This window comes from Macaca fascicularis, chromosome 12 (genome assembly GCF_037993035.2).
Source record: "Macaca fascicularis isolate 582-1 chromosome 12, T2T-MFA8v1.1".
Lineage (NCBI taxonomy): Eukaryota > Metazoa > Chordata > Mammalia > Primates > Cercopithecidae > Macaca > Macaca fascicularis.
In genome coordinates, this window is record NC_088386.1 from 136,060,411 (window position 1) to 136,131,444 (window position 71,034).

Here is a 71,034-nt window from a genome sequence, read left to right on the forward strand (position 1 = left end):
GCCCAGATCTCACTGAGGTGGCAGTGAGTTGCAACTCCTTCCATAAAACAGACTTCACAGAGGGAAGGGCCTGGCTGGGGCCGGGTGGGGAATCTCCCGGGAGAAGGAAGGGCCAGGTCTAAGCAGGACCTGAAGCCCAGTGGGATTCAAGTCACAGCCTCGCATGGGAGGCCCTGAGGGAGCGGGTGCTGTGCACTGTGGAGCTGAGATTTCTAGTTTTCTTTTCCAATCTGGGGCTGCCCTGGGAACACCGTGTGCTTCTCACCATGCATGATTTCCAGTGGCTTCCCACATGTGCTGTGGCTAGCAGTTGGGTGGAAATCATCTGTGACTGGCCTCCCCACAGGACTCTGGGCTTCTACAGGGCAGCAATGCTAAGCAACCTGAGGACCCAGGAGGGAATCAGAGGGCAGCGGCTGCTCAGTGGCCCTGTGGGTGCTGGTGCACTTCTCCCTCTCCAGCTAAGGACAAGGTCTGGGCCTCCAAGCCATCCTGGAAAGTAATCAAGCCTGGCCATGTGTCCCTACTGCCACCTGCCAGGGGAGCCCTGAGCTCTTCAATCACAGACACAGCAGCTCCTCCAACTTCTGCAGGATGGCAGCATGGGAGGTTCTCAGCCAACACTGGAAAACGTGATTTTCTTCTCTTCCTAACTCCTCAGAGAAACAGTGTTCCCGAGGGCCACACCGAAGTCTTTGTGGGTGACTACAGAGTCAGTGCTCTGGCTGCATTTGGACCAGATGGGCCAGATGAGCCACCACATGGTGCCTCCAGTGAGTACTTCTGCCCGCAGCCTCTCCCGGGGCTGCCCACCCCACCTCTGCTGCCTAATCCTGCCCAACCAACCTTCCCCACGCGCTCCCCTCCACCTTCTTGTACCAGCCCATCATCTGGGCTGTACCATGCAGCTCTTGCCCACCTCTCTGCCCTGAGCAAACCAGGCACATCCTCTCTCTCACTGCATCCTGGGCCATTCTAAGTCAAGTTCTGCCCGGGTGCAACCAACGAGAGCCCCGAGCATGTGTCCTTGGCCTTCAGAGGTGGCAGAGCAAAGACAATTTCCAAACCTGGAGGAAGCTGCTGGGAAGTAGAGGGCCAACTGCCCAGTCAGGAAGGGGGGGGCAGGGCTAGAATGGAGGGTCCTTGCGTGGGTAAGAGGGTAGGGTGTGTGAGGGAAGGGAGAGCGAAGAAGGAGGAAAGGGGAGCCAGAGGGGAGAAGTGGCTATGGTGGCCGAGACACTGTGTTGAGTAGTCCTGATCAGGGAGCAGCTACTCTGTGGGCCCTGGCAGTTTTCGCAGGTTTAACGAAGTCTCCCCAGGACCTTGGCCTTGGCAAGTGCTCTGCAGAATAACTGGTCAGGTATTCTCCAGTGGATGCCACCTTGATTAAAAAGAAAATTGAAAATCTCCATGCCTGCCTTGCCATTGTGAGGGATGGGAGCCCTGGAAATCTTTCCACTCCAATTCCCCAAAGTCACATCTCAGACAGCCCCGTAGCCAGCGGGCCTGGAAACAGTGCCAACCCTGAAGATGGGAGGGCATCGGGGGGCTGCCTTGACTGAGTCATACTGTGGACCAAGGGGAAAGCATTTGCCGGTTCTGTCTGCCTCCCCAGATGCAGGACCCCTGTGGTGACACCTCTGGAACGATGCCCGTGCCAGGGTTTACCACCTGGAGGAGCCATTTGTCTGAGGGGTTGACCATATGACAAAGGCCCCTGATGATCCCCTCCTGGTGTCCATCCCCTACCTTCTTCCCTAACGTGTCTGGACCTGGGACTTGCCTCTAACAAGACAGTTTGGCCATGGCGATGGGATGTCACTTCGAAGGTACATTTAACGACCCCAGCTGCTGTCCTGCTTGCCCTTGTTAGTGCTGTTACTTGCTCATTCTAATGGGGCTGCTGCCACGCTGTGAGCTGCCCCATGGAGAGACCCACAGGTGGGGAGATGGAGGAGGACTCCAGCCAACAGCTCCACTGCAGCCTGAGGAGGACCCTGGAGCCAGAGGCACCCACCCAGCTGTGTCTGGATCCCTGCCCTGCAGAGGCAGCAAGGTAAGAGATGCTTATCATTTTATGCTGCCACGTTTTGGAACACTTTATTATGTAGAAATAAATACATAGGTTCTGAGACCTGAAAATGAGGAAGGGTGTCAGGGAGCCCCCTTGAATGAGGGAGACATGATGTGGATGGACATGAGAGACTTCAAGCTCTGTATTTCCAGGTCCGTTAACATAGACACTCCCTTAGGGGCACCTTGGCCCCAGTGCCCGGGGAGCAACTGCTCCATGGAGGGTGGGTAGCCCTGTTACCCAGTCCTTTCCTAGATGAAGGGCGAGTTTCAAGGTTACCCAGTCCTTTCCTAGATGAAGGATGAGTTTCAAGGTTACCCAGTCCTTTCCTAGATGAAGGGCGAGTTTCAAGGTTAGCCAGTCCTTTCCTAGATGAAGGGTGAGTTGCACGGTTACCCAGTCCTTTCCTAAATGAAGGGTGAGTTTCAAGGTTACCCAGTTCTTTCCTAGATGAAGGGTGAGTTGCAAGGTTACCCAGTCCTTTCCTAAATGAAGGGTGAGTTTCAAGTTTACCCAGTCCTTTCCTAGATGAAGGGCGAGTTTCAAGGTTACCCAGTTCTTTCCTAGATGAAGGGCGAGTTTCAAGGTTAGCCAGTCCTTTCCTAGATGAAGGGCGAGTTTCAAGGTTAGCCAGTCCTTTCCTAGATGAAGGGTGAGTTTCAAGGACCCAGTCCTTTCCTAGATGAAGGGTGAGTTGCACAGTTACCCAGTCCTTTCCTAAGTGAAGGGTGAGTTTCAAGGTTACCCAGTTCTTTCCTAGATGAAGGATGAGTTTCAAGGTTACCCAGTTCTTTCCTAGATGAAGGGTGAATTGCACGGTTACCCAGTCCATTCTTAGATGAAGCCCAAACTGCCTTTCCAGAAATGACTGGCACTTGACTCCTTCCTCCTACTCCTCAGGGTGGCACCCCTGATGAGACTGTGGGTTTTCACTGCTCATGCGGGGCTGCAGAAGGGAAGTGAAAAGGTTGAGGGGTGCAGTGGGGTGGAGCTGTGAGAAGTAAGCAGGGCCTCATGGGAGTTTGTGGAGGAGAAGGGGGGTGGAGATATGTCCGCACAGTGATGACCTGGCCCACGGGGTCCTGGGGCCCACTGCTCACAGGCTACAGACTGGAAGGAAGTGGGGCCTGGTGGCCTGGGCATTTCTTCTCTCCATCCACAGCATGGAGGGGCTGGCGGAGGGTCCTTTACACTCCAGCCTCTTATCTTAGAAGCAGATACACCATTCAGGGTCGGCGGTAGGCAGGGCCTCTGATCAGGCAGGTGAGGCAGTGGAAAGAGGTCTCAGTCTCAGTTGGCTTTGCAATCTGTTCTCACTCAGCCTCATCCTGGAGTGACCTGGGATGCAGGTTAGATCGGGTCCCCAGCCCACGACAGACTCCCAGGGCAGCCTGCTGCCCACTGCGGGAGGAACAGCCTTGAGGGTGCAGAGACCGAGAGCTCCCAGCACCCCAGGTCCTGATGCCCCCAGGAACCGTCAGGAGAAACAAGGTCATACATGAAAAGGTACAGAACAGCCTGGAGATATGGAAGACATCTTAAACATAGAGGCTTGGGATGTTCCAAGTTGAAATAGCAAAATGAATAAAAATATAAACTCTTTTCTGAATTAATTTATGGCATTTTAATAAAATTCGACTATAATTCCAGTGAATTTTCAGATGGACTTCAGAGCAATGTTGTGAAGCGTAAGCAGGTGTGTTATAAAACCACAATTCCTTCTTTGAAAAGGGTCGTGAGGAAAGACCAGCCCCAGTAGATATTGGAGCATTTTCATAATGCAGTAGTTAGACGTGTGTAGCAATTGTATGTGATTAACTGTGAGACCAGCAGGATATGTAGACAGTCCAGGAGCTGACCAGAAGCCGACACTGAACCTCTAGTATGGAAGGCACCCCAAATCGATGGAGCAGAGATTTAGTCAATAAATGTTACTGAGATGACAGGTTAATTGTTTGGAACAAAATTTAAAATTAGATTTCCTTCCCCTCACAGAGTTTTGCAGGGAAAAAAAGGCAGAAGAAAAATTACAGTCAACCTAGCCACCAAAGGAAGGGGTCCAGGGCATGCCCAAGGTGGGGAAAGCCGGGTGGGAGGGAGGAAACAGGGAGGAAGGAGGGAAGGCAGGCAGACCTTCAAAAGGAGACACACACCTGCAGTGACTGCAGGGTAGCAGACTGGCTGGTGGAAATAAAATGTATTTCTCATTTATTAGTCCCAAATGAGGCCTGGAGACAATACTTACAGAAAACATGACACCGAGAAGAGGAACTTGAAAAAAAAAAACATAACAAGTGCTCAGATCAGTGTACACGAAAAAGCGATATTCCTGATGTACTTTGCATGTGAGGCAAGTGCCCTGTGACTCTTTTGTGAGGAATAATCCCTGCTTCAGTGGGAGGGAAGTCACTCCCCGACTCTACTGCTGGATTCTGAATGTCCTTGGTTCATGCATGAACACATTGTCATTGTTCGAGTTCCCAGGCATGGGGTTCCTGGGTTGGGGATTTACATTTATTCAGCTTATAGATGTGGTTGAAAGGTTTTCCCAGTGGCCATGCCAGTGATGCCCCTGCCAGTCCCCACTGTTCCACACTCATCTCGCCAGCTGGAGCTTGCTGCTGGACATTTCACGGGGCCACATCAGTGGGTGGGTGGTGGTTCTGGGGCCACATCAGTGGGTGGGTGGTGGTTCTGGGACCATATCAGTGGATGGATGGTGGTCAGCACTGGGTTTTGTTTTGTTCTGGATGGTAGTGAGGTTGAGTGCCTGATTTTTGGATCCCTAGTTTGTCATTTAAACTCTTCACCTAAGTTCATGCATTAGATTGGTCTCAGTCTTTGATATGGTTTGACTGTGTGCCCACCCAAATCTCACCTTGAACTGTAGCTCCCATAGCTCCTGTGTGTCGTGTGGGGGATCCAGTGGGAGGTGGTTGGATCATGGAGGCGGGTCCTTCCCATGCTGTTCTCGTGATAGTGAACGGGTCTCACCAGATCTGCTGGTTTTATAAAGGGGAATTTCCCTACACGAGATCTCTCTTGTCTGCCACCATGTAAGACATGCCTTTAGCCTTCTGCCACGACTGTGAGGCTTCCCCAGCCACGTGGAACTGTGAGCCCTTTAAACCTCTTTTTCTTATAAATTACCCAGTCTCGGGAATGTCTGTATGGGCAGCATGAGAACAGGCTAATACAGTCTTCATCTAACTCTCCTTCCTTGGCTTGGGCCGGGCAATCCTCCACTTTGTGTGTGCCAGAGACGGACCCACGCTGTGAGAACGGGCGGCTCTTCCCCTCACATCTGTCTCACAGTGGAAATGCCAGGAGCATGTGGTGTGGGTAAAGGATGCTCTGTCTGTTTGCCACATAAATTGATTCTGAAAATCGCCACCGCAACCTCCAAGTAGGGGCTTGTTCTCCTTCCTCCATTCCTCCCTGGTCGGAGCTGAAATTTCCTGCTGAATCAGTTTTGGAAGATGTGTTTGTTCACTAAATGTGCCAATGCCGAGAACTTCCAATATAAGTAAAATTACAATATCTATATTTTAATTGCAACATAACATGATCATGGTGGGAAAATTAGAATAATCCATAAGGGAAAAAGAATAAAATGATAATACAACACCTGTAACCCCATCTCCCAGAGATCATCCCCAGTGATTGTTCATGTGTATTTACCCAGGCTTTTATCTATATTCTTTTTTGCAAATTGTTCATAGATACTCCATATGCTTCAATTACTTACTCCATATTTTGTTTTGAAATACCCTTTTTTTCCTCTTAGGATATATTGTGAACAACTTCCTAAGTGAATGAGTCCCCCTTCCCATCTAGACTCCTTGGATTTGTGGGCATCCTTGGATTTATTCATTGATTAGTCCATGGTTCATTTCATTCCTCAATCAATCTCTTTTATTATTTCCTAAAAGAGAAACGGCTGAGGAAAGCCATTTTTATTTTTTCCTCTTGTACTGCCAGGTGGTCTTCCAGAAAACATGTGCCAACTTTTAGTCCTAGGAGCAGCGCACGACGCCCATTTCTGAGCGCACCTTGTACTCTGGCTGTGCATGAGAGACAGAAATCTATGCTATTGTTGTCTTAAAACATTTTTTTTTCACGTTCACTGGTGTTGATACTGTTTTTCCCATTTGCCCCACTTTTTTCCCCAGATCTTTGGAGAGCTAATGTTTTCCAGCAGATTTGAAAAAGTTCTCTTCCGAAATGGCTCTGGGAGGGGCCTCTCGTGCCTCATACCCCAACACAATGTTCTTTCTCTTCCTGGTTTGTAAGTTTTTTTTTCTTTATATATTTGTTTATTCAAAAATGAATGTTGATTTTTTGCAAATGTCTTTTGGCACCTATCACTCTTACGTTGTTTTTCTTTTTTTAACTATTGACGGCATACAGCTTTTTAAACCCATTTCTAACTTAAATCTCAGCTCACAATCTTCTCAATAAAATCAAAGAGGAGTAGAATCTTTGTCGTGCAAAGCCTGTGAGAGCAGTCCAGCTCCTCCATCTCAGGGTATGGTGGTCAGGCAGACTCTCTGCACAGCCTGCGATTTATTCAACAGTCAAGGCCAAGTCCAGGATGGAGGCTCAGGGCTTGGGAATGTGGGCAGCTCGAGGGTGGTGGGACAGGTGGTAGGGATGGCTGGGGACTGGAAGAGAGCTTCACTCAGAGCTAGCTCCCTCAATGCCCCATAAAAGTGCACAGTATGGATGGACTTGTCTGCTGGGCCAGCATTCCCCAGTTCCCTGTACAGGGAGCCTGTCCCTGCAGAGGCCACCAGGGCCTGGTTGGGGCTGACCTGGGCCAGGGTTCACATTCCCACCATACCCTCTGGCCAGAAGAGGAGAAGAGACAGGTGTGCTGGGTTGGGGGTGGAGGCAGGCCGGTTCTGAGGAAGACAGGGCAGGCCAGTGTGAAAGGAAAATTAATCTTGAGACTCCCCAAAACGCTAAGCCAAGGGGAAAGGTCAAGATGGGAACTGGTTAGGGCAAACCTGCCTCCCATTCTGTTCCTAAAAAAGATAGCTATTAAGATAAAAAAGCTACACACCTCCCTCACAATGTGTCCACAAGGAAGTTCCTTTCAGACAAAGGACAGACAGAACTCAAAAGTCACCCCGCTGCTCACTGAGACGAATGCATATCTGGTTGCTTCCTTTAGGAAGGCTCATCAGAAATTCAGAAGAATGCAACCGTTTGTCTCTTTATCTTCCTATGACCTGGAAGCCTCCTGCCTGCTTCCAGTTGTCCCCGCCTTTCCAGACCAAACCGATGTTCATCTTACATACGTTGATTGATGTCTCACACCTTCCTAAAATGTATCAAACCAAGCTGTGCCCCATCACCTTGGGTGCACGTCATCAGGACCTCCTGAGGCTGTATCACAGGTGCTTCCCTAACTTTGGCAAAATAAACCTCCTAAATTGATTGAGACCTTTTGGTTTACAGCAGGGAGGAGGTGGAGGGCAGGCGGGGAGCCACTCTTCTTGCGAGTTCCCCTCAAGCCCGATTCCATGGGAGCTCTGGAGTGTGAATGTACCCGGGACCTGGCCCTGCTGTGATGCAGGGGCTGCCCTATAGTATCCTCATGCCAGCTAGTCCTTGTCCTTTGTCTGCCCTGGGTGCGGGACACAGCCCCTTGATGAAGCGGCTTCTGCTGGGCCAAGGGCAATTCTTTACACGAGTGTCAGCCTGAGTTGTTGGCCAGTACAAGCTGCTGCCAGGGGTGGAAATGGCAGCCAGTTAAGTGAATCTGAGCTGAGCATGGCAGTAGCTACTGCAGGGTGCAATTCTGTGATTACCATTGAGGGGGACGATCCATCTGCCATTGGACTCGTTCTCCGTGAAGTGTTTGTTCAAACATTTCCCCACGTTTCCATCGTGTTTTCTGGCTTTATGTTTATTATTTGTCTTTGACTATCTTTTGTCATTAGGTGCCTTGCAAACACCTTCTCCCACACTTTGGCGTACTGTTGACTTTTTAACCAGTGGAAGGAATCGGTCTTATTAAAGACACCCTCCTCTTTCTTTATGGGAGCCACTGATGAGATTTGGAGAGAGTCCTCCCAACTCAATCTCTAAACAAACAGTCTTTTCACCAGCATGTCCACTTGAAAATTATGAAATCTGATTAAAATAAGAGAGAATACACTTCTCACAATACCTTCCACTGGAAAATCATAGTTAAAGTAATTCAGTGTGGTGCAGATTTAATTAAGATTGGATTGCGAATACTGGAAATGGTATTAGCATTCAGCATTTAGCCCCTGGAAACTCAATGAATGTGACAGTTAAGATTTAGGGGATTTGAAATGAATTTTTTTTTGCAAGCTGGGCTTCCATGTGCTATTAATTTGATAAATTTCGGAAGTTATTCACATCCCCTCTGATTTTCTTTTTAAAAATTGTCTCTGATGGGAGAGAAAAGCTCCCTCTTCACGTGCTGCTTCCTCAGGCATAAGCGGAGAGCACAGGGCCTGAGCCCTGCCCCCAGCCAGGCCGTTCCTCCTGCCTGTGCTCTTCTGCATGACCAGAAGTGGGTTGAATAGCAGCATTTACCCAGAACCCCAGGGTGCAACTGTACTTGGAATAGGGTCTTTGTAGATGTAATTAGTGAAGAATCTTGAGATGAAATCATCTTAGATTTAGGGTGGTCCCTAGATCCAACAGCAAGTGTCCTTATAAGATGGGGAGAGACACAGACACACAGAGGAGAGGCCATGTGAAGACGGAAACAGAGGTTAGAGCAACACAGCCACAAGCCAAGGAAGCCAGAGGCCACCAGAACCTGGAAGAAGCAGGAAAGCTCCTCCCCTAGAGCCTCTGAAGGGAGCACAGTCTGCTGGCACCTTGATTTTGGACTTGTGGCCTCGAGAACTGTGGGAGGATAATGCCTGAATCTGTTCTGGAGCTTTCCACACCCTACGGTGAACCCCTGCAGCCCACCTGCCTGTCTCTGTCTCCAGGCTGAAGTTCAGGGGTCAGGGGCTGGCTATGGCTCTGCTCCCAGCCTCTGATGTTGTCAACCGCAGGGCGGGACATCTGGCTCACACTTGGCAGTTCAGGTGCACAGAATACCTTGCAACAATGATCAGCCGCTCCTAGGGGTGAGAATCCCACAAGGGAGATCCCACAAGGTTGGAGGAGCCTGTGCAGAAGCCCCCTCCACTCATGCTGGCTCCAGGCTTGCTGACGTCTTCAGCTATCTTGTCCTCTGTTGGATCAGCTGGGACTGAGGATGGGACTTCAGGGAGGACGAAACAGGAACCGGCTGGCAGCTCTAGGACCTCCCCTGTCCTGGCCTGCCTCTGTTCCCAGCTGGGGCAGCAGACTTGCAGGCCAAGAGTGTCCCAGACCAGACTCCTGCTACCTGCAGGCCCACACTCCATCCTGTCCTTGCGCTGGATGTGTTCCTGGGTCTTGCTTCTCCTCTGTCCCTCCCTGCCAGCTGCTTGGGCTTGGCCTGTCTTCTGAGTCTGCCTGGACCCTTACTCCAAGCCTCTCTCTGTTCCATGCCCTGCAGCCCCAGGTCAAACTAGGTCCACCAGAGTACTGGCAATGCCTGATGGTGGAGGTGGATGCACAGTCACTGACTCCTGGCCAGGCTCACAGGCTTCAGAGGCCTCGTGGTGATGTCACAAGGAAAGGGGCTGAGTGAGTCATGCCCCATCAGTGCTCGTCACTGCCCCATCATGTCCCATCACTGTCCATGACCATCCATCACCGCCCATCACTATCCATCACTGTCCATCACCATCCATCACTGCCCATCACTGTCCATCACCATCCATCACCATCCATCAATGTCCATCACCACTCATCACTGTCCATCACTGTCCATCACTGTCCATCACCGACCATCACTATCCATCACCGCCCATCACCGTCCATTACCGTCCATCACTGTCCATCACCGCCCATCACTGTCCATCACCGCCCATCACTGTCCATCCCTGTCCATCCCTGCCCATCACTGTCCATCATCATCCATCACTATCCATCACTGCTCATCACCATCCATCACTGCTCATCACTGTCCATCACTGTCCATCACCGCCCATCACTGTCCATCACCGACCATCACTGCCCATCACCGCCCATCACTGCCCATCACTGCTTATCATTTTCACTGAATTCCTTCCCCAGGGTATGCACCCATTCCTGATCATAGCTTTTGGCCATCTGGGGGATGTGACCATGAGTCCTGACTGGCCCCTGAGGAGTCCCTGGTTACTTCTAAGTCAGCCAGACTGGAGCTAACGTTAATGCAGTGGTTCTTAACATTTTGTGCTGTCTGGAGACATTTTTGGTTGTCACACCTTGGAGAAGCGTGTTCTGGAATCTGGCGAGTAGAGGCCAGGGTGTGCAGGGCAGCCCCCACAACAAAGAACGGTCCAGGCCAGGACATTGCTGGTGCGGGAGGGAAGCTCTGCTTCTTGCCCTCCCCACCACCCTACCTGACCAATGCCCATCTTTTGCCCCTGCCATCGCCCATTCCTCATGGTTACAGGCCTCTGCAAACTGCTGCAAACTCGTGGCATTTCCAGGGGCTTCCCTGTCCCCAAACTACGCTCTGAATTGACTGGGAAGGAGCTGTGGCTGGCACAGCAGGGCTGAGGCTATGGCTTGGATGTGAGGGTTTCCACCACATCCCCAAGCCTTGGCTGGAACCCCTGTGGGAGAGTCGGGTCACTTTGTTTCAAGGAACATCTGAAAGCTGCAGGTTCTGGTACAAGGGAAGGGAGTGGATCCAGCCTGGCTGGCAGCTCTGAGAGTTGTGGCTACACGGGTCACCCAGGCCCACCCACCCTCTGCACCCCTCACACGAGGCATCCCTGGGCAGCCCCTCACCTGGCTCCAGGGGCCAGCTCGTGTGCACCAAGGCCCAGGCCTCTGTGGCCTTCCGCCCACTGTGGCCAGTCCTCATCTCCTACAGGATGACCGATGGCGGGAAACCCATTCCTCGCCTGGCCCAGCCTGCCTTCCTGTCCCCCAGCAGACCCCAGCAGGAGAACAGAAGCACCTCAGCAGCACACTTGGGGGTCCAGCAGTCCACTTCTCAGGGAACCTCAGGGCTTCCCAGGGACTTTCAGAGCACTGGCTTGACATGGTGGCACTAAGGGGCCCTTACCTAAGTGACTAGGGACACCACAAGGGGACAGGAATGTCTCCTCCAGAACAAAGACGTCTTTTCCCCTGAAGAGAGCAGGTCTGGTCCCCACCTCCTTTTATTCTCAGATCCACCTGTGACCACATAAGCCACACTAATAGAATTCAAGCAATGGCTTTAATCCAGGTCCAGTCATTTCCCAAGACCTTGCCTTCACTCCCACCATCATTCATCCGTAGGCTACACTTAGTGGGGCACTGGCTGCTGGTTTTTAATAATAGAATACATAATTCATGTTATATTGAGAAAGATTTCTTCATTTTCTACTTCTCACAAGAAGCTGTAACACCAAAAGCCGGTGCAATGGTTTTAAAAGTAGGCCCACAAATTATCTGAAACGCTCTCCTGAAGGGTGCAAGGTGGAATTGAGTTCTCTTCCCTTGAGCATGGCTGCTCATGATGAGCTTCTAACAATAGCACAAGCAGAAGCGATGGTGGAGGTGAAAACCCAACTCGCGCAGTTTGTGAAAACGCTGCAGCGTCTGTCTCGGGCAAGCTCTCTCACTCTCTCTCCCTCTTTCTCTCTTTTTCTCTCTCTAGGCCAGATTCCTGACCACAGATGCTGTGAGATAGTAAACGTCTATTGTGTAAAGCTGCTAAGTTTTGGGATGATTTGTTAGGAGCATTGATAACTAACACAGCTGTCGAACATCACCAGATGCCTTTTGCGCATGCATCTGTTTAAAAATACCACTCGTTTTTCTTTCTGCTGTTAGTGCAATGAAATGTTTCTTCACAGTTCCTAGACTAAAAACTCCATGTCGCCGGATAGGTGCTACTTTCTCAAGGCTCTGCTTCCAGCCCCTGCTTTCCACCCTGCTCATCGCCTGCCGGGTCAGTGTGGGGCTTCACCGGCCGCACTGTGGGAAGGGACAGGCCACCTCTGACCACCAGCCTGCCCGGGATGCACTCACATCCCACGGGAGGAGCCAATTGCACAGCCACACCCAGCTGCTCCGGACGCAGGGGAGGACAGGCCAGTGCCTGCTGAGGGTAGCGAGGCTTCTGCTGCAAACCAGCTGTGCCGACTCAATCCCTCCACCCCCAGCTACTCCCAGCTGCAGCTTCTCCCAGCCTCTAGCCATTCCTGTCGCTGGCTACGTGGCGGTACTGACTTGAGTTTTCAATGTCGGACATTGCCCCTATTTTTACTCCAAAAGCTAAAGGTTCAGCCATCTTGTGCCATCTTCCCTTTCCCACACCGCACTTTGCCTTTCCCACCAGGCCCCCGCTGAGTTAGATCACAGTTGGGTTAACTCTGCATTCACTGTTTGCATTACTCTTTGCAAATATTCCCCATGGCTGCTTTTCTGACACAGATCTTCTTCCGTGGTTAATCACTGCCTTGCTCTGTCTGCTTAATTTCTATGTGCCTGTCATGAGTGCTTCCCCAGAGCTTTGGCTCTATGCTTGTTGCTCCTGGGGCTGTCCATGCCCCTGTTCCAGAGCTGCTGCCCCAGGACCTCCCGTCCTCCCAGGAATTCCCTCCGCCTTTGTCTGGGGAGCACGGAGCCCTGGTCCTCCACCGCCCCTGGTCTCTTGGCTTATCCTCCTTGAGCCTCCTGGGAAAGGAGCAAATGAGGCAAATTTACTTTATCAGTTGCATGTTCATGCCCCTTCTCCCTATATTCTGCTGGATTTTTATCATTTTTCATTTTAAATTTGTAATTTTATATTAGCTTGTGTGTGCATTAGGAACCCCTTATTGTTTCTCTTTCAACTTCTTTATGAGGGTTTTTTTTTTTAAACCTTACTGACTTAAAAAATGCAATCAAATTTCTGTTTTTAAAAAATACTTTCTGGCCTTGTTAGGCTAAGAAGGGACTTTCCCTCCCTCCTCGACATAACGTTACATAGCAGTACTGCATGAGTTTTTAAATGTATGGACCTTTTACCTATTTAAAAGTAGTTTTTGTGAGGCTGCAGAACATCTAGTTTTTGCTTCTTTGGCTGGAAAATATAGTCAACAAACACATGAGAATATTGTCATCTCACTGAAGAATTAAAAATTCAAATGGAAATAGTGAGTAGGCATTTTCTGCTTCCCAGAGCACCCTGTGTGACAGAGGTTGGCATTGCCTGATGACGGCTGGGTGAGGGGCTATGCCTGCCTGTGTGCCATGGATGGAAACACAGGGCACCGCTGACAGGGAGACGGCGTGAGGGCGCCCATCAGACGCTAATGCATGCAGGCTTCTGGCCCAGCAGTGCCACTGTGAGAACTTATTCTCCAGAAGCACTCACACAAGAATACAAACATGCTCACTGCAGCATTATTTTTAAATTCTAAATAACTAGAACCAAACCAGTGTCCATCAAAATGAAGTTGGTTAAGTAAACCAGTGCACATGCATTATTTATTATAGCCCTCACAATAAATGGAAAACTGTGTGTGTGTGTGTGTGTGTGTGTGTAGACAGAGAGAGAAAGGAAGTTGTATCTATATTTATCAACGTAGACTACTCTCCAAGATAATTTCTGTGCACAAATGCAAACAGTAAGTGACAGAATACTGTAAGTCATATAATTCCATTCTCGAAAAAAATGTAGAGTTTGAAAGGAAATACACCAAACTCTTCTCTGGATGGTGAAATTTCAGGTGATTCTTTTTTCCTCTTTTTCTTGCTCTTTCTGAATTTGTGACTTTCTAAAAGTTACAGTGAACAAAGATCATTTAAAAAATAAAAACAATAAAGCAATTTTTCCAAGGAGCTATTAAATTGTAAACCAGAATAACAAGAGACCAATAGACACCAAATAAGGTTTCCCCTGGCAACTGGGAAAACGCCAGCTGGGACTGGCTCTGCGCGGGCCATGCTCTGTCCACCTCACCCTTGCAGAGGGAGCTGGCTCTGGTCCCTCCGTCCCTCCAGCTGCTGCTGTGGTTTTGGGCGTCTGAGAACAGAGGCTAAGGGTGAAACCCCAGTATCCCCCTGGCATTCACTTCACCTGCTCCACGCTGGACAATGTCTGTCCACGCCATTGGGTGATCCCTTTTGCTCTCACAAGGGCCTCTGGGAGGAGCCCGGCCTCAGAGATAACCGAGACCTGAGCCTGCACTCTGAAAAGGGAAGGGTCACAGGATGGCACCATCCCCAGGGTGCAGTAAATTTTCCCAGGGTGCAGTGGGGGTGCAGGGTGGTCATTGGCCTGAGCTGGGATCTGGAAGGCTTCCTGGAGGAGGTGGCAGCTGAGCCTTGCAGGAGGGGCAGGAGTGTGGGCAGATGGAGAGGCAGGTGGTGTCAGGGCAGAGACCACGCTGAGAATTGCCAGGTAAGCTGTCATATGTGAATATTCACTGAGCCCCCACTCTGCACAGGGCTAGTGCAAAACGCTGAGCATTACAAGGGGCCAGGAAGAGACACCCTCTGCCTGCACAGTGTGTTAAGAAGAGAGGAGGGCTGGATGCCCACCCCCTTGGGTGTCCCGTGTGGTCTGCAGCATGTGGGGAATGTGCATCGGGGCACAAGAAGGCCTGAGGCACAGAGCACTGCGTGCGGGTGTTGGCGTGACCTCTGCAAGGGTGGTCAGCCATCCAGGACAGCTGTCGGTTTCTGCTTTGAGCCTGTGTGGACCAGAAGGAGAAAGGAAATACTGGAGGGAAGGAGTGTAGAGAGGAGGTGAGAGCTGGAGAAATGTGTTGGGGAATCTCATTAATTCCAGCATGCCCTGCTCTTAATTACATAGAAATTAAATTGGCAATAACTCAAGCAGAAAGCTTTCATGTGACATCGCTCCACATTCCTCGCCGAGGTGCCAACTTGCTCTAATTAGCACAAGGATTCCCGGTCCTTTGTCATCTCTGGTACCCGGCCGTTGCTTGGGCCTGGCCTGTGTCTCGGCTTCCTCAGCCCTCAGCCCCCAGGCTCACTCATCCGTGTCAGTGACTTGTGTCTTTAGAGTCCAAACTTGGAAACCTCCGAACGTGGAGGAATGAAATCCAAGCTGGGGAGAAGGTGGGAGGTGAACCTCCCTCTTGTTGGGGGCTGTAACTGAGAGGTTGGGAAGCAGTGGGCTGAGGGACTCCTAGGAGTCGGAGCTGCTCTGGTCTGTGGGCCCGCCTGGGTCCCGAGGTCAGGGGCCATCTGCTCTGCTGCTGCCAAGCTGCCGCCAGGAGCCACATTGTAGGCGACTTTCAGTGCAGCTGAAGTGTGTAGGTGCCTACTCTCCACATGGTATCAGAGGGGCCCTGAGCTCCGGTCAGCAAGGCCAGTGGTCACCCGGTCTGCCATTTTCCCAGCACAGCCAGCCCACAGGCCTGCTTCTGCCCCTTCCCGTGCCTTTCTGGGGAGGATATAGCAGGGGATTATCCAAAACTCCGACTACCCCTGGTAATGCTGGTAATTTTCCTTCTCTCTCAGCATTTCTATTTGATGCTCTAAAAGCTGAACCTCCAATTTTGCCTGGTTGGCTCCTCCTCCAACTGCCTATGATAATGTGATTGTCCCTAATGGAACCGGCCTTGAATAATTGAGCAGAGCTGGAATAGGGGCTGTGGAAGTTGTGATTGCCTTCACTCCTATATTTAGTGCAAAGGGGAAACCGAATTCATGTGTGGTCAGGGCTCTGTTGTGCCCGAGGCTCAGGACACTCTTAGACTCTGGTCTGGGACCGGGTTGAATAGAGGCCCCGTACTCTGTGCCTCTGGGCTTGGCCCCATCCTCACCCCACGCTCCCCTGAGCATGCTCTGCTGTACTGGGCCTCAAGGGTTGGCTGTGTGATGGCAGGGTCCTGGCTGCATCTGTCCCGACTCTGCCTCCTGAGTCCTGGGTGCTTCTCAAGGGGTGCTCCCTCTCCCCCAACCTCAGGGCCAAGGCTGCCAGTCTCAGCTCCCAAATCCATCTGCTTCCCACCCCTTGTCACCACCCGCAAGCCAAAGCCTCCCTGTCCTCATCCACACTTGCCGCCATCCTCCCCTCTGGCTTCTTCCTCTCCTGTCTGACTTTCTGGCATATGCCAGCCGTGTTCCTCAACAGGAGCACAGACATTCCTCTGTCCTTCTCAGCGTTCCCCCAGGCTGTGCCATTGCCTGGAGCAAAACACAAACTCCTGAGCGTGATCTGTGATCCTGGCCGTTTTGCAGAAGCACAGGCTGGCCAGAGCCTGCGGCTATCAGCCTGGCTCCAAGGGCATCTCCTAACCTCCCTGGCAGGTGCCGCAGTATCCATGCCAAGGGGTGGGAGCAGGGCTAGGCGGCTACCAGGGATGTCAGCCCTGGCTCTAGCAGAGGATGTGGGAGCTCCTCCCTCCAGACTTCGGGTAGATGCTTTCCCTGAGAAAATGTCCCGAATAAAGTCGACATAATGACCTCCTTCTTCAGAAGGAAGGGGCTTCATTGTTTGCAGCAACTACATACTCAGCTGTGTTTGTGTGAGGTGTGGGCTGAGAGTGGGGAGAGGGAAAGAAAGGGAGAGAGGGAGACAGAGAGAGGGAAGGAGGGAGAGGGAAAGGAAAGAGACGGACAACCCCCAGGAAGCCTGTGACTAGGAGCTGCTTCAGCTAAAGGCCAACCGTCTCTTCCCTGTGAGCAACACTTTCAAAGCATCTCTGGTTCTGCAAACTCGAAGGGAAAATCCCAAGCAGTCGCCAAACTGCTCTCATCACCGCAGGCCATGCCCACACCTGCCCCACCCCTCCAGGAGGACCGGCTGCTGGCAGAGCTGCACAGGGTCAGAGCCCAGGCCCGCTTCTGTGTGAGTCTGTAGTGCGCCCTGGGCACAGAGGGATGGACAGTGGCTGGGGAAGGCAGCTCAAGTGCCCAGGGCCACTCAGCTGCAGACCCTCTTCCCACCTGCTGGGGACTCTTTCAGGAATTGTTCTGGGGAAAAAAAAAAAAACAGTTTCCAACCAAGAGGAGCTTTGCTGGCAGTTCTTAAAATAAAAATGTTTACCCTTACAGGAGGGTGAGTTTACCATCAAGAATGAAGACTCTCCAGTTTGCATCTGGGCACATCAACACAACAATATAGTTGTTTAGAACAAAGTCATTTAGTTTAGAACAAAGAGGGGCCCTGGTAGACTGATGTCCACATTCACAGCAGGCAAATGCAAACGGCCCTCCACTACTGAGGAGAAAAGGCAGGGCTGTGATATGAATTTCAGGCTGATTTGCATTGAAAGAAAAGAAAAAGCATTCACCCTAAAGAAATCACTTTCTAATGATCAGGGTTACAATCCACTTCAAAGCTGTTATTCAAAAACAAAATATGGCAAATAAATGACATTAAGCTACATAAACAGCCGGAAACTCTACAAAGAAAAATCCACAAAAATCCAACAGGAGTGGAAGACATCTCTCAATCCTTAACAGGTCAAGTAGATTACAAAATGATTAAGAATTTAGAATATGAGCAAAATGAAATTAATGAGAAGTTTGAACATCTAAGTATGTATCCTGCATACAGAAAATACATTCATTTAAATACCCAGGAAATATTTACAAACATACACCATGCATTGGACCTGTGAGGTCTGAACATTTTTTATCATGTGCCCTCAATCTGGATACCTATTAATTTTCCTTATAAATTATCATTCACAATATATGATATGGATATATAATATATCATGTCCATTATAAAGCATATGCAATACTTGACATTTGAAAAGCTTGGATAACAGTATGCATGCACAGAAGTTTTATCTTTTCTCCCTCTGGTAGATTGATGTGTGCACCTGCTGGAAGGCACACCTTACTTAAAATACATAAAGCACTATTTTTTTGCAGCCAGAATAACATTCTACTAAAATCTGTCAAGCACATTACAAGAAAGAAAAAAACTGCAGATTTTTGATATAAACATCTTAAGCAAAATATTATCAAGTAAAACTTATTACTAATTGAAAAACAAAATCCCTGAGTCATTCACTCTAAGAATGCAAGGATGGTTCAATGTTAACAAACCTATTAATTTCACATATTAATAGGTAAAAGGAGAAAAGCATGTATTCTTTGCAGTACTTTTGACAAAGTGGAAAATTGGATATGGACCAAGTACCCATCAAAGAAGATGAATAAATGATAGGCCATCCTCATGATGACCTGCTGTGCAGCTATCCAAAAGAAGTAAAGAGAGCTAGATGTCCTGTATCGAAAGAATTTCAGCATTAATTATTAACTGAAAACAAAAAGCAGAAAAGCAGCATATTAATATATAAATACATGAGCCATATGATAAAACACTGTATTTATATCTAAATATGATGTATAATTTATATATAAATTGTATATGCATAATTCACAAACAGTTGATACATAATATAATATATAATTTACATCCATAATTTATATGCATATGTGTGTTTTTCCCCCATGTAGTCCAGGCCTCAGCAGCCTGGGCACACAGCAGAAAGCCACTCTTACTGTTCTACCCAAACGATGCCCCAAGCCCTCACCCAGGCCCCGTCCCAGAAAAGCTCCCTCTCCAGAGACCTCAGGCTGCTTGGAGGCTCAGCCCCACCCTGGCAGCCTGGTGTGCTGGCTGCTGGGCAGGGCACCGTTCTCCCAGGGAGGGTCTCTGTTCTCCTCTTGTCCAGCGGTCAGTCCTGTGGTCTCTACACCTGGCCCAAGGGTGGCCTTGCTGCAGAGCACAGTTCAGGACCTGTCTCACCTGGATGGGCAACCCACACCTCTCCCTGTTTCCACGGGGACAGGAATCCTCCTGGAAGCAGGAGGCTTGTCTCTTGTTTGAAGGGTGCCTGTGGGCCCTTCAGGTGTGCAGGTGCTCAGGTGCACCCTGGGCCCTTGTACATGTAAGTGGTGATGCCCTGCCTTTCTGGTCGCATGCTGAACCCACAGGACTAACGACATGCTGAGCACCAACTTGCACACAAAGACCTCCCTCCTCCCTCCATCCAAAAGGCCTCTTCTTTTCTGTCGCTAAAACTGATTGCCACACTGGACAGCCAGCCACGGGTGCTCTCAGCCCCCTTCTAAGGGGAGTCCTCCTGGACCCCACCCCACGTGGGCCCTCTTCTGAGAGTCACCGCTGGGAGTCAGGACCTTGCTCTGGGGGAGGATGGAGGCTGCTGGCAACCTTCTACCATAAAGAAGTCCAGAACAGGGCTCGTGGCAGGGAGAGAGCAGTGATCCCGGCAGGCCCGTGGTTTTCATAGTCCAGGGTCTGGCATTTAGAGAAAGGAAGAAGTACTGAATAGGGCCACCAGCAGGGGCCGCAGAGCAGTTTACTGCTGTAAGGGGAGGGATAATGTGGGGAAAGTGACCTAGAAATGAACCTTTGATCAGGCCCACAGTCCTTGCCCTCGCCTTGGCCCCTGGGCATTCACCGTCCAAGGGCTGTCTTGAGTTCCCGTGGCTGTCTTGGTGCTAAATTCCTGGCCCAGAGGTTTCTGCAGCCTTTTTTGGAGGAGCTACTTCTGTGCTCACAGGGTCTCCTTTGCCTCCACAGGGGTTGTGGCTGTGAGCCTGAATCCAGACCCCATGTGCCTTCTGGGCTCCCCACATGCCTGCCCTGGCGGGACACACCCAGCACCGCTGCTGGTAGGCTGCTGCCACCTGGGCCCCTGCATGGCAGGAAGTGAGGGAGGCTCCATGGCACCCTCAGCCCAGAGACACCAGGGCACCCGATGGATTCAGCATCCTGGCTGCCTCCACCCCAATTCACCCCAATCGAAGGCTAACGAGGCAGTGGGGCACCTGCCTGGCAGAGCTGAGGCTCTGAGCAGCCCGAGGAGAGAGGGAGGCCCAAGGCTTCAGCAGGACAGGAGAGGCCAGAGGGCACCTTTGCCAGCAGCAGGAGGAGTCGCTGGGGAAGCAGCTCTTGCCCTTGGCAGGCACTGCAAACATGCCATACATGCCACTTAAGATCTGAATCATCGCTATGCAGCCTCGAAAGCCTGACATCCATCATTCTGCCAGCTGGTCCTCCCTGAAGGCAGAGTGACCACGCTCGGAATATGACTGCCTTTCACCTGAGTTACGCCCCGACAAGGATTACAAACCGTTTCCTGGAACAAGAGAGGCCATTCCACACAGGACATTGCTCCTTACTGCACGGGTGGAGCAGACCCCTGCCCTCTGGGCGCTCCTGGCTGCAGGCCGGCTCTCCCTATCACTTCCATGGACCGAGGACGTCAGGATGCTGTTGGGATGCGTTGTGAATGATGACTTCTGTCCCATGTCACTCCAGTGGCAACGGTTTCTATTTCCTGTTTCTATTTCACATGATTCCAATTCTTGTTGTCCGAGGCAGCAGGCGAGGCGGCTGGCCCTCCTCTCCCGGCCGGGGAACCTGCTTACGTGGTCTTCAAGGAAGCGTTGGAGTTCTCTTCCAGGTGTGCCCTGCCTGAGGGTGTCTGTGCTGGCTTGGGCCCCAGTCAGCGGCCCTCGAGGTCTAAACCCTGCCCAGACTCCCCCTGTGTGCCTAGGCGCAGTGGGAGGCTGGCTCAGCAGAGGCACTCTGCAGGTTGCCAGAGTCAGGTCACAGCTCCGTCCCTCAGCTCTGTCCCGGCTGGGAGTCTGACCTAAGAGCTGAGCAGAAGCCACAACATTCTTTATTATTATTATTATACTTTCTGTTCTAGGGTACGTGTGCACAACATGCAGGTTTGTTACATATGTATACGTGTGCCATGTTGGTGTGCTGCACCCATTAACTCATCATTTACATTAGGTATATCTCCTAATGCTATCCCTCCCCACTTCCCCACCCCACAACAGGCCCCAGTGTGTGATGTTCCCCTTCCCATGTCCAGCTGTTATCATTGTTCAATTCCCATCTACGAGTGAGAACGTGCGGTGTTTGGTTTTCAGTTCTTGCAATAGTTTGCAGAGAATGATGGTTTCCAGCTGCATCCATGTCCCTACAAAGGACACGAACTCATCCTTTTTTATGGCTGCATAGTATTCCATGGTGTATATGTGCCACATTTTCTTAATCCAGTCTGTCACTGATGGACATTTGGGTTGGTTCCTTTTGCTTAGTTGTCTTCTGTTCTATGCCAGGCACCCCCAGAGGTTGATCGGAAGGCGCTTCCCTTCTCTTCCCAAGCGTCTCCTGCCAGAGTGCACGTCTCTCTTTGCAGGCCGTGAAAGTGAGCGCTACCTACGCGTCCTCACAGGTGTGTCTTCCCTTCCGTATCACTTCTACAGTCTCACAGCTGCAGTGAGAGAGAGGGTGCTCAACAAATACCGTTTCAAATAAATACACGAAGAGTTTTGATAAATACACACCTGCTGTATCAGGAGAAAAACACATCCCAAAACTTGCTCCCGAGGTGCTGTGCCCACAGTCTAAGCTTCTGCCAGGACCCTCCAGGGCAGCTCTCCCCTGATCTTCTGAGGGGTTCTGCTGCTCCCACTTGTCCCCAAGGCTATGCAGATTCTACCTTCCAGGCCCCGAGGCCTTCAGCAGACCCCCAAGTGGCCACATCCCCCACCTCCTCGCCCCTACTCAGTGCCTGGTGCAGCCTCTTTCAGCTCACCGACCCACTGGGCAAACCCTGCCAGCGTGTGTCTGTGCTCAGCAACACCAAGCTGACCCTGCCAGGGTCCTTGTGCCCCCACCCACCACCCTTTCATGGCACCCAAATCTCTTCTGGTGCTGCTGCCCAGGATCCCATCACAGCCCTCCCTCCAACCCGGCCCCAGCCCCATTCTCTATGGAGGGCAGGGCTGGTGCACTGGGGCTCCCCTTCCCCTGCACTATGGGCCAGTCTGAGTCTCTGGATCCCAGGGGTGAGGGCAGAAGGCACAGGGCTGTGGGACACTGGGCAGGTACTGAGTTGGGCAGGGGACGACTGTCCCTCTTGGTCTGTGCCCACAGACAGGCCTGATCTCCCAGGGACCTTTGTTGGCCGTAGCAGAGGACAGCTGTGTCCAGCATGCACTGGCTCACCTGGGGAGCCAGCCACGCCCCCAGATGGGGCTGCGTGGAACCCTATTGCCTGCCAAGGGGACACTCAGCCCTCGTGGCAATGGACAAAGCACAGGGGTGGGGGTAGACTGCAGCGACCTTCTGAAGACGAACAGACAGGGGAGGACGCCATGACTCTTGAGGCCTTGGCCCTAAGCCAAGTAGAAGGAAACTTCTGGCAGAAAAGGAAGGTTTATGCAAGTGCCTGATGTTCAGCCTACACAGCGTCCCTGGGTGGAGATTAGAAACCATTGCTGAATGGAGTGTGTGGCCCCACCCCATGCAGGAATCTGCGTTTCATGGACAGAGTGGTCCCCCCTTGAATTTCCAGTCTTAGCCAGTATTTTCTTCTCCATATCCTTGTATTGACCTTGGCGTGACTTCTCTGACCTTTGTGTGAACCGTCTTTCTGGTTTTTCTCCTTGGCACAGGTGGGGCCAATAGCAGCAGCACCTCCCATAGTGTTTGCAATGAATGGGGGTGTGGGGTAGTTGGCTGGATCGAGGGCAGCAACCCCTGGGGCACGGAGCTGGTCTTTCATCCCAGCCTCACAGGACGGCTCCACCGCTCTGCAGTGAGGGTCACTGGCCACAGGGGAGGAGGGGACAGTCAGGCGTGGTACCCAGGCCACAGAGGTGCCCTCGTCCTGGTTCTCCACCGGAGTTCAGGCCCCACTACAGAGCAGTGGCTGTTCTGAAGATGAGAGACAAAGGATTCTAAAGAGATGCAGAGAGGGGTGAGACCACAGTCCTATGCGCCCAAGAATGTAGGGGACTCCGTCCTTAAAACTCCAGCAGTGGGTGGATGTGGGTCTCACCTCCCCCATGGTCTTTCCCACTGCGTGTTTTTCACCTTCTTCCCTGACGCAGGACCAGGCGAAGGCCTGGGGAGACGAGGCAGAGGAGGAGCTGGCGCCTGTGCCTGGCTGTCCTCAGGACATGAGAAGAGGCAGAAAGCAGGGGGCCTGGCCCCAGCTCTGAGCAAGGTGTCCCCCAGCCACCCAGGGTTTATGTACACTTCTAGACAGGCTGACGGCTGTCTTTGCACCTCCAGATAGGCTAACGGCTGGTCGCTGCCCCAGCCACCCGTTGACCCTGGCAGCTGCTGAGTGACAGCTGCGCCTGTGCGCTTGCCTCTTGGAGTGTGGCAGAGGCGGCTGCGTTGATTTTCCTGGAAGTGTTTCTGCTGACCCTGCGGAAACGGACAGGCGGGGCATGGTCAGCAGGCAGCCACCCGCCTCCCTCCCCAGGGCAGCAAGGCCAGGGCTGGGTAGGAAAGTCTTCCAGAAAGTCACACATGGCTGCACCCAGCCGAGGACGTGGCTGTGTCCTGCCTGGGGGGCTTCTCTGAAGGGCCTAGTTGGCTCTTCAGGGACCTTAGGTTCTGGAAAACAAGAGGGGCTCATGGGGTTCTGGAAAATCAGAGGTGGCTGGTGTGGACGGGGATGTCCTCCTGGGGCCCCACAGGAACAGCCCCTGGGTCACAGTGGGGAAAAGTAAGGCCCTCCCAAAGTGGCCACCCCTGGCAGCCTGGCCTGCCTCCTAGAGTGCCTTGGGTCAGGGGTCAACAAGCTGCTGCATCCCAAGGGCCAAAGCTGGGCCCCTGTTTTCTTGAGTATCTGCTTGAATGACCCTCCCCTTCCCTGCTCATCCCTGTGCCCAGGAGAAGCTGCATCGTAGGAGGTTATACTGCACCTGCGCTCAGCACTGAGCCACTGTCCAAGCCACACCTTTCTGGCCAGGGCCTTGAGCCTCAGCCAGCAGCCTCAGGCCCCAGTGTCAGGACCTCCCTTGGTCCTGCAGGGAGGCTGGGCCCTTCCTGGGTTGGGCTGTCCCGAGGCGGGGGCTCCCCTCGACCACAACCTGCACTTGGAAGCTCCAGGGGTGCAGCCACAGGGAAGCCGTGGGGTCTCTGCCCCTTGGGTCCTGGAAGATTCTGACTCTCCAGGCAGGTGTCCAGCACGGCAGCCTCCCCACCCAGCCCCATGCCCTCGAGAGCATGGCCTTGGATAAGCAGCATTTCTCAGGGACACCCCCAGGACATCCCCTGCTCTCCTAAGTTCTACTCTTTTCCTTCACTCAGAGTGATGAATGTGTGTTTTCCTTACAATTCCTTTATTAAAAGAAGTGGTTCAGGGGTCTCACCCCAGAACAAAGCAAGCCCTCAGTGGGCCATAGGGTAGCCTGCTGTCTCCCCAGACAGGCGCACTGGAGCTCAGGGTGCACAAGGCTGGCTGGATCACAGGGCCCAGGGGAGGCGGTCAGCACCCTCTTAACCACAGAGGAGGGGGTGGGGAGAACACTCCAACCTTACTCCCAGCCCACCTGAATCACCTGGCATGATTTTAGCTCACAAATTAAAAAAAACTGCCTGTGAGAATACTGTCTCGGTGTGAGGAGAGGGGTCTTGCTATTCCCGGCTCCAATGTGTCCAAGGGAGGGAGAGTTGGGCCTCTGTCCCCCTGGGGTCCCCAGCTGCCAGGCAGCTGCACCTGGGGTCCTGCCCACCAGGGAGTAGGAGGCTGCTGCCAGCTCTGTGTCCAGATCTGGGTCCAGTGCTGTGTCTGAGCCCTCCGCTCCCATGAGCCAAGGTCTACGGGGACTGACCTAGGGTGAACAGGCCTTAGTCGTTGAAATACCAGACCTCATTTTGAAACATGTGAAAGAGCTGCAGGAGACAGCACTGGAGAGAGCACTGGCTGCATCCCGGGAGGCGGCTGTACGCGGCCAGCATGCCTCGAAGGAGGTAATGACATGTGTCACTGGTGTGGCTTAATGACAGAAGTCTGAGGCTTTACAGGACAAAAGGAATCGGGGTTCATGCATCCAGATGTTTCCCCAACACATGCAGGGACTGTCAAGACCAGGAAGGGGGGACACAGAGAGCAGCAAACGGGTCACTGGGGGTGGTAAAGGGGCCACTGGGGGTGGTTCTTCAGCCAGGCCCAGCCCCTCAGAGCCCTGCCAGCCCCTCTGAGCCTCTCTGGGGGGATCCTGGGGGCTCCTCTCCAGGCCACTGGATTTCCCAGCACCTGGCACCATGGAGCCCAGGCCATGGTAGTGCCCGCTACCCAGACCTGCCCCGCATCAGGGACGCCTAGGCTACCTGCTTCTGACCTTGATGTGTCTTGTTTCCATCAGCTGGTTGTTCACCAAGCTGAGTCTGAGCAGTCGGGAGGGCACAGAATACTACAGAATTCCGCCTGGGTAGTGATCAAGACATAGCACGGGGTGCTTGCTCTGTAGACATGAATGCGTCTCTCACAGGGTGCTTGCTGTGTAGACAGGAATGTGTCCCTCACGTGGGCTTCCACCAGTGTGTGAGAAAGTGGGCAAGCACAGGCTCCCAGGCCAGGCCACACGACCACATCCTTAAACGAACAGCCACTTCCCAGTCCTTCAACAGATAAGAACCCAGATACAACCTCTGGGGTACTGACCAGGGTATCATCCCTTAGAGTGGCCTGGTACAGGCCTGCCCTGCACGGAGGTGCTGTCTCTCTCTCATTAGCATTCAGTCCGTCCAGCTCCTGCTCTCCTCATCAGCATTCCAGCCACGCTGACCAGCTCGGCCTGAGAGCAGGAGCCTGCCTGGAGATGTCCCCTCTCACCCAGCCTGAAGGCACTGCGTGCCCTTGCCTCGGGGCACAGCCGCAGTGGGCTCCCATCTGCAGGGATGCTGGTGTCCACCTAAAAGGAAGAGGCTGAGGCATAAAACATAGCTGAGAGATTGACTTGAGCCGAGGTGAGGGCAGCTGCCGGGAAGACTTGGACTGAAGCAGCCTGGATCGGAGCCCTATTCGGCCTTTATTACAGGCAGGTTTTTAAAGACAAAAAATGGGGACAGAGAGTGCCTGATACAAAGTTGTTTGTTGGGAATTCCCGTTGGCTTACAGAAATAATATTGGTGAGTGATTGGCCATCCACTGTTCAGCTACAGGACATGAGTTACAGCGTCCTGTGTGGCATTATTAGGTTACTTTACAGCTACTGTGGTGGTCACAAGCAGCTTCAAGAGGTGGACACGCAGCTCAAAGCGGGAGGGGATGTGACTGCTGTCTCATCTTAACGTCTTTCTGGGACTGACAATTTCAAAAGACTCCATTCCTTAGATAAAAGCGTTTTTCCTTTTCGCACTAGGCAGAGAGAGGCTGGCTGACCCCAGGCTGTGGCCTCCTGACTATATACAGATGCAGAGCCCGTGGTGGGCTCCCACCCAGCCCATGGTGGATCTGAGCCGGGACAGGCCTGGAGCTTCAAGCACATCCTTGGGGAGGAACTCCAGGGTGCCCCCGGATGTGAGAGAGGGAACTGCAGGATCCTTGGAGGCCATGCAGCCCAGAACTGGTCTCACAGTCCATCAGCTGCCTCGGGCACCTTCACTGCCTAACAAGCTGGCTTCCAGCCTGCTGGCCGCCTCTGGCAGGGTCTCCAAGCACTGAGCTGGGGAAGCCGGGTTGCTGCTGGTCTGTGAACTCAGGCAGTTAACCTGACCACGTGTTTCACAGCTGTGGACCAGGAAACCATGGCCTCTGTCTGGTCTGGTTTGCAGCAGCTTCGGGCCCTGGGTGTGGGCCGGGCTCCCACCTCATGCACAGCTGTGCGGCAGGTGGCCTGGTGGAAGTGTCAGTGTCTGGTACCCTGGTGCCCCGCAGAGACTCTCAAACTCAATGTGCTGCCCTCCTGCGGGTCAGGACCCATGACTCTCGGAGAAAAGATCAACCCTCCCCCGACAAGGCCTGGCAATCAGGCAGGCCAGGTCTCCCTTTGGGCTCCCATCCCACAGGCCCTGCCCCTGCCCCTGGTCACTGTACCAGCCCGTCCCTCGGCATAGTCCCCTTCCCTCCTCCTAAGGACCAGGGCCCAGAATCCTGCCCCGGACCCTGCTAAGCAGCTGCTCCTTCCCTTCCAGGACCACCCCAGTCCCCCACCATTGCATAACCCCTGAGTGTCCAGACAGAGCCCTGGGGTCAAGTGCAGGTTTCAGAGTGTGATGTGGGTGCATCACCGTTGGGACCCCCAGTTCTCCTGCCTGAAAAAACAGGTGACAGTGATGCCACTCATGGCTATCAGCAAAGCAGCATGTCACGGCCTCGAGCCATCCCTGCCGGCTTCGATGGGAACAGGGTCAGGGAATGGAGCCTGGCTGGGGCCTCCCTGGCCCTCCAGGAGAGGTCTTTGTTCCGGTCTGGAGACCTTGGCTGGGGCAGGGGCAGTCCAGGGGAGGCCTCATGCTGGCCCCAGGCACACACTGGAGGCCTGCAGGAACTGACCGAGAGAGCCTCAGAGCTGTCAGCTCCTGTCTGCCTCCTGACCTGAGAGGGCTGGGGGCTGCAGTGGGCATCTCTAAGTCAGGTCCTCTTGGGGTCCTGGCTGGGATCAGTTGGGCACAGCTCAGCTAGGCAGCATCAGTTTCCTGTCTTCTTCCTGTAGCCCGGCCAGCCAGATCCCCACACCTGTGGGGGGTCAGTCTATACCAGACCAGTGCCCTAGAAACTCAACCCAAGAAGAAGGGTGCATGGAAAGCAGATGGCACTTACCTCTGGAATGCGCCAACAGATTTGCTAGGCAGGACAGCCTCAGCAGACACCCACACTCACCTGCTGGGCTCTGCTGCAACCGCTGGCCTCAGAGAGCCGCATGGTCCCTGTGCACCCCCACTTCACAGAGACGAGCAACCTTTCCACAGTCGGACACTGCCCTGCGGGGAGGCAGAAGTAGAGAGGTACAGAACAAGGGGGCCCTGAGGGGAGGGAACAGTGGAAGAACCTGGGGAGCAGGGGGAGGTGGGAGAGCTGGGAAGTGGGAGAGCTGGGGATGGAGGTGGATGCAGGGTGAGGGGTGGGTGGGGTGGAGGGATAGGGGGTGGAGTCGATGCAGGGTGAGGGGTGGGTGGGGTGGGGTGGAGGGACAGGGAGTGGAGGTGGATGCAAGATGAGGGGTGGGTGGGGTGGGGGGACAGGGGGTGGGAGTGGATGCAGGGTGAGGGGTGGGTGGGGTGTGGTGGTGGGACAGGAGGTGGAGGTGGATGCAGGGAGAGGGGTGGGTGGGGTGGAGGGATAGGGGGTGGGGGTGGATGCAGGGTGAGGGGTGGGTGGGGTGGGGTGTAGGGACAGGGGGTGAAGGTGCTGGGCCCCTGGGTGAGCTGGTGCCTCCTGGCTGTGGAGTTCATGTTCCTAAGGGGAAGATGGAGGTTAGAGGCCTGGGGTTTTGAGGCCGTCTCTGCCAACAGAAACTCAGGCAAGCAGAGGTCAGGGTCAGGGCTAGGGCTTAGCTTTAAGGTTGGGATTTGAAGGAGATCAGGAAAGAAAATGGGTTGGAGGGTGGAATGTTGTGCCATAGTATTTGGGTCACCAGGGGCTCTGAGCAAAGGCAACCTCCATCTCTGAGGAGCACCAAGGGCAGGACTCCAGATGGGACTGAACCCTTAGGAGACTAGTCAGAAAGCAACTCTACTCAAGCTCTGCCCACCATCCACCTCCACCAGCTCCACCCACCTCCACCAGCTCCACCCACCTCCACCAGCTCCACCCACCCCTTTAGCTCCTCCCACCTCCACCAGCTCTGTCCACCCCTTTAGCTCCTCCCACCTCCACCAGCTCTGTCCACCCCTTCAGCCCCACCCACCTCCATCAGCTCCATTCACTCCTTCAGCTCCACGCTCAGCCCCACCCACCTCCACCTACCTCTTCAGCTCCTCCCAACCCCACCAGCTCCACCCACCCTTTCAATTCCACCCACCTTCACCAGCTCCACCCACACCCTCAGACCTGCTCACCTCCACCAGCTCCACCCACCCCTCAGCTCAGCTCACTTCCACCAGCTCAGCCCACCCCTTCAGCTCCACCCACCTCCACCATCTCCACCCACCACCAGCTCTACCCACTCTGCCTCTGCCCCACTTACCACTTTGGCTCTGCACACTTCTGCCAGCTCCACCCACCACCCACCTCTGCTCTGCAAACAGGTGTCATACACAGCCTTTCCTCACACTGGCACAGGGCAGTGGCCTCGATCTCAGTCCCCATTGCTCACGGGGTCTCAGATCCCACCTTTGAGGGGCTGTGCTGACCCAAGGCCTCTTCCAGGAGCTGTGGGATTTGCCACTCAGGTGACTCAGGCCCTGGAAGGCTTGTACCATACAAGTGCAGGTTGAGTCCCCGCAGCAGGGCTCACAGCTTTGTGCTGTTCTAGATCCAGAATGGCAGCAGAGCTCATCCTACAGTAGAGGCTGCCATGTGCTGGGGCGTATGCCTCGTTGGATTAGTGATGTACAGCACAGGCATGGGATGGGGACATGTGGTGTGACTGGAGGGATCCCTCACCAGAGCTGGAAGCTCTTCTGAGACACCCTCCGCCACCCTCGCAGTTCTCTGCCCAGTGGGCTACTCAGGGGTACCTGTCAGGAGGCTTTTCCTGAAGCTCAGGCTGGTCAGGATCTGTAAGCCCCACACTGCCAGGTGGTGACTTGCTCAGGTTCTGTGTCTTTTCACTTGAGGAGGACACCAGGAGGGGGCCAAAATCTCAGGGGCTGTCCTCCATCCTCCAGCATAACATGGTTTTCCTGATCCCTCTCAGCACTCACCTCTACCCTGTTCTTTTGGAAAGAACAGCTTGAAACAGGTTGATGCTCCATATTCTCTTCCTTTAGGTGGATGTTGACTTCTGAGTCCAGTGAGTCACACAACAAAACCAGGCAGTGAAGATCACTGTTTCTTTCCTCTGCTAAAATAAAACCTGAGTGTTAGGAAAAGGCACAGCTTCCCCTGGAGATCCCCAACCCGGTTGGGATGTTTCTGCCAGCTTTTCCTTCCTGGTCTACCTTTGAGTAAGGTGATGCAAACCTGCCTGCTCCAAGCTGCAAGTTCACTTCCGTAGACAGAGGAAACACCCTTGACCCCGTGGCAGAAGACACAGATACATTCCTGCCTAGACAGAACACACAAAATTAGATGCAGACTTTCACCTGACTATTTCTGCATACCAGAAAAGCAAAACAGTGTTGAAATGCACACCCCAACCTCCAGGGAAGGTGGATTTCAGCTTCTGGTGAGTCTGTGCATAAAACCAACCTCTTGAGCTCAGAATCCTGGTGAGGCAGCCCAGGGGTGGTTTGGAACCACACGGGCCTGGCTTAAAGGTCCTTCTGCACCACTCACTAAAGCACAAAACTTCAGGTGAGTGTCTTACCTTCTTTGAGACTGTTTTCTCCTCAATCAAAGGGAGAAGGTTCATTCATTCCTTCATTCATTCAACAACAAATTGAACTTTCCGTGAGGGTGCAGCTAAGCCCCACTTGGCAGAACTAGGCAGAGCTCAGTTTTAAACGAGAACGTGTGCGACGCTCTTGGATCCTGCCTGGGACAGAGGGAGTGCCAGAATTCAGCATCTGATGAGGACCCGTTTCCTGGTTCATAGACGCTGTCTTCTCGCATCTCACATGGCAGAAGGGGTGAGGGGTCTGTCTTCACCTCTGTTGTAGGTCACTCAACCCCCCACGAGGGATCCACATCCATGACCCAATCTGGGTCAATCATGACCCAATCATGACTCACTCTGACCTTCCCAACAAAAGGTTCCACCTCCCAATACCATCACACTAGGGGTTGAAATCTCAACAAAGGAATTATGGGGGACACATTCATACTGTAGCACCCTCATTCTGGATATTCCAGAGTTTGTTTAAGCAAATCCTTTTTTTTATTGGGCCTCCTTCTCATGTGTCCCCGACATTCAGCCCGGACTCCAATTTCCGTGGAATCTGGCCTCCACAGGTGCTCCGCTCTGTCCCATCGTCTCCATTCCTGCCGACACCCCAGGTCATCGCCATCATCTCTTGCCTGATCTCTCCAGTGGCCTCCTCCCTGAACTCCTCGCCCCCATCCTGCCTCATCCGAGGAGCAGGCAGAGGACACAACAGCCGGTCTGTTTCCATCTTCAGCAAAGTAGACATGTACGTAGTTTAAAGAAGAAAACAGTTCTACAAGTCTTGTAAAAACGACAGTTCCTACTTCCCTTCTCCTAAATTCCATTATGTTAGCAGGGGCCTTTTGCCATTTAACTCCTTATTTAACATGTATACATTGCTACTTCTTGATGACTGGTTTTAGGCATTCTCTCTAGATGTCCTCTATGGAAGATGAAGGACGCAGCTCTTCTGCACATGCCCCTCATATACACAGGTATGCTCTCTCTCTCTCTCGCGCTCTCTCTCTCTTTCACACACACACACACACACACACACTCACGCATACATGCACGCTGCTCTCCTCCCATTCTCTCAATTTAATCATTGCTTGACTAGATCAGCATTTTGTTTCTTCATTGTAAGACATGTAAATGTTATTTCTAGTCGAGTCACAGCATATACTACGCTGTTTTCCTTTCTTGCACAACATTTTTGTTTGTGTTTTTCCTGGAGTTTGTGTGTGCATGTGTGTTAGATTTTCTACGCATATGACCACCAATTCAACCTCGAACTCTCCACCAGTTGTCTAAATTTTCATGCAAACATCTCAGATCTTGTATTAATTTCACCTTCTTGAAGGAATCTCCCTTGAGCCTTCTGGCCACCCTCGAGGCAGGTCTTTTCCTGGCACTTCCCTTCGCTGTCTCCTGGAGATTCCCTTCGCCCCTCCTGTCTAGTTCTGCTGCTTCTCACTTCCTGACTCACTCTTGCTTTGCAGGAGCACCTCCTCCCACATTCACTGAGAGCTGGTATTTGAGAAGCAACTTTTTTGAAAGAACTTGCTTATCTGCAAATGTCTCGGGTTTTTTTTTTTTTTTTTCAAGTTTGTTAAGAAAACTTTCAAATCTTCAGTGAACACCCACCGAGATTCTACCAGAAACATTTTACTATATTTGCTTTCTCACATATCTATCCACCTATCCAGCCCTCTAATTGTCCATTAACCCAGTTTATTAATTACAGACGTCAGCACACTTCCCCAAATGAAACACCTTAGCACACACAGCACTAACAAGATTTCAGTATTAATAGTTTTCAGTGTAGTAAACTTACACATTTTTTAACTTTAATCCTAAGTCTTTTATGCGTTTGATCCTACTGTAAATGGATTTTTAAATTTTCATTTTCCAATTGTTTGCTGCTAGTTTATTTAAAAAACTATTTTTGCACCATAACTTTATATCCTTTGATTTTGCTAAATACACTGTGTAGCTTGATTGATTGTTTTGTATATTCCTTAAGATTTTCTATATAAGCAATCATATTGTCTGTGAACAAAGGCGACTTTATTTCCTTTTGGAACTTAATGACTTTTATTTTTCTTTCTTAATTTACTGCAATGGCTAGGACCCTTGTTACAATGTTGGATGGAAGTGATGAGAAAAGTCATCTTGCTTTGTCCCCAGTCTTAGTGGGAAAGTATTTAATTATTCACTCATTATTAAGTAACTAATTATTCACTCCCTAGTAAGCATGGCTTTTTTGTAAATTTTTTTTTTTTATCAGATTGATGTTCCTTTCTCTTCCTAGTTTGCTGAGGGTTTTTATCATCAATATGGGTTGAATTTTGTCAAATGTTTTTTTAGCTTCTGTTGAAAAGATCGTTTGGTTTTTCTGTTTTATTTTGCAGAATTGTATTGCTTGATTTCTACATGTTAAGCCAATTCGATTACATTATATTTTCATGTATATATGTGAAACATATCTATAACATACACATATACATATTTAGGTTAGATTTGCTAATATTTTGCAGTGTTTTTTAATGTACACATATAGATGTATGTATATGTAGATACATATACATATTGTATTTATTTATATAAATTATAAATATAGATAATATATAAATATATAATATGTCTAAATTAAATTTACTAATACTTTGTAGAATATTTTTAAAATTTTTTCATGAGAAATATTGCTCTGAAATTGTCTCTTTTTTGTGACATCTTTGCCAGGTTATAGCACTAGGATTATGCGGCCTGGTTAGGGTTAGGGTTAGGGTTAGTTCAGGAGTTTCCTTCCTCCTGTATTTTCAAAGAGTTTGTGTAAACCTAGTGCTATTTTATCTCTAAACTTTTTTTTTAATTCACTGATGGAAGCATATAGTCCTGAAGATGTTTTCATAGAAAGGTTCTTAAAAATAAATGTAATGTATTTATTAAGTATATGGGCCATTCATATTTTCTGTTTTATCATGCATTTTCTTTGTCATATTTCAAGAAATCTATTTTATGCAAGTCAAGTTTATAGGCGTAAAGGTATTCACACTAATCTCTAGATAGTCTTTTAATGTCTATAGCATCTGTAGTGCTGCTTTCTCATTCCTAAAATTGGCAGTTTATATTCTTTTTTGCTTGCTTGATTACTTGATTTTTTTTTTTTATGAGTCTAGCTGGGAAGTTTATCAATTTTGTACATCTACTCAAGGAACCAATCTTGGGCTTTTTTACTTTTCTCTAATGTGTACATCATATTTTATTGATTTCTGCCCTTGTCTTTGTTACTTCCTTCTACTTATTCTCAGTTAATTTACTTCCTTTCTTGTTTCCTTCCTTCCTTCCTTCCTTGCACTCTTCCTTCCTTCCTTCCTTCCACTCTTCCTTCTTTCCTTCTTTCCTTCCTTCCTTCCTCTCTTCCTTTCTTTTCTTTCCTCTCTTTCTTCTTTTTCCCTTTTCCTTTCTCCTTTCCTTTCCTTGACAGGGTCACCCGGGCCGAATGCAGTAGCAGCCTTGAACTCCTGGGCTCAAGCGATCCTCCTGCCTTTGCTTCCCAAATTGCTGAGATTACAGCCATGAACTGCCTTACCGGGCCTCTATTTTCTTAAGGAGAAAGCTGAGGCCATCATTTGATACCTTTTTTTCTTTTCTAATATAGGCATCTGTCTAATATATATATATTCATATATATTCTGTCTTCTTATCATTCAGCTCAGAACATTTTTTGATTTTCCTTCTGAGTTTTTCTTTGATCCATGGATTATTAAGAAGTGTATTATTTAGTTTCCAAATCTTTGGAGCTTTTCTATCAGAGTCACGCATCCACCCTGTATAGTGCTGTCTTTGGCCTGCTCTCAGCATAAACACTAGAAAAACAAACAGAACCAGAAGCTTCCCCTTCTCTCAGCTCTGCATGCTCATTTGTTTATTTATTTATTTAACTTTCCAGTGCCTTCAAATTTCTGGGGATTTTTTCTTTTGCCTTATTTCCAAGTTCGTTAGTGTTTTCTTTTTTCCCTTTATTAGCAGGAAGATTGAGTCCAGCAGGAGCGTCTTCAGCCATGCCAGACTCAGGAGGCTACAATGTCAATGGCTTGGCTAAATACATTTTTCTAGCTTGCAAATGGTTTTCCCTCGGCCTTGTAAAGGCATGGCCCCTTTGGTAACTCCTAAGGTTGCCACTGAAACACGTGAAATCATCCTAATTCCCAGTTGTTTATTTCTGATCTGAAACTTCTAGGTGCCTTGCTTTGCCCACCATTGTGAAACCTCAGCTCACAAGCCTTGATGTGAACATGTTTTCACCGACTGTGCTGGAAACTTTTGGGACTTTCATCTGGAAACTGCTACCCTTCCACTCTGGGGACTTTCTTGAGTTACTTCTTTGGTTTCCTCACCCCACCTTCCCAGGTGTGCCCTACCTAGCCCCTCTCCTGCCATAAGAATGTCGCTGTGCTCTCTCTCCATGTTCTTTGTAGTTGTGAGTTTGTGCCATTTGAAAAATCTCTTTACTGTCATTTCAGGGGGGTTTCAGAAGGGAACAGAAGGAAGAAAGTAAATGTATGTGTTAAATCTGTCCTTCCTACCTGGATGACTCCATTCTTAGAGTAATTTTTCTTCAAGGCACATCTCCTGTCTCTCCCACCTGGTCAGGGCAACTGCCCATCTCGGCACCCTCCTTCTCAGTGACGTGGCATCCGCCAGCCCCTCCGGTGTGAAATCACGTGTACCTGCACAGACACTGGCTTGGCCACACCAGGCCTCTGAGCTTTGGTGTCTGTGCCCCTGTGCCTGGAACACTCACTCCTCTGTCTGGTTAGTTCCTTCTGGTCTGTAAAACTCAACTTGAACAGCACCTCCGTGAAGACTTCCAGGACCCTCCACCGGATTTGCAAGCCCCTCTGTGTGGTCCCAAAGCACCCTGAGCGGTTGCCCATCATAGCTTTGGCCACGTCGCCCTGCAGTCTCTCATCTCTCTGTCTGCCTTGTAGACACAGCTTGGCACACAGCAGGTGCTCAATAAGTGAATGAAAAAATAAATCTGGAAAACGGGAGGTCAAAAACAACATGTCTTACTGTGTGCGAGACATTCTGTGACGAGCATTGTGGGATGAAGTATACAATTTTATGGGAAACCGTCTTGGGGAATCATGTGAAAGCACCTATATATCCTGGTCCAGCTTAAGGCTCCAGGTCTTGGCTGTATCTCTGCTACCCAAGGGTATGGGGTGTCTCTGGTGCCTCACTTTGGGATGTGCAGACAGTAGGACCTCAGTTAATGCTCCTGAGCAAAACACAAAGAGAACTGCTCATCTGCTCTGCCACCTCTGTGTAACTCTGGGAAAATCATCTTATCCCTGTCAAAGGAAGGACATGAGAAATAGAAGTGCTTCTTGTTCTTTCTCAACAAGGATCACACATAAGTGTGTAAAGAAATCACCCGCGAGCTCCTCCTCCCTCATCCATCCTTTCCAGGGGTAATCATTTAGTTTTTCATTGCTTATTCTTCCTCACCTCTCTCTGTGTTCATAAAAGATGAACGCACCCCTTTCTCTACATAGGTGTTGCTTTTTGTCAAAATGGGACCCCTCTGAACACACAAGTCCGCACCTTGCTACTACAAGCACTTTCAAAATTAAACTTTCCTATCTGTCTGGGGGTTATTACCTTCTAAAATCAGGAGACTTTTCCTATTGCCTTTAGCAATGCCTGCCTGCAACTTGCAAAAATAAATCATGGGAGCGTCAGCTTCCAGAGTGGAAGGAACAGTTTCCTTGCTATGCACTGCAGCCCAGCCCTCGGTCACCACTTGGAAACCTCATGAATAATCATCAAACCATGACGGCAAAGTGCCATTCTGGAAACTCAGTATTTACTTCTCTTGAGGATATGGTCATGCATTTCCCAGTTGAGATTCCAAAAAAGCCTTTAAATATTACAGGTATGTGCAATAGCTGGGCTTGCTGAGATAGGAATTGGGGAAGGTGGAAACCCAGGTCAGTGCTGTCCCGCAAGGCATCCTGTCTGTCACTGTGCAGAAAATTCAGCTTTTGTTGAACCGCACTGACTGGAGTCAGAGGATCTTACAGTCCACACTATATCCACTCGATTCTGGCCTGCCTGGACCTTGTGTCTTTATCTGTCTTTATTTGTACACCACAGTCTGTTGAAGGCCTCTTCCCTGTGTGTGCCTCCTGAGGCTCTGTGTGTCCTGAGCATTCCTGGGCTAAGCCCCACCCAGACATGGCCGACCGTGCCAGGAAGCCCAGTGGGTTGGAGAGGACCAGGCCAAGAGCCTCCCAAGAGAGGACATCCCATGCCCACAGCAGGGGCCCCAGTGTCCCATTCAAATAGGCTGCTCCAGAGGCAGGGCCCACATAGCCATCTTTGACCCTGCTTGGGTTCGCCCATGGTTGGGTGAGGGGGGGGACAGGTGTCCTCAACATGAGGCACTTCTGCAGATATGGGTTTCTCTCCAGGCTTCGAGCTGCAGCACTAAACTTCTGTCTAGTTTAGAAGAGTCCTGAGGGTTCAGGATGAGGTGTGTCAGGAGCTTCTAGTTGGGAGAAGGATCGCTGGGTAGAAAGGACAGGGAGGGTAAGGATGAGAGCAGCGGCGGTGCTGGGCGGGGGGGTCGCTCCTTGATGGGGACTCTCCCCCAACTCTAACCCTCACATCTCTTCCCAGAGCTTGAGGCTGCTCAGGGAAAATGGCTTGTTGGCAGTGGTTGGCAGTGCTTAGCAGTCATTGGCAACAGTTGGCAATGATTGGCAGTGTCTAGCAGTGGTTGGCAATGATTGGCAATGGTTGGTAGTGGTTGACAGTGGTTAGCAACGGTTAGCAGTGGTTAGCAATGATTGGTAGTGGTTATCAATGGTTGGCAGTGGTCAGCAATGGTTGGCAGTCATTGGCAGTGGTCAGCAGTGGTTAGTAATGCTTAACAGTGGTTATCAGTAGTTGACAGTAGTTGGCAGTGGTTGGCACTGGTTGGCAGTGGCTAGAAATGGTTAGCAGTGGTTGGTCAGCAATTATTTGCAGTGGGTGGCAATTATTTGCAGTGGTCAGTAGTTGTTGGAAGTGGTTAGTAGTGGTTGGCAATGGTCAGCAGTGGTTGCCAATGGCTAGCAGTGGTTATCAGTGGTTGGCAGTGGTTAGCAACACTTAACAGTGGTTATCAGTTGTTGGTAGTAGTTGGCAGTGGTTGGCACTGGTTGGCAATGGTTAGACATGGTAAGCAGTGGTTGGCAATGATTTGCAGTTGTTGGCAGTGGTTAGCAGTGGTTGGCAATGGTTGGCAGTGGTGGGCAATGGTCAGCAGTGGTCAGCAGTGGTCAGCAGTAGTTAGCAGTGGTTGGCAATGATGGGCAGTGGTTGGCAGTGGCTAACAGCTATTCCTGGGCTCTTTGCCTCATTTCTCAGCAGTGTAGGGCCCATCAGGCAGAGGGGCATGTGCACAGCTCACCTGTGAAATGTTGGTTCCTCTCTGTAGGACTGTAAAGAACCCTGCTTTGAATGGAGACCAAGAAAGACCCTGGGAAGTGGCATGTGGAGGTGACCCCCTGGACTGGCCCGAAGACCAGCTCTAGAGAACAGACGGACCCTCCAGGGCTGGACTGTGATGGCAGAGCTGACTCTCCTCCTCAACAGCCCGTCCAAGGGGGCCTGAGAAGAGCCCGAGTCCCCAGGCCTGCAGCTCCTGCACCGCTCCTGCCAGCCCGCCTTGCCCCTCAGCAGGCAGATCCAGCGAAGGCAGGCTCAGGGGAGAGCTCTGGTTCCAAGATGCCCCAGGAGAGATGAGGCTCTCAGTTGGAAAGGAGCGAGGTAGGGCCACAGCAGGACGGGAATGCTGTGGGAAGGGGCACAGACGGAGGTCTGCAAGTTCCACACACCCTTTGGGGAGGGTGTCAGCAAAGACAAGCAGGCCCTCCCTGGGCCTCCAAGCCCAGTGCTGTGTGGCTGAACAGCAGGCCTGGCCCTGAGTGATCACCTCCAGTCCCTGAGGCCTCCAGTGCAGGCTTCTGGGTAGGAGTGAGGCCAGCAGGGGCCTTTGCACCTGCCAGGGCACCAGCACACCAGGCGGGCCTCGGGACAGCTGCAACGTGGTGGGAAGTGTGGTGGGGACTGAGGTTGCTGACAGTAGGGCTGGCTGACAGAGCAGCTCCCAGGGCTGTGGTGAGGTGGGAGGGTACATGGCCTCCCTCTTCTTTGACACTTGGCAGGGAGCTGCAGCCACACAGATGCTGCTGGACTGGAGCCCCAGGCAGAGCGCTGTGGGCAGAGAAGGCGGCAAAGCAGGCTGCATTCTAGGACCCGCTCAGACGGGGCTGATGTGGACATGGGAGGAGCTGTTCGGTCTCTGCGGTCCTCACCCTTCTCTAGGCAGTGGCTGCCTGCCTTTCTGTAGTCCAGCTGAAGAAAGAAGGCAACAGCAAAGAGAAAAATAAAGAGTATCATTCCAAGGGGCCCTATGTCTTGAGGCACTGCCAGGTGCAATAGGGAGATACTAAGAGCTGCCTTTGATGGGCAGTAACTGCAGGCCTGGCCCAGAATCACACCACTTAAACCTGTCCCTGCCCTCCCAGGAGGCATCATTGCAGCCTTCCAGGGGAGGTTTTGGAGGCCCTGAGAGGTTATCTGATGTGCCTGAAGCCCCACATCTAAGACAGATGGACACCTTGAAGACAGTGAGTTTTTCCTGGTGGAACAGATTCAAATGAGGATCTATCTCATCCACGCTGGGTGCAGCTCTTCCAGCCAGAGGTGTTGGTCTGGACCCACTTCCTGAGCAGTCTTCAGACTGGGGACCCTCCAGATTCCTGAGGGGATGTTATGAGGGTCTCCACCCCACTGTGATACCCCAGCTGTAGAGTGTGGTGGGGTCTGGGTGTCATGCTGCAGAGTGGGGAACACATCAGAAACAGGCGGTGTGGGCAAGGCTGGCAGAGTTGCTGCTCCCCGGAAGCCCGTGCAGTGCCTCGAGCCCAGGGCCAGGGGGTGCCAGCTATGGCTGACTTTCAGGAAGGGGATGACACCCGTTGATGGGCACATCATGGATTCTGGGTGGAAAAAGTTTTCCTAAATAATCAGACCCCAGGCTTGTCTCTTAAGCATATGAGGGATCCAGATTTACACCACATGGCATTCTAAACTAAGAAGTTAACATTTAGTCCCTTTGCTGAGCTCGAGCTCAGGTCAACCCAAGGTGTTTGTCATAAACAAAGAAAAAATCATACCACAGGCTCCCAATGTGGTCCCCATAGCATGAGGATGGGGGCTTCCGGATTGGGCTCAGGGGTTCAGCATTTACCAGATATAGGAAGATCTGCACCTTTCAGCACTTCATCTAAACAACCTGAAAGTAAACAGCAAGGAAAGGGTTAAATACATTTCAAAATGAAGAAATCTAAATTCTGAGAACCAGATTGTGAGCGTGTAAATAAGATATGTGTGTGTGTGTGTGTGTGTGTGTGACAGGGTCTCACTCTGTTTCCCAGGCTGGAGTATAATCACGGTTCACTACAACCTCAGCCTCCCAGGCTCAACTGATCCTCCCACCTCAGCCTCCCAAGTAGCTGGGATTACAGGCATGCACCATCACATCTGGCTAATTTTTAAATTTTTTTTTTTTTGTACAGATGGGATCTCACTTTGTTGCCTAGGTTAGTCTTGGAATCCTGGGCTCAAGCAATCCTCCTGCCTCAGCCTCACAAAGTGTTGAGTTTACAGGCATGAGCCACCATGCCTGGCAAATAAGATTTTATTCAAAATAGAACCAAAACAAACCTTTACAAATGGCTATATAGGTACTCAGAATTGAAACTTAGTGGAATACTTAAAAAGCAAATTAGATTCAGCTGAAGAGAGAATTAGTGAACTGGAAAACAGACATACTAGGCTGAAGTGTGTCCCCCCACAATTCATGCTGAAGTCTTACCCCCAGTAACTCAGGAAGTGAACGTATTTGGAGATAGGTCTTTAAAGGAGTAATTAATTTAAACTGAGGTCATTATGGTGGGCCTTAATCCAATATGACTAGTGCCCTTACAATAGGAGATTAGGATACACACAGAGAGGTGATCACATAAAGACAGGAAGAAGACAAGCCAAGGAGAGAGGCCCCAGAGGAACGAGTCCTGCCAGCACCTTGATCTCAGACTTCCAGTCTCCAGAACTGCAGGAAAATGAATTTCTGTTGTTTAAACTGCCCTATCTGTAGTACTTTGTTGGAGGAGCCTTAGCAGATGAATGCAATAGATTTAATAAATTACCCAGAATATGCATGGGAAAATAAAGAGATAGGAGGCAGAATAAAGTGAGAGGGATGACGCAAAGGGCTAGAAGGACCAATACGTAAATCATCAAAGTCCCAAAGGGAGAGAGAGACTGGCCACTGGGGCAGAGGAAATGCATGCACATTTTCCAGAACTGATAAACATGAATCCTCAGATTCAAGAAGCACAAGAAAGCCAGAGTAGAACATAGAAAACTAAAACCCCACCCAGACACATGATTGTGAAACTGCATGTGTCATACTCTGTAAATCATCTGCTCAGCTCCCACGCTAACCCTCTTTTAGCTTTTCCACTCTATCTTTCCATCTCTATCTGAAATGTGTGCTTCCTCAACTCCTTAGCAGTGAGGGTGCAGGCATGGGATATTGATTCTCTGGAATATTGCACATGCCCATTTCTTGGATGCCAATGTGGGAAGTATCGGTGGCAGCTGCAGGTAGAGAGGCTGGGCCCTGTGACAACCTGACAGCAGAGGTGTGGCTGGTCACCAGTCTCAAAGGTACCAGTGCTAATGGCAAGCAGGATGACAACATGATGCCACTGCAATGGTTGGGTTGGATATTTTTCCAGACAAACATTTGGAATGATAAAGAATGGACTGTTCCCAGTGGACTTGAGGGGAAAATTGACAAGGGTGAAGACGATGGGGAAAGAGGCTGGGCTGCAAGAAAGCCATGGCGGAAAGGAACAGTCACAGGAGACGCGGCGAGAGAACAGTGAGGCTGGGGGTCCCAGCAGAGGGGAGAGGTGCCTCAGCGATGGCCCAGGGAGGGAGAGCAGAAATGACAGAACAGTGAGTGTTGCTGGAACAGAGGGGTCCAGCTGGTGTGCTGAGAGTTCCCAGGGAGGGCACCACCCTCTCTCAGAATGACAGGAGGAGTCAGATACAGAGGAAGACTAGGAGGGTCTAGGGCATCTCTCAGAGTCTCAGCAGGGAAAGTGACACTCAGATTGGAGGGGGAAGTGTGTCTTAGCAGATGGCCCTAGGTGCAGGGAAACGGCTGGCTTCATTCAACTGTGAAGAATTGAAGAAGGGAAGGGGCCTGGGGGCAGGCAAGGTCTTCCCCTTTCTGAATTCTGTGGAGTGAGAAGCAGGCTTTGGTACAGCAGGAGCTGGGGATAGACTGCAGGGAAGGCAGTGCATTTTCCACGGAAACTGCATCCCTGGGACATCCAGGGCTGCACGGAAGGAAGCAGAGCAGTAGGCCCAGCTCTGCTGGGGGTCCAGGGACGGGCTAAGGGGTCAGCAGATCTTCCACCAGGGGGAAGGACAGGGGTGTCCACCAAAGGAACCGGCCCCAACTGGGTTGACTGGACCTCCATGGAAACCTCCCTGGCTCTGACACTAGAAAAGGTTGTAGTAAAGATAGACACCTACTGCTTCCTGGAAAAATAAAAGTCAGGGTGCACAGGAGCTGTTTTCATATGATGAATATCCCTTAACATAACACCCCACATTATACCTAACAGTGAACTCCAGGGAAATGGCCCTTAAAATCAGAAACTATAAACAGGTGTTTGCCAACTGCATTAAGATTTAACAGGCTGGAGGGTTCGATGCCATGAGTCATGAACCCATCCTGCCTTTCACCCTGGCAACAGGACCTCCAAAAGCAGGAGGTAATGGCTTTGGCACCCAGAAAAGCGCAAGACAGAGAGCTATGGCTTCCCCAGCTCTGGTCCTTGGAGGCTCGACATGACCTAATTACATGCTGCCTTCCAAGCCTGATCGAGAGTAGACGTGGTCAGGATGCTCAAAGCCCCTCCCAGACCTTCTGTCTAGCCAGCAGCAGACCCACCAGCCCCTGCCCACCTATGCATATGAGTGGCACCGTGTCACTTGCTCAGATGGAGCAGTCGTTAAGTAGGCAAGGGCACCTGGGTTGCAGACTTCAGTTTGAAGAAAAAGGGATCCAGGTGTTCATCCAACATCACCCAGTACTGAAGACACACCTTCCCTGTGCCAGGCATGGCCCTGGAGCTGAGCACTTCACTGACCAAAACAGACCAACAGTACCACCCTGGAGGGGCTCATCTGTCTCCCAGGGAGTCGGCGTTGCTGGGGCCAGGAACCAGCAACCTTCGGGACACTCCAGTAGCCAAGCCTGTCACCCTCTCCCAGGTGCCACCTGCCTGGGGACTGAGCAGCAGTGCTGAGTGAAGGTGACGTTTGGGAAACCTCTCCCACAGGTGAGGCTATGTTGTTCTGCAAATCTACAAAGACAGAAGACCAGGAGGGACCGCGGCAGGCAGCCCTCGCAGGCTGGACGCAGACCCTTGAGTGTGAGCAGCAAGGAATCCATGGGAACAGACTGGGAGAAGGGCCCTGCACGCCTGCAGGTCTGCCCTGCACCTTCTGTTTGGAGATCATTTCTCATCAGGAGGCTGCGAAGGGAACTGGTGTTCCAGCTACGGGTGGTCCCACAGGGTGACCTTGTCTGTCCCGAAACCGAAGCCGTTGTACGAGGCTGGGTGCCACAGAATTTATCGTATACCCAATGGCCATGCCCAGGCCTGCAGGTTTATTTCCCCGTGATTTTCAGTATGCCCAGCTTGTCCTAGCTGCTTCACTAGGAAGTCCTGAGCCTCCGACAGGACACTTTCTGGGAGAATCACAGAGCCGTGTCTCTAGCGAGCAGCTTCCACGCTTTCTTCCAGACAGCCTGATTTCCCCTCATGCATGTGGGCTTTGAGAGCCGTCCCTGGAGAGCATCCGACGCTAGCAGGCCCAGGAGGACCACATCAGTCCCTCTCTTTGGGCAGCAGCCCTCCCCTTTCTGGGCTGGACTCAGCCCTCGTGGCAGGGCGGGCAATTCTGAGTCAAAGCCAGAATGCCAGCTCCCAGCCTCCTAGGAAGGACGGGTCTGTGCGGAAGGCTCTGCCACCGGCTCTGCCGTCGGGGCTCCCAGCAGCGGGCTCTCGAGGCCTGGCTTCTCCTGGAGGAGACCCCAGCTTCTCCGGCGTTCTTACGTTTCTGGATTTCAGACCCAAATAGGCCTTGCTCCAGGTTCTCAACGTCCTCCCCAGGGTAGTGCTGGTGGCGGCCTCCAGGTCCTGGGGTGCGGGTGGGCTGCTGGAGGGCAGGCCCGAGACCCAGAGGCGCGCCTCCCTCACCCGCCTTGCCGACACCAGGGGGCGCTGGAGCTCAGCAAAGGGCCGGGAGGCCGCTCTGAAACTCATGCCTTAAAATACAGGCAGGATCAGCCTCTGGAGCCCTCCCTGCCGGCCCGGCACGCCGGGCGCCGAGTCAGCGTGCTGCCGGGCCCGTGCCCCTGACGGACCTGGCACAAGGGGGCACCCAGGGGTCTGCAGCCGGATGGTGCGGTTCCCCCACCTGGGGTGAGACGCCCCCATCCCATTAGCGCACCCCTGCAGGAGAGCGGCATAAGCCTGGCTGCGGCCCCGCCCACTGCACCTCTCCCGTCCGGCCCCGCCCACAGCATCTCCTTTCTCCACCCCGACCACAGCACCTCCCAGACTTCAACCCCACCCACAGCACCTCCCTCCTCCTCGCCGGCTGCAGCTCCCCCCCTCAAGCCCCGCCCACAGCACCTCCCCCAGCACTGCCCAGAGCACTTCCCCCTCCAGCCCCACCCACAGCACCTCCCCCTCAGACCCCGCCCACAGCACCTCCCCCACCAGCCCCGCCCACAGCACCTTCCCCTCCAGCCCCGCCCACAGCACCTCCCCCTCAGACCCCGCCCACAGCACCTTCCCCTCCAGCCCCGCCCACAGCACCTCCCCCTTCAGACTCCGCCCACAGCACCTTCACCACCAGCCCCGCCCACAGCACCTCCCACCTCCAACCCCTCCCATAACGCCCCCTCCTCTGACCCCACCCACAGCACCTCCCCTCTCTGGCCCCGCCCACAGTGCCTCCCCCCTTCCACCCCACCCACAGTGCTTCTTTCCTCTGGCCCCGCCCACAGCACCCCAATCCTCTGGCCCCACCCACAGTCCTCCCCCACTCCGTGGCTGCAGCCCCGCCCACAGCACCTTCCTCCTCTAGGAGGGTGCCGCGGGACCGGGGACGCACCTGATGTCTCTGGTGGGGAAGGGGCACCCCTCTGCAGTTTGTATTGGTCACCTTAACAGTGAGGCACTGTGGTCACAGATCGAGTCCTAAACGAAAGTAAACCTCTGTTCAGTAGCCAGGGAGGAAGCAGGTTGTGAGAAATAATGTTCTTCAGACAGGAAACCAGTTTGGAGTCTGACACCATCCCAGGTTTTTTGACACCAGGGCTGTCCCCACGGTGCTCTCCCTGGGCCTGTGGCACCCACCTGCTGGCTAAGGTTAAGACCTGCCCTGGAGCGCCTGCCCAGCGGTGACTGTGTCCACAGCACTCTGGGTGGCACCTGCCCAGCCCCTTCTGGCTGTGCCCTGATCACAGGCATAGTTGGAGCAGAGTGTGGCGGGTGCCACCTGCACCAGGGGCTCCCCATGTGCCAGGCTTGGTGCCCACGTGTGCTGGGGATGCTCTCACCTGGTTCTCAGGGCAGTGGAATGCGGGGCACACTGTCACAGCCTCAATTTACAGCTGGGGAAGCTGAACCCCAGAGGAGTTTGGTGACCTATCCAAAGTCACACAGTCTGGAAGTGACTGAGCCAGCGTCTACCAGTGCCTGCGAGCTTGAGCTCACGTCTCCAAGAGGGTGCGAGCCTGGGTAAGCAGGGACTTGCTCAGCCTCCAAGGAAAACCGACACCTGCAGCAAATGACTGCAGGTTCAGGCTGGCCCCCCACTCTGTGAAACCACAATGACGAGCCCTGGGATATTAAGCTCTGGATTGGAAGAGGAGAGGTCAGGAGAGCAAACTCCTGCAAGCCCATGAGCCGTGGGAAATGAGTGAGGTGCTGGTTATTACGGAATGCGCCCAGCCTGACGTGATCACACACAGACACAGGCCTCTAGGGGTGGTGCTGCCAGCTGACCTCTGCAGGATCTCTGCACCCCGAACGGCAGGTCCACGTATCATTGCTCTTGCATGTCCCTCACTACCCCAGGAAACGGCCACCAAATCCCCCAAATCACCCAGGACACCAACACTGAACACAGAATTGTTTTTGGATTCCCTAATGTACAAGGGAAATCCTGGTGACTTCTTTCCCCAGGTTGCCTTAGCTTTCAGGGTTTCCGTGAGCTGTGAGCCCTGCCGTCCATCCTGGCCAGCCGCAGAGCACGGCAAGACCTAAGAGGAGGGAGAAGAACGGGGTTGTGGGGCATGGCTGGGCTGTGGCTCTATATGCAGCAGTCAGTAGATTGCATCGTGGCCTTGGGCTGCAGACCCCGGCCTCCTGGCATTTCTCATGCATCCTCCTGGGCCCCAGGTGCCAGGTTACGTGTCAGTGTGGAGACTACACCCCCTGACCCAGGCACATGTCCTCGAAGGCTGGTTCTTGAGGGCCAGCTTTGGGAGGACAGGTGAGGGCTCAGGGGTGACAGAACACCTGCCTGGGGTTCAACAGGCCACCCCCAGGCCTGGAGCCCCTGCTGCTCTCACCCTACCGGCCCAGGCCAAGGACTGCACTTCTCCTTGCAGTGGGCCCCTGTGAGTGTGTTGTGACCCCCTGACAAGGTCACCGTGCCTGTCTGGCCCCAGCTGCAGCCTGCCTGTGAGCAGGCCTAAAAACAGCCCTTGTTGTGGGGTGACTGGACAACCGATCCGGGTTGGGGCGAGGGTGTGGTCGCCACCCAAGGCTGCCCCGTGTCTGGGCAGGTCTCAGCTCTTCCTCTGATTCTCCCTCTGTCCCAGAGCCCGGTCAATACCTGGGCCAGGCATTCTTAACCTCCTGTGCACCGAGGCCCCATGGCAGATAGTGAAAGTTAGAGACCCCTCATCAGAATAACGTTTTCAAGTGCATAAAATACAATGCATAGAATCGCAAAGGAAACGCATTGCATTGAAATTGTTAGCACAGGTGAGAGCTGAGTTTTCCATACAGCGAGGTGCAGGTTCTTGCATCAACGCATCGCCTGGGACGTGCTCAGCAGTTGGAGCAGTGCTGGGCACCTCGCCGCCTGGGGACCCCGGCCACAGCTGCAGTGATGGGAAGACACCATGGCTTCTTCTGGGACCGAGTCACTTTCTTCCATGCTCACAATGGAAGGAGTACCACGTCAGCTTAGCTGAGCAATGGAACAGTTTCTCCCCATGCATGCTCAGGGGAGTGCCCACCCGGAACCTTCTCCCTCTAGCTCCCCTCCCTCATCCTTTGGGTGCACTGAGACCCTGAACCAGCTCTGTGGGGTGACTCCCAGCCCAGAACCCTCAGGCCCAGAATCCCCACCACCATGGGTGGTACACAACCAAGCTCCTTGGCCCCCCAAGAAGGTCTATGGGAATTGCCTGTTCCGGGTCTGCCTTCCAGCCTGGCCCTCATTGGCCTGGGACACCCATTGTCCTCCTGTTTGCACCTCTGCTCCTCCTGGGTAGAACACATCCTTCCTCAGCCAGCACGTCTCTCCTGCCTCCTCCCCCAGTGACCCCCCCACCAGCAGCCATCCCCTCATCCCATCTCCCTAGGGACATCTCTCTCTAGCCATCCATCCCATTCCAGGCCTCATCCCCGCTCCCATCAGGGCCTCCTCCATCCTGGATCCCTGGGGACAGCAGGAGCCAGGAACATGTGTTGACCCTAGTATTAGAAGAAGGCCTGCTTGGAGGGGGCTGGGTTAAGAAACAGGAGCTCCAAGTGGGCCTGACTGTCCTTGGCCTGAAGCACTGCTGACAGGAAGCAGCTGGTTTCCAGTGACAGGCAGGCTGGGGGTGGTGGCACCTGTCATCATTTCTGCGCTGCCTGCTGAGCTGAGCTCAAGTGTCTGTGCCTGGGAGGGGGTGGGCCGGAACGGGCACCACGCAAGCCTGCAGCAGAGGGCCAAAGGGCTGCCCGGCCTCAGCCCGAAGCTCCCAGAAAGCACCGAGCACAGAGGGTCCCTCCTGCCCCTCCCCTGAACCCCTGTGCCTCTGACAGTTCCCAGGCTCACTCCACCCAGAGGCCCCAGCCCCGTGGAAAGACCCCCGGAAGCCCCTACGGACACCTGGCGGCAGAGACTGGTGCCCTCCCAGGCCTACTTGTCAGTCAATCTCGGGCCCAGCTCCTGTCACCTCTGTCCCCTGAAGGACTCAGATCGCTGTGTGTGTATGTGTGGGGGGACTGGGGAAGGCTGGGGGGAGGGGGGTTGGGCTTGATGTCCTTCCATTTCCCATCAGAGAAGAGAATATTTTCTTATTTTCCCCTTCTGCTATTCCTTGTTTTAAGAGAACTTTTTTTTTAAGGAATTATTGTTTTGTTCTTAGTGAGAATATATCTCCCTAAAATTCTATACTCAAAATACTGTTTATTTTTTAAGTCACATGAAGATTTCTTAGCACCAATTTAGTAAACAGGTTTGCTTGTTCCTGACAGTTTCCAATTTGTAGGGATTCCTTTCTTGTTCTTTAGGATTTGTTGTTGTTGTTTAGTAAAGCATTTGTATGGTTCCAGAGGAGACATGACCCACGTGAAGCTCAAGGTCAGCCCCAGAATCGGCTTCCCTTCCCCTCCCGCACCACCTTCTCTCCCCACCCCCACTGGAGGCCATTTTTATTAGGTCAGGGTTTACGCATTCCTTGGTTCTTTTATATGAGAAGACCATGCATACCCGTCTCCAAGCCATTCTAGAAGCCTCTCTGACATGTCCTGCCTCTTACTGCATTTACACGACACTGCCTTCCACATGGCACACACGGCTCCCTTCATGACTTCCGATTCCTACAACGCACTCCTTATGGGACTGACCTGGGTTTAATCAAACAGTTGCCCTGGATGGGCAATTGGGAGTTTTCCGTTTTTGCTATCACCATGAAAGAGCAGCCTGTGCCAATGTCGCTGTTTCCCTAGCGTTTTCTTGGCAGAGATTCATGGAACTGATATCGGTAGGTTGAAGGCCATGTGTATCTGCAACTTGGCCAACTATCTCCCTCCCTAGGAACTGCCTCATTGTGCATTCCCACCAGTAATCAATAAGAACACCTGTTTCTCCACAGCCTCACCAACACAATAAGTTGTCAAATCTTTGGATTTTTGCCAAGCTGATCAGTGAGAAATGGAATCTCAGTGTTGTTTGAATTCACATTTCTTTTATATGAGCAAGATTGAGTCATGTTTTCCTATGTTTAAGAGGCATTTGCACCTTTTCCTATGTTTAAGAGGCATTTGTTTATATCTTGTACCTATTTTCGCACAGATCTTTGGATATTTTCTTCATTTTGGGAACTTTTTGTATATCAGTGATATACAAAAAGTGATTAACCTTGCATCTGTAATATTAGTTGCAAATATTGTCTTATGTGTCCTTTGACTTTGAAGATGGTGTATTTTGCCAGACAAAGGTCTTAATTTTGTGAAGGCAAATGTGTTCATCTTGCCTGATTGCTTCTGGATTTTGAGTCAAGGTTATAAAAGCTTTTCTCTGTCTTAGGTTGTAAAGGAAATAACATGAATTATTTTCTAATACTTGTATAACTCCATCTCTGATTCACTTGGTGTCCACTGTGAGAAGTGGATCCAATTTTCTATTTTTCCATGCGGCTCTGCTGCGTCCCAAACCCCTTGGTTACAGAGTCCATCTTCTCCCACTCACTTGGGATGCCACCTTGACAACAGCCCACTGCTTGTGGGTCTATCTCTGGATTCTCTATTCCACTGGTATGTTCATCTGTAAGTGAATGAATGTCATGCTGTTGTGCTCACAGAGCTTTATAACATGTATTACATGGGGTAGTCGACTCCCTGAGCCCAACTTCACCCTGTCCTCCTTTTCTAGGGATTTCCTGGCTATTCCTGCTTTTTAATTCTTCCCTGTGAAAGATAACATTTACCTGCCTGGTCTTCCTGGACATAACCAAGTCCCTTCCTATCCCCAGGACTCCTTGTATGCTCTTCTCACCTGCTCTGCTTGCCAAACTCACTCTAAGAGACCCTGCACGATGGCCCCTTCCCTCAGAGTCCCAAGTCCTGGCCTCAGCCAAGCTCAATCTTGCCTTTGGATACTCCCGAGTTGGCTCTTCTGCCTAGAGCCCCTAATCCCCAGAACTTTGCATGGATGGTTCTTCCCCATAAACCTCAGCACAAAATGACCAGCCCCCAGAGAAGGCATCCCTGGCTCCCAGACCTTCTCCATCCATTACTCTGTTTTATTTCCTCATGGTTATCATATCTAAAATAATCTCACATGGTTGTTTGATGTTATATATGCTGGAAAGCATGAGAGAATGGCCTTAACTTGTCTAATTCTGCGATGAATCTTCAGCATCAACAACAGTATAGTGAAAGGAGCTCCAGATGGGTGGGTGGATGGATGGATGGATGGACGGACAGATGGAGAGATGGGCAGATGGATGGACAAATGGATGGACAGATATGGATGGTTGGATGGACGGTTGAATGGATGGATGAGTGGATGAATGAATGAATGAATGGAAGAATGGATGTTCAGATGGATGGATAGGTAGATGGGTGGATGAATGGATGAGCAGATGGACAGATGGATGGATGGATGGATGGATGGATGGATGGATGGATGGATGGATAGATGGCAGATGGGTGGATGGATGGATGGATGAGTAGAAGGATAGATGGGCCAAGAGATGGATGGCTGGGTGGATGGATGGATGGATGGCTGGGTGGATAGAAGGTTGGGTGGATGGATGGACAAATAGATAATTGGGTGTATGGGTGGATGGGCAGAGGGATGGATGGCTGGGAGGATGGATGGATAATTGGGTGGATGGATGGACAGATGGTTGGATAGTTGAGTGGATGGATGGATGGATGGATGGATGGATGGATGGATGGAGACTGTCCTGCCTCTCTAGTCAGTTAGTTACCTTTCCTGTGTGCTCTCAGAGTACTCTAAACATCAGTTATAGATCAGGTCTAAGCTAAACACCTGCGAAAGGTATTTGGCACATGTCCCCACCTACTCGGGTGTGAGCTCTGTGGGGGCAGATCTATGTCTGATTGTTGTCCCCATCCAGAGGCTGTGGACAGTAATAAACACAGGTGAAATAGTGACAAGGCAGAGAGTCATGGCACAGGGTAGCATCCTGGGTTCAAGATTTTGAGGGACTTTAATGGTTCTTAGGGAAATGACAGATGATGTATTGAACCCATGGCCAAAGATCTAACACAGCCAGGCTCTCTGGAGTCTGTGGTACCAGTGGTCCTGTCTCAAGATTTTCTTACACTGACTTTGGCTGAGAAAGCATGTGTTGTTTTCTAAGCATGGGTTCCGGCATTACCTTCCTAGTCGTACACTAGCAGCTGCTGAGGTAGGAGAAAGAGGGCAAGAGGGCTGAGAGTGCAAACAGACTTGGGCTTTATAGGCTCAGCCACTGTGGATTTTGAGACCATAGTGACCTGATCCTTACAGATGAGAATGTCATGCCCACACTTAGAGCTGTGCTAAGGACTAAATGAGCAAAACAGGCAAAGCCTTGAGCTCACCTTTTGAGATCAATGGTGGCCTGGTAGGGGTGTTGCTTCCCTTCCCTCCCTGCCTTTTCCTTCCCTTCTTTTCTCTACCTGTGCTTTTGTATTTGTAATTTTTGTATACTTTTTAAAACTTAATTGAGATATGATTTCTATATTATACATTCATCCATTTAAATTGTAAAATTCAATGGCTTTTTATATATTCAGAGTTGTGCATCACCCCATTCTAATTTTAAAACATTTTCGTCACCCCCCTCCAAAAAAACTACACGTCCTGTTAAGTCTCTCCTCAGGTCCCTCCTCCACCCCCTAGGCATCCCCTAATTTACTTTCTATCTTCATAGATTTGCCCATTTTGGACATTGCACATAAATAAAATCATGCAAAATATGGTTTTGTGTGACAGTCTTCTTTCCTTTAGTAGAATATGTCCAAGGTCCATCTACCGCTGTGTCATGTGTCAGTACCGCATTCCTTTTTATTGCCAAACAGTATTACATTGTGTGTTACCACACATAATCTATCCATTCCTCAGTTGGTGAAAAATGGGGTTGTTTACACTTTTTCGATATTATGAACACTGTTACAAACATTTTATGCAAGTTTTTTTGTGTGGACATTTGTTTCAGTTTCTCTTGAGCACATACATACCTAGTAGTAAAATCACTGGGTCATATGGTAGCTCTATGTTTTGCATTTTAAAGAACTTCAAGACTGTTTTCCAGAGCAGCTGCACAATTTTAGATTCCCACCAGCCACGTCTGAATATTCCAGTTTCTTCATAACTTTGTCAACACTTGTTATTGTCTGTTTTTTTTAATTGCAGTTATCCTACTCAGTCTGAAGTGGCATCTTGTGATTTTGATTTGCATTTTTTAAATGGCTAATGAAACATCTTTTAGTGTGTTTAGGAGACATTCGTGTATCTTCTTCGGAGAAATGTCTATTCAGATCCTTTGCCCATTTTTAAATTGGGTTATTTATCTTTTTGTTGTTGAGGTCTAAGAGTTCTTCATATATTCTGAATACACGTCTCTTACCAGATAAATGATTTGAAAATATTTTCTCTCATTCTGTGGATTTTCTTTCATTGGTGGTATTTTTTCAGCACAGAGGTTTTAAATTTTGATGAAATTCAGTTTACCTATTTTTTTTCTTTTGTCACTTGTATTTTGGGTGTCTTATCTAACCCAAGGCCATAAAGATTTACTCTTATACTTTGTTCTAAGATTTATATAGTTTTAGCTCTTGCACTAGGTCTCTGTTCCATTTTGACTTAAATTTTGTGCATGCTGGGGTGGGAGTCCCGCTTCATTCTTTTACCTGTGGAGATCCAGTTGGCTTCTCATATTTGTTGAAATGTCCTTTTTGTTTTTTAAGTGAGCTTTGATTTTCTTTTCTGATTCTCAAAGTAATACACATTTTTTATATAAAACTTGGATTTTGAAAAATACAAAGAAGAAAACAAATGTCGCCCATAATTCTGCCATCTGGACACATGGTGAGCATCATTTGCAGTTAAGAGGTTTGTACAAAAATGAGATCCTCTCTTATGTTGCTCTAGCAGTTTTGGTTACTACCTTTGGTGACATTAAACACGTCCATACCATTAATACATCAAATATTCCATGTCATTAAATACTTTCCTCCCATGTCATTTTTAAAGATTGCATAGCATTCTTGTAGCTGGATTTGTCATATATGCTCTCCTATATTTTTGGAAATTTGGGTTGTTTCTGTATCTTGTTATTACAGCCAGTGTTGTTTTTAACATCAAAAATGTCTCATAAAGGAAGGGGAAGCTCAAACTCTAGTAGCTTGGTGTATTAGTAGGTTTCTCTTAGAGAAACAGAACTAATAGTGTATATATATATACACACACACACACTATATATATGCATATATATACACTATATATATACACATATATATGTGAGTTTATTAACTTACACAATCACAAGGTCCCACAATAGGCTGTTTGCAAGCTGAGGAGCAAGGAGAGCCATTCCGAGTTCCAAAATTGAAGAGCTTGGAGTCCGATGTTCTAGGGCAGGAAGCATCTAGCACAGGAGAAAGATGTAGGTTGGGAGTTTAGGCCAGTCTCTCTTTTTCACGTTTTTCTGCCTGCCTCATATTCACTGGCGCTGATTAGATTGTGCCCACTAGATTAAGGGTGGATCTGCCTTCCCCAGCCACTGACTCAAGTATTAATCTCTTTTGGCAACACCTTCACAGACACACCCAGGATCAACCATCAAACTTGGTAAACTCATTTAAACACCTTCACAGACACACCCAGTATTAACCATCGAACTTGGTAAACTCATCTAAAATTAATAATATGTATTGATTTTTTAAATTATAAAAGTAATACATAATTACAAGAGAAAATTCAGAGGCTGCAAAACAGTGGATGAAGGGAAATTCAGGCACAGATTCCCTACCTAGAGATGACTGCTTACAAATATCAGTGTATTTCCTTACATTCTTATTCCTTTTTATTTTTATTTTTTGGCTTGCTGGTTTTTTTGTTTTTGTTTTTTGAGAGGAATCTCACTCTGTCTCCCAGGCTGGAGTGCCGTGGCATGATCTCGGCTCACTACAACCTCCACCACTGGGCTTCAAGCGATTCTCCTGCCTCAGCCCCCCGAGTAGCTGGGATTACAGGCGTCTGCCACCATGCCTGGCTAGCTTTCGTATTTTTTAGTAGAGACGGGGTTTTGCCATGTTGACCAGGCTGGTCTTGAACTCGTGAGTTCAAGTGATCTGCCTGCCTCGGCCTCCCAAAGTGCTGGGATTACAGGTGTGAGCCACCGCGTCCAGCTAGCTTGCTGGTTTGTCTGATGAATGGGGTTCATACATTACAGAAAATCTTACACCGACTTTGGCTGAGAAAGCACGTGTTGAGTGTAAGCATGAGAAAGCAGTGTAGAGTGGCTGTGTAGTATTCCAGTCCACGACCATGTCACATTTCTCTTAGCTCCTCCATAGGTATAGCTTCAAGACAGATATTGTTTTGCTTTCCTGACTATGTTACTGCATAAAGCCTTTTTCTTTATTTATGATTGTTTTTATAAAATAGGGTTGCAAAAGTGGATTAAACAGCAAAAACAAATTTGTTTCTTCACATAATGCTTCATAGAATAGTTATAGTACACCTTCCTACAATAATGGACGATTTTTTCTTGAAACCACCTCTGTAATAACATTTTTCCTTGATTTCATGACTGTTTTATGAGAGTTTTCTATATATTTATTAATAAATGATAGCTTCCTATATTAACTGTTTCTCAATGTCCATTTATTCATTGAGATTTCATTGTAGTGTTAATTGTCATTCATTAGTTGTTGTATGTGTCTGGTATTTATTTATAATATGTTTCTTTATCTGATTTTTGTCTTTTGCCTTAATAACAACTTGGTTATGTTGTTATTAAGCTTAAATATCTTCACTTTGTATGTAGTCCTATCTGTTGACTTTTTTTTTTTTTTTTTTTTTTTTTTTTTTTTTTTGCCTTTCCCTTGCTTTTAAAATGAGATTTTCCCCATCAAGGGACTTAATACTTATATTTGCATTCTATAAGCTTTTTATGGTTTGATTTGTATTACATTTAACTCTAACTTTTAAGCGATTTACTTTGATTCATTTTAGATTTTTGTGTTATTTTTCCTTCTCCAAAAATTCCTTAATTGATTATTCATTAAATAACCTTAATCTTATCCATTGACTTATCATTGTGGCTTCATTATATTTTAAAGATTTGTGTGTCCTGCAGTCTTCCTCTGGGCAGTCTGTCCTTGCATCAGCAACACACTGGCCTACATATAAAGAGAGAAATCCTGATAGTGTTCATTTAAAAAAAATACACGCTTTAAATACATAATAGGCGCAAATGGCACAGAATCAGATGAATGAAAGGCGTTTGGTGGCAGGCCAGTCTTCCCGCCCTGTCTCCTGGACATTCCGTGTGTTACATATCACTGATTCTCCCTCTCTGATGTTTTAATTTCTGATGGGACTCGTCTTTCTTGTCACCTTGTTAGTTTTTTTAAGTTTTAGTGGCTTACCTTGTTTTGTGTTTCATTTTTATATATTTATTTCTCCAGATTAACTTAGAATTGTTTCCTCGAGTCCTTGGCAAAGACTTGAACCGACATGTTCACTGGGAGGAAGTGCGTCTCATCTTCCGGTGCGTCTGTGCGGAACGGCTCCGCCCTCCGGGCCTAGCTTCCTGTGCAGCAGACGAGGGAGTGCTGGGGACCTTGTCCCACGCCTTCACCTGTGGAAGACTAAATCCCCTGCGTGATGGCATTTGGAGGTCGGGCCTCTGGGGAGGTGATCAGGTCATGACGGTGGAGCTCTCTGGGAAGGATCAATGCCCTTACAAGAGGAGGCCAGAGAGCGCTGGCTTCCTCTCCCTGCTCTCCACCATGGGAGGTTACAGGAGAAAATCTCTGTCTATAAACCAGGAAGCGGGTCCTCACCGGACACCGGGGGATCTCAGACTCCCAGCCTCCAGAATTGCGAGAAATAAATGCTCCTTGTTTAAGTCGAGGGTATTCTGGCATAGCAACCCAAGCGAAGACACAGAGTTGCAGTCTCCTTAGGAAGTCCAGACATTTTCAGGTTAAACCTTTTTTAAGAAGTGTGTTCCTATGGCAAGTTTGAAATGGATTTTTTTTCTCTCTCTCTTCTTTTTTCAAGCTATTTCTGGTCTATAGTAAAAATACTGAAAAACAGATATAACTATAGATCTTATATATCAGCAGCTATAGATTCTATATATAAACAGCTAAATATAGCCATATTTACTAAGTTGTTAGGATTTTTAAAATACACTTTTTCTTGAGTCTTGAATAAATACATTGTCTAGAAATGAGAATATTTCGTGCTTCTTTGTTCGTATTTCCTGTCTCAAGCTTTTGGCCCCCATGAGGGAGGGCTGCCATCTTGGTTTGTCCTCCAAGGGGCCCCGGTGATGTGCCCAGAAGTGCAATGTTTGGTGGTGTTGAGGAAATTGTTATTTATGACCAATACGGTGGATCCAATTTACTTTCCATATGGACTGGAAATGTCAAATAACCCTACACTCTCCGAGCTGTGGTTTCATGACCCATAAACTCAGAGAGTTGAGTTAAAAGAAATGCTCAAATTTTTCTTGACCCGGGAGCCAGTTTTAAACACCCCAGGGAATGTCAAGCCTCTAATCTAAATCTCCAAGAACCCTGTCACTCTGTCACTCCAAGCTATCCCTGACGACCTTTCCTTCAAATTGTTGTTTTCACAAGAAAATGAACCCTTTCCAGATCACACAAACACATCCCCTGGGGCCAGCTCTGCTGTTGCCGCTCCCGAGGGAGGCCGCCTCCTGCAGCTGTTGGTTGGGAAAGATTTTTCCGAGCAGCTGGACTCCGGAGCTGTATGTGGGCCTGGACTGCGGGTCTGCAATTAGTCGTGACCACGGGGTTGCACAGATGTGGTGGATTGTTTGAGAGCCGGTGCTCAGCTGCTCTGGGTGCTCAGATAGCCTGTGCGTGCTCCTCCCGGTTTCTCCAGCCTTGGTCCCCCTCTCCCTACCGCAGCAAGCTGCAACCTCCAGGGACAAGGCAGGGGAGGAGGTGGCGCAATGCAGCCCCAGAGGGGCCAAGGCTTGGCTGAAGTTGCAGAGGGGCAACCGGATGACTCTGACACCCATCACAGTGCAGTGTGTGCACACACATGAACACACATGCACACACACAGGACAGGGTGGAGGAGACACACTTTTCCGACTCTGTCCCAGACTCTGCACAGTCCACTCCTTCCCACACCCTGGTCAGAGGACCTGCCCCCATTTGGCCACCCTCCAGGCCAAGACAGGCACAGGCACTCACGGTGACACCGTCCCCTCATCTACAGGTGGGCACTGACCACACACACATGTCCTAGGGCCTCACCCTTGGGAATTGATACTTCAAGCCTGACTTTCCCATTCCAAAATCTGGTCCTCCCTCATCTCTGCTCCCAGTGCCTTGCCGGGCCGTCCCTCCACTAGTTAAGCCAAATATCTCAACTCCTCTCTCTTGCAGCCTCATCCTCCGGCTCTGCCCTCAGGATTTGTCCAGAATCCCACCTTCTCACCATCACTTCCTAAAGAGTCTCCAACCTCAGTCCACTTTGGCCAGTAGCCAAAGGGACCCTGTGGAAAGGAGGTCAGATAACGTGGGTCCCTGCTCAAACCCTTGAACCTGGCCTGCCACATGAGCATGACTATGACTCCCTGAGACACAAGACTAGAGATGATGGAGGCAGCACAAAGGGACAGCACCATAGAGAAGGAGGTGAGGAAGGAACCCTGGAGGGCTGCCTGGAAGTGGTAGCATTGAAGCTGGACTTGGTGAATGGGCTGCATTTCAACAGTCAGTTGTTGAGGAAGGAGCATTTCTAGCTCCCCCATGACCTTTCTTCTGGGGGCTTCTCCTCCCTCACCCTCTGATATGGTTTGGATCTGTGTCCCCACCCAAATCTCATGTCAATTGGTAATCTCCAATGTTGGAGCCAGGGCCTAGTGGGAGGTGATTGGATTATGGGGTGATTCTCAGGGTTTAACAACATCCCCCATGGTGCTGTCATGGAGAGAATGAGTTATCAAGAGATCTGGTTGTTGAAAAGTGTGTGGCATGTCCCTACTTTCTCTCTCTTCCTCCTGCTCCAGCCATGTGAGACCTGCCTGCTTCCCCTTCACCTTCCACCATGATTGTAAGTTTCCTGAGGCCTCCCCAGCCATGCTTCCTGTACAGCCTGCAGAACCATGAGCCAATTAAACCTCTTTTCTTTGTAAATTACCCAGTCTCAGACATGTCTTGATAGCAGTGCAAGAACTGACTAATACACCCCACCCCAAACCCTCACTTTGGTGTCCCCTGATCCTCCTGGAGGCTGACAAAGCCCAGCTCTGTGCCTGCTGCACTTCTGGGGTGGAGCTCATCTGTGTTTTCATTCTGTTTAAAAGTTTATAGAAGCTTCACACTACCTCATGTGGTTTCATTTACTTGTTGGCACTGAGCAGGGCAGATGTGTGTGTAGGGATTCCTGCGGATCCATGCTGCCCTGGAGCACAGAGACAGGGGTCCTACCTGGGAAGCAGTGGGGTCCTGGGAAGGGAGCAGGGGAGATGTGTATAGAGATTCCTGAGAATCTGCGCCGCCCTGGAGCACCGAGACAGGGGTCCTACCTGGGAAGCACCAGTGTCCTGGGAAGCGGGCAAGGGAGCCCCTGGAAGCCAAAATAACTGACAGATGAGGGGAGGGCACAGGAACTGCTCTGGGGCCTGGGATCGCCACCCTGTTGAGGAGGTCAGTCTGCCAGCCCCCAGACCCTCCAGCTTGTCTGCACAGATTCAACTCTGCCTGTGGGAGGTTGAATGGCCCAGCACAGCACCATGGTGGGTCTGTCTGTGCTTGGGGAGACAGGACCTGCTGGGATTGTTCTTCCCGGAGGCCCCGAGGCTGGCCCCGGGCCCAGTCTCTCCAGACCCTTCTGTCTGTCCTTTCAGAAAGATGGAGATGCTGGTTTTTGGCACGCTGCCCTGGGCATGCCTCTTTGGGCCTTTTAGAAGCTGGACGGTCCCCCAAGGGGGAGACTGGGCTCTGTGCCCATGGGGTGGGTCCTGCCACCTTATAAATACTCTTCCGTGGCAGTGAGAAGCCCCTAAGGAGCACTGCTGGGGCTGGGGGTTGGGCTGGTGACAGCGTGGCCCCAGTCTGGCGGCAGGCTGGAAACAAGCCAGGGCTGCCCGAGCTTCCCAGTGCAGGCCTAGGAAAATTGCGAGCCTCTACAGGGCTCCTCCCTCCCTCCCAGCCTCATCCACCCCCTGCTCCTTCCCTGAAGGTGGGCCCCAGCCAGCCAGCTGGCCAGGAGCTCCCACAGGGAGCTATGGGTGCGGGGCTCCAAGGCCAGGGCCCTGCCTGTCCTCGGGGGCAGCTGCCTCAGGGTTCACTCGGCAGAAGGGACCCTCTGAGTTCATATTCTGCCATCATCTTCCAGCACCAGCTGCAACCAGCAGCTGCTAATGCACAGAGGACACCCCCAGGGAGCAGAAGGGCTGCGGACGCAGCCCCTGTAGCTTGGCCCAAGTGCATCAGTCCCTGGGCTCATCTGCAGTTTCTCCCACTTCGAGGCTCCTTTCTTCGCTTCCCCACCCCAGGTCAGGGATCCAGGCATGTGGTCTGTGGGGTGGGCTGGGAGGTGCTGGGTCTGTGCTGGCCAAGTGGAGAAGGATAGGGGCTGTGCCAGCCAGCATCTGTCACCCTAAGGGTTGTCCCAAAGACACCCCAAGTGCTGGGGTCACTGCGTCATGCTCCGCAGGCCCTGCCCCACCCTCTGCAGGGCCTGACCAGGCTTGGAAGAGAGAAAGTGGACCCATCTCCCTCAACCGCACACCTGTGATGATGATGGCCCCTCCTGTCCCCGCAAGCTCCCAGCTGAGCCTTTCTGTGCATTTCCCAGTTCATCTTCAACACCAGCCCTGGGGGAGGTACCATTGTCCCCTGGTGAGTATGAGGGGACAGAAGGGCTGAGGTCTGCCCACAGTGAGCCACCAGCAGGGGCAGAGCGGAGTTCTAACTAGAGCCTATCAGATGGCAAAGCCCAGGTGTAACAGTTTTCCATGCTGTGTGACAAAGAGCCACAGCCCTGTGGCGTAGGCTCTGCGGCCGTGAGGCTGGGCAGGTCAGCTGGTCCTCTGCCCAGGGTCTCACTGGGCTTCTTAACAGGTGTCGGGACATGGCCTCTTCAGACTGCTCAACGGGAGGAGACTTCCCGGTGTCCGAGTCCCTTTGGGTGGGTGGCGGGGGGACCGGTGGGACCAAGGCCTGGGCTTTGCTGGCTCTCTCCCAGAGCCCTCAGGTCCCGGAGGCTGGCCCAGGCTCCCTACCCCATGGGGTCTCTCATGTGGCTACTTCCTTCCTGGGGTTTCTCCCTCCAGTCTTCTTGGACAGAATCCTGTGTGCTGTCTCCCGTCTCCTTTGCACGTTCTGCAACGGAAGCAAGTCCCGTGGCCCTGCTGCTCCGCACACTGCCTCCTCACGGCGCAGGCCTCTGTCTGCCTCGGGCTGCATTCCTGACCTGTTTCCCCACCAGGCTCCTTTACTGAGCCCAACAATTAGGTCTGCAGAAGGAATCGTCCAGCAACGAGGCCACCACATGCCACAGCCCGCACCGTGCACCTCACTGGCCACACACCCTGCTTCTGTCTGTGCCTTCTCAAGGCCCCACCCGCCTGCAGCCCCTGCCCTCTGTCTGCCTGGGCACGCTGGAGGGCCCTCCCAGTAACGGGCTCCCCAGCCCTGCACCTTGGCTCAGCTGACCTGGCTGAGATGGTCTCAATGCTCACAGGGGCAGTAGGGAGACCCCATGCTGCTCCTGCAGGCTCCCCTGACCTCTGAGTGGGGCGGGCCCGTTTCCGTCACACTGAATGCATTTACTGTTTCCCATTGGTCTGAGCCAGCGGAGCATTGAGACCAAGCCGCACAGGGCCGGTCTGGGAGGAGAAGGGGCTCTTGTTTCTGCTGGGTCCTCAGCAGCTGCGCAGTCTCCTCCTCCCCGGGCCTCCCTCCCTCCCAGGCTGCAAGCCAGTGGTTGAAGATTTTCTCTGGAGGCGATTCCAGATCTGGCCTCCAGGGACTCTTGAAAGAGTTTCTAGCACAGCCCAAGTAGCCCGTCCCACCTGCCAGGTAGGCAGGGACCTTCCTGAGACACAGTACAGGGGAGTAGGCATTACCCAAGGAGTTCTGGCTGGGGGCTCCTGTGGGTCAGCTCTGGGGACCCCAACACCTGCCCTGGGGACCTCCCCTCCCCACCTCCTGAGACACTGCTGAGTCCCTCTGTCAATCACACTTCTGGATCTTCCACCTCTACCAGGCCGGCCAATCAGATGATGCCACCTCCTCCCCCACTCCCCATCCCACAGTCATCCCTGCAAGGGTGGAATTGACACACAGGGAAATCGGCCCAGCTTGGGGTGGAGGAGATGTTGATGAGGATCCTGGGAGAAAAGGCCACATCTTCCTGGCCATGGAGACTCCTGGGATGGACCCTTCTTCCTTTGACCCCCATAAAAGAGAGTCCTTGGGAAAGGAGAAGGAGGGCTGAAGAGGGAGGAGGGATCCCAGGAGAGCACAGTCCAGAGCACTGCCTCGGCAGTGGAAGACCCCAGCCCGGCCACACGGAGTCTCGAGGCTGAGGACAGACAAGGGGCCCGGACTGGAGGCCCTTGGGTGCAGTTTGCAGCAGGACCAGTGGGCACAGGTGCCCAGGATGAGAGCCACAGGCTGACGGAGCCCTATGTGAAGGGGTGGAGGAGGTCAGGACAGAGGGGGACCCTGGGGAAGGGTCAGGACCCGTGCTTCCTGGCTTCCTTCTGCCATGGAGAGGAAGACACCATGGAGCCCACTTTCTGGTTTTTGAAGCCTTCCTGGCCACCACACTGTACCATTTCTGACCTGCCCAGGTGGGCACCAGGGCTGGGGCTGACCACGGAGACCCCTAGGGTCAGGCAGCAAGTCCCAGTTGGTGCCACACTGGCCCCCACCAACTGTGTGCAGAGCCCTCACCCCTGCTCAGCCTCGCTGAGAAGAAAGGGTGGGCACAAACCCTCCGCCCCCACCCATAAAGGGCATGAGGAGAGGGCCTGGCACCTCTAAGCCCAAGCGGCTGGCAGAGAAGGGGCAGCAGGGACCTGGCTGCCAGTCCCTAGAGACGACCCAGCCTGCCTATGACCAGCAGGGCTGTGACCCCCAGCCCAGCCTGGGCTGACCACACGCCTGCAGGAGGCCACGCCTCTGGGTAGCGATGGGAAACCACAGCCTCAGAGCAGGTGGGTGTGGCCTGAGAGCCGACTCACGCTGGGCTGCCCGGGGTCAGTCACGGGCTGGATGAGACCTTTGTGTGCTGAGCCTGGGGCTCCTCACACTCGAGTGGTGCCCTGTGGCCTCACAAAGCAGCCTCAGAGGCCAGCCTGCCATCCCCTCATCCCACACGGAAGGAGGCCAAGTCCTCAGCGGGGGTGGGGCTGGTCACCCCCTGGCCACGGATCCCGGAATAGCCGACCTCCGGCCCCCATGCACGGGTACATTCTGTACGTCCAGGGTGGCTGGCGTGGGTGGTGGCTGGCCCTGAAGGCCAGGGGCTGTGTTCCTGTGGCCGACTCACTGCCCTTTGCCCTTGGTGAGCAAGTCTTCCCTGGGCCTGGCTGCTTCTCTGTAAGACGGAGGCCCAGCAGGGTGGGAGGGGACATCGTGACCCCGCAGCACCGAGAGTACTTTGTAAGATGGGAAGTACCGTGGCTCTGCCAGGGCCATGGTGACATCGGCCATTCACTACCGGCTGGGACTGGCAGATGTCCAGGGACCAGGCGAGGAGGGAGAAGGGGCCTCTCTGCACCTTCCCTCCCCAGCGCTCCCTCCTTCCCACTCCCACTGGCTGTCCATCTGCGAGCAAGCCCTGGTTTAGAGATGGGGGTTTGTGCTGGGCAGACAGAATCAGCAGTGGCTCCTCCCCCGCTCCTCCCCCAGGGGTGCTGGGCTGGCCCTGGGGGTTGAGGGTGACCCAGAACTTGCCATTGGCGGCCCAGGGACCCTGTCCATCCAGCTCACCCTGGAGCTGGGTTCGGGCACTGTAACGTGTTCCAGGAGACCTGTCGGAGTTCAGTACCATCCACTCCATTAGTCATAATTATTTTAATTAAGAAGATAAGAAACACAACTCATCAAAGGTTTAATTATAATTAACAGCTAACGACACTCGGATGAGTCACTGGCCTGAGCAGGTGCTAGTTCACACTTCCCGGTTCACTGGGTGGGCCGTGGGAGCCGCTGAGACGTGGCCACAGAAGGCACATCTCCCCAGGACCCGAGAAGACGACAGAGCCCCCACACCTCCCAGCACCACGCAGAAGGGCTGGGCCCACAGCGGCTACCTGGGTGGTCACTCAGCCCTGAGCTCAGAAGTGCCAGGGCTCAGAGGACACCCTGCTATTGCCACCGGGCACCCTTCACCATCTCTGAACAAGGCCTGGGATTTATCTGTGACCTAGGCCCCCACAGGGCACAGTGGTCGACCCTACATCCATGTACAGGGAATGTTGACTGTGGCAGCTCCGTGTTCACGGCCCTGGACACTCAGAAATAACTGTGATGTGGCCCTGACCTCAGTGGTGTACAAGGAACCCACTGAAGGAGACCAAGGTGGGGAACCTACTGGGCCTAATGGAAACCCCAGCTGGGTGGGTGGCGGCCGTGCAGCTGGGAGTGAGAGTGTGAAGGTGCCTGGGGCCAGAGACAGTGCCGGTGATGGAGACAGACAGGGTCTCCCTGAGGAAGCTGGGCTTAATCCTAACAGAGGGAGGCGGCCTGGAGGCCATACAGGGAAGAGGGGCTCCGGTGTGGAAAGAGGATTTCAGGACTGCCTGCGCTGCAGGTGGGTGCCGGCCGCCTGGTCTAGCCTGATCTGGCACCCTGGTGGTGCGTACCGTTGGAGGGGCTCCCTGCCTCTGTGCTGTGGGCCTTCCCGTCACAGGGTGGGCTCGCAGGTCCTGCTCATCCCTGCATGGGATGTGGGTGAGGTTTGCTCTGAAGAGGCCAACGTGAGCTTCCTAATCCAGCCGGACAGAAAGTGGGCAGAGGGGCGCCGAGCCCCCGGAGGCTCTGGGAGTGGGAAACCCCCAACCTGCACGAGGTCAGGTGCCTCCTGGGATGGCCCTGAGGACCGTGGCTGTGAGGGGCTGTCACTGCAGCTCATGGCAGCCAGCCCACCTTCCCGTTCAGAAAGGCTTTCCAGAAGGGGACGGCTGTGGATGAACAGACAGCGTCCTCCTGTCCCATTTCCATGCCTCTGACCACCCTCCACCTCTTCCCCTCGTCCCCTAAGCAGGTGTCCCTGTGAGGCGGCTGCATGGCCAGCGGGGGCTCTGGGGGAGGGTCCTGACACCTCTTCCGGCACCCAGTGGCTCCTGGTTTCCCTGGTTTGTGCCTGCTCCGCTGCTGTCTCTGTCTCTGTCTTCATGCGACTTCCCTGCTGTGTCTGTCTCTGCCACACTCTCTTTTATGAAAACACAGCCATTGGATTTAGGGTCCACCTTAAATCTAGAGGATCACACCTCCAGATCCTTAATTACATCTGCAAAGACCAAATAAGGTCACATTGTTAGGTACCAGAGATCGGGGTGTGGCTGTGCCATTTGGGGGGGTGTCACTCTATAACCCACCATGCACCCCTAAGCTGTGTGACCAGCAGCAAGTCCCTGTCCTTCTTGGAGCCTCTGCTCCCTCACACGTGAGCGTGAGCCCCCCTCAGAGGGACGCCTGAAGGGATCAAGTGAGTCCCACGTTCAGTGTGGTGCCTGTCATGTTGTCTAGGGTTCTCTGGGCTCTGCGAACCAGGAGGCAGAATTAGGAGCAAGAACTAGGACCAGATGGATGGGAGCTGACACTGTCCCAGTGTGGCCAGGGACACAGATCTCTCCAGGACCTCGATAGGACGCCCTGGGCAGAGGCTGGCATGTCGTCGCCCCGTAGGCTCACGCCTTCCCTGGCTCCCTGGAGGGAGACAGGACGAGGTCACTTCCAAGGGTCCTTCAGGATCTCACAGAAAGTGCTCTCGCTTTATTGCACCTCCATTCAAGCTGAAAGAGATGGCCAACCAAATTAGCCCAGGATTTAACAGGAATTGATTTTAATTTAAAGCCCTTTGAGTGCTTTCTCCTCTCAGATGAAAGAAGAGTAGGCTGAGATGTGTCTCCTGCTGCCCCATAACTATATCTGAGATGACCCTCAGCCCCACGTCGTCTCCTCCAGAGCTGACTTTCAGCCCCACGCCGTCTCCTCCAGATGAGGCAGCTTTCCTCATTGTCTCAGGGTGGTGACTGAGCTGCACCTACAAACTGCAAAGGAATCTCATTCTTCTTTTATTCCAACCCAGTGCCATCGCACACACTCTGACACATATTCCCCTGCACTAAGAGATGAAGGCTGAACTGAATCTTCCAAAGCAGTGCAACACAGGGGCTGAAACAGGGGCCTGGGGCCGTCGTCCCCCAATCCAGGAGAAGCGACATCCGAGAGTCCCCAGCTCAGACACTTCCCTCTGGGGCAGTGTGCCATCCCTGTGTGTGAAGGAGGACAAAATCCCAAATGCCCTGGCTGGGAGATTCTGGAGTCAGGAGCTCAGTGGTACCACCTTGGGAAGTTCAAGTTGAACACCTAGGAGACTTAGAGCTGGCACCGTGTTTGGGTCCTGCCCGAGGTGAGCATGGCGCTGTGTGCTTAGGAGAGAGCCTGAGTCATGAGGATCCCCATGCCCCAGGGGGCCCCTCTTTGGCCCTGAGCCCCAAATCCCATTAACCAGGCAGGTGAGACCAGGGACATGTCTGTCCCCTCCGAGACCCAGGCCCACATGGTGTTCCTTCCTCATGGTGGGATATGCAGGCAGATTGACCAAGATGCTATTGAGGCTGGAGTCCCAGGGCTCTCACCCACACAGGCTGGCCAAGGACCTGGGAGGAACTTCAGGCCCCACAAAACGTGAAACCATGGCTGCCCATCCTTCTTCTCCCAGTCCTTGAAATCCATCCATCCAGCCTGTGACTCTACCCCCAGGCCAAGGAGCACAGCTGCAGAGTAAGGCTCCTTCCTGCAAGGTCAAGCTCTGGAAGGTGACCAGAAACCCTACCCCTACCTCCCTTCCTTAGCCATGACCTTGACTCCCATTGCACTGAGAAAATCAAGGCCCAGAAGCCCCTGCACCACTTCCTCCCTGTGCAATAGAAGAGGGGTTCGCACCGGCCGGGCGCGGTGGCTCACACCTATAATCCCAGCACTTTGGGAGGCCGAGGTGGGTGGATCACGAGGTCAGGAGATCGAGACCATCCTGGGTAACACAGTGAAACCCTGTCTCTGCTAAAAATACAAAAAGTTAGCCAGGCGAGGTGGCGGGCGCCTGTAGTCCCAGCTACTCAGAAGGCTGAGGCAGGAGAATGGCATGAACCCGGGAGGTGAAGCTTGCAGTGAGCCAAGATCGCGCCACTGCACTCCAGCCTGGGCAACAGATCGAGACTCCGTCTCAAAAAAAAAAAAAAGAAGAAGAAGAAGAGGGGTGTGCCCTTGCCCCCATCACCCACCAGCATCCCCTTCACCCTGGTCACAGCCTTGCACCATGGGGCACCGCTTGCATCTCACCCCAGCCCTGCCCAGTTCCTCTGCCCTTGGCAATTTAGCTGCTCCAAGTGCCTCCTTTCTCAGAAATGTTCCCAGACCCTGCATCCCGCCAGCTATCTTCACCTTCTCCCGCTCCTCATGGTCAAGTCTTTAAAGGACCACCTGTGTTTGCCATGCCTTCTTCCTGCCCTCTCAGTGACCAGGTCTCCAGGAAGGTCTTTCCTGAGCAGGTGCAGGACACACCTCTGAGGCCCCCTGCAGCTCATGCTGTCTTTACTCTTGTTTCCAGAAGCTCTTTTCTCTGCTCCCAGACCGAGTCTGGAATTTGGAAGGCTGACTTTTAGAAATGATTATGCCATTTGATCCAAGGGTTTCAACTGCTCACCTTAAGCCTGGAGCCTAGAATAAGAAAACTCTAGACGTGAAGGATCTGCAGAAATCATGTGGCCCCAAATGCTGATGACACTGTGCAAAGTGTCATGAGGGCATGAAGGTGGTTTTTGTTATGAAAGTTCAAACCAGGGCCCAGAAGGGGGAAGCGACTTACCCAAAGACACACATTGGCTTAGCTGAGCTGGGACTGGGCGCCACAGTCCTGATCCCTGGCTTCACCCTGTCCTGAGATCGCTCTCGTGTCACCAAATTTCTGCCTCTTTCCATGACAGCGCTCCACCTTCTCATCCTTACAGCTTCCAGAGAGGCAAGACAAAAGCAGTTTTCGTTGCTGAATTTCAAACATAATAAAAAGAAAAGTGCTTTCAAGGACATAGAGTCTCTTCAGATGGTGACTCCCGCAGCCTGCGATGAAAGTGTCTTGCTTTCTGCCCAGGGAGGTGCCTGTGCATACCTGGAATTGTACACATTCCTTCTGATCATGTGTCTGAGCAAGTTTCCTCCTGAGATCAAAGTTGGCAAGGTGGACAGGCCCCTTTGAAGCTTTACAGGGGTTTGCAGAGAGGCAGGTCCTGGCAGCCGCAGAGTTTTTGCTCCCAAGGAAGAAAGAGGAGGGAAAGCGGAGCTCCAACACCCCTGAGGAGGGCTGTTACCTTCAGAAATAGTTTTTCTCCATGGGAGCGCTTGCTGGCCACTCCCAGCATGGCTGCACTCGGGCCGCACATGTGGTTTCTGCCTGTCTACCATTCATTCCCTTCCTTAGGGAACGGCTCTCGGTGTTTGCTCCAAAAATGACCCTCTCCGCAGTCCAGCGGCCCTGGCCACAGACACATAACCCAGGCTGGCCAGTCAGTACTGCCCAGCTCTGGAGACAGTGACTGGATGGGCACATGACCCAGGCTGGCCACTCTGACTCCTGAGAGTCTTGGAAGGTTATTGAAAATAGAGAGTTGCTCTATGCCTGGAGCTTCTTATGGCCCCGTCACGTCTAACTGGAGAGACAGCGTGCCCAGGAATGAAGCTACCCAAGGGGAAGCAGAGCAGAGCTAGACAGGCAGATGGAGACAGTAATCTGATGACAGACTCACCTCCTGGCTCCAGCTGTGCCTGAAACCCATATGCCCCTTACATTTTCCAATTGCATAAACTAGTCAATTGTCACATTGCAAGTTTTGAAACAGATGTTACTCACTTGCACAGGCATGAATCCTGACCATCGAGCAATGGATTTGCCACAGGCACTAGACTTGGAGCAATGGTGGCCAGCAGTGGTGGAGCAGCACATGGAGGATCCCACAGCTCACTCTTGCTCCAAGGATGGAGCAGCTCATGGGAGGTCCTGCTGCTCGCTGGCCCCCGATGGGGAGCAGCTCATGGGAGGTCCTGCTGCTCGCTGGCCCCCGATGGGGAGCGGCTCATGGAAGGTCTTGCTGCTCTGGGTGGCCAGGAGTCCCCTCTACAGAAGCCTGGTGCTCAGGAGCGCTGCACCAGGCCCCACAATGTCCTTGGGTGATGTCCTGGTGCTGCAGGCAGCAGGTCAGGGCTCAGTGACCACAAAAGTTCGGGGTGCCCACAGGAAGGAAAACGGACCACTGAGAAAGCTGCCAAAATGGGATTCTCCCAGGAGAGCCTCCAGCCCGACCGGCGCCCCTCAGTAACCTCCTGAAGCCATGCAGCTGCAGGTCGGGGCGCGGATGTCCTCAGTGCTGTGTGTGTGCAAAGACCATTCGGCCCGCATTGGACGGAGCGGCGTGGCCCCCTAAGATGCTAATCAACCCCGGCCAATCATCTCCAGCCACAGCCACCCAGGGCACGTATCTGCAGCCCCAGCTACTTCCTGTCACTCACGCGTGAGCACACACCGGATAGAGGGTGACGCGGGTGGTGCGGTCCGCCCAGCTTCCCCGCAGGCTTCGTTCCCAGCTCACCCACCTCCACACGCGTGCGCGCACGCACACACACACAAACACACGCGTGCTTGCACACACACAACCACAAACATCGTGAGGCCATGCAGCCCTGGGTTTGAGAACCAAAAAGCCAAGAAATGGTGCGTGGGCTCAGCAGAAATGACTGTCCTGGGGGCTGGAACGGACGATGGGGCGACACCATCAGCCGGCCGTAAACACCAGGCTCACACTGGCCTATTTTAAAAACAAACGCAAGACAAACTCATCCCTTCCTTCCCGCTTTCCACCTCCCCTGTGAAATCTATTTTAAAAGATCAGAATTTTCTTTACATCCACCTCCGAAATGTGCTGCGGGAGATAAGTGGGGCATAAACACATGGGGGTGCCGGGGGCGGCGGAGAGCGCAGAGCGGGAAGGAGCCGGAGGGATTCGCAGCCCGAAGTGGAGGCTGATTTCCCAAACCCTCAGATTCACAGCAGCCTCAGACCCTGTCAGGGGAATGTGAAGGAGCAGCCTTCTGGACTCCAGAGCTCCAGGCTCTCAGGCACCCTGAGCCCCTGACCTTCTCCACACGGGCCTCCTCCAGGGGCTTGAGTCAGGAACCTGGAGCAGGGCTTGGGGAGTGGCCAGTCCCTGTGCCAACGGGTGGAGGCCAGCACATGTGACACCACCATGCACTAGGGCCCCAGTTGGCCTCCCCAACACTCTGCAGAGCTCACCTGTCGGGTGACAGAGCACTGTGTCTGCTTTCCATCTGGACACGGAGTGCCCCATCCTGGCAGGGACCCTCACTGTCGGGAACCCAAACCCCAGCTCAGCTGCAGTCCCACTCACCCCCACCGGGCAGCCCTCATGCCCTGGGTCAGGAAGATGCCCGCTCTGCCCAACTCACAGTGTCCTACACCATAAAGGAGGCACCGGGGTCCACAGAGGGCAGGAGACACCAGCCTGGGGAGGGAAACAGCCCACAGCAGCTCCAGCTTGGAGCCGGAGACAGAGCTGGAGACGGGAGAGTGGTGCCCCGCAGAGCAAGCCGCCCTATCTCCTTGTCCCTCCAGTTGAGAGGTTCATTGGGGTCCCCCCATCTGGTCCAGAGAGAGTGGCCCCTGTGCAGTGCCCCATCTCATCCAGTGGACCCTGGGATGGAACTTGGGGGCTGGACAGTGTAGCTGGTGCCTTCCCTCACCCTGGCTAGCTAGACTGGGGGTCCACCTAGGCCATGGAAACAGCTCCAGCCAAGTGCCACTTGGAGCTCACAGGTCAAAGGGCTGACACCCTCACCCAAGGGCTCCCTGAGAGCCCCTGGGAGCCCCTGCTGCTCTTTCCCGAGGGAACCCACTCATCCTCACAGACCTGGTCCCCCAGGTTGATCGCCGGCTGACTGTGTGTCCCTGAGAGCTCTGGGAAGGGGCTGAGTGTGTGTGGATTCACTCTCCTGCCTGAGCCCTGCGGCACAGACCACCCTGCTTTGGGTCTGGTTCAGGGTTCTAGGGCTCTTCAGCCCAGCACTCCCAGGGAGCCCCACCTTTGAGGCCCCATGGAGCTGGATGTGGAGTGTAGGGGTCCCCACCGCCCTCACGGCCTGAGGCCTTGAGGAAGAATGGGTAGGGCAGGCCTAGTGAGCCCCTCCCCAGTCAGCCTTTTGTGTCCCCCATGAGCAAGAGGAGGCGGAGAGCGGGGGAACTCCACTCATGCTCTTGACCGCAAGGCCAGGTATTGTTCCTCCCAAGGCCAAGGGTAGACAGCAGCCTGGCCCAGGCCCATGCCAGGGCCCTTCTGGGAAAGGGAAACACGGTCTATTTTTGCTCTCTGACAACACAACAGAAACAGCCGCTGTGACTTATCTCCACTGCTGAAGGACTGAGGCAGCCACACAGCTGGCTCTGTGCCCTGGCACTGCGCAGCCCCTCCCTCAGCCCCAACTTGAGATAAGAGTGGCGTCAGGGAAGGGCTTCAACCAGGCCAAGAATACCCCCCCCCACCTCTCACCTCTCTGTGGTCTACACACCTGAGTCAGCCCCTCCCAGAATTCCTCCAGGACCCCTGCCAGGACTTCCTGGCCTGAGCTGGGCATCCCCTGGGAAGTTTTTCGCAGCCCAGCTAGGATCTCACTTCTTTGTGCAACGCCATCTACTCTTAGGGGGGCTCCGTCAGGGCTGCCCTAGCTCCCCAGGGCCAAGAGCCCTCCGAGGCTCCCTCCTGTGTCAGAGGCCGGGAGTCTGGGTTTCAGGAAACCCCAGGCGGTGGCCCCTCCTGCTGGAGGAGCTTCACGTCTTTCCTCTGAGGCCTGAGTGGAAGTGAATTTGCCAGATAATTTTAGCACAGAAATGAGCACTCAGAGGAGGGGCAGAGCTTAGAAAGGTCAGTAGGGATGAAGAGAATGCCCATGAGGGGCGCTGTGGCCTGCAGGGCCAGCCCTGGCCTCCTATGACCAGCAGCGGCCCAGACA

At 52.2% G+C, this 71,034-nt stretch overlaps 2 long non-coding RNA genes across 3 annotated transcripts; both read right to left on the bottom strand.

Annotated features, from left to right (window-relative positions):
* Positions 1 to 36,172: 36,172 nt before the first annotated feature.
* Positions 36,173 to 39,676, bottom strand: LOC141408149 (uncharacterized). Its single transcript, XR_012420983.1, has 2 exons — positions 39,556 to 39,676; positions 36,173 to 38,731 (listed from the first exon to the last, which is right to left on the bottom strand). It is a non-coding gene; the product is annotated as an uncharacterized lncRNA (long non-coding RNA).
* Positions 39,677 to 62,793: 23,117 nt separating this feature from the next.
* On the bottom strand, positions 62,794 to 67,109 carry LOC135966656 (uncharacterized). 2 transcript variants are annotated; one of them, XR_012420984.1, is made up of 2 exons: positions 66,830 to 67,109; positions 62,794 to 64,246 (listed from the first exon to the last, which is right to left on the bottom strand). It is a non-coding gene; the product is annotated as an uncharacterized lncRNA (long non-coding RNA). The 2 variants fall into 2 exon arrangements; XR_010580173.2 differs by having other exon boundaries at positions 62,794 to 65,009; positions 66,830 to 66,961.
* Between the last annotated feature and the right edge of the window lie 3,925 nt (positions 67,110 to 71,034).